General features: G+C 42.5%; 1 protein-coding gene across 2 annotated transcripts; it reads right to left on the minus strand.

Annotated features, from left to right (window-relative positions):
* Positions 1 to 224: 224 nt before the first annotated feature.
* Positions 225 to 31,114, minus strand: GOLM2 (golgi membrane protein 2). Of its 2 annotated transcripts, XM_050967354.1 has the most exons (10): positions 30,710 to 31,111; positions 25,268 to 25,322; positions 22,395 to 22,497; positions 20,005 to 20,095; positions 18,203 to 18,347; positions 17,716 to 17,796; positions 17,209 to 17,307; positions 15,403 to 15,579; positions 6,986 to 7,153; positions 225 to 1,704 (listed from the first exon to the last, which is right to left on the minus strand). In XM_050967354.1, the coding sequence occupies exons 1-10, from the start codon at positions 31,034 to 31,036 to the stop codon at positions 1,634 to 1,636; spliced, it is 1,317 nt and encodes a 438-aa protein (XP_050823311.1). In that variant the 5' UTR covers positions 31,037 to 31,111; the 3' UTR covers positions 225 to 1,633. The 2 variants fall into 2 exon arrangements, with proteins under 2 accessions (XP_050823311.1, XP_050823312.1); XM_050967355.1 differs by lacking the exon at positions 6,986 to 7,153 and having other exon boundaries at positions 30,710 to 31,114.
* Positions 31,115 to 72,089: the final 40,975 nt, after the last annotated feature.

The raw sequence follows: 72,089 nt of genomic DNA on the forward strand, positions 1-72,089 counted from the left end.
TGTACAGTATCTACAGAAGACTGCTAGTTTTAAAATTTTGAGATCTGTATAGTATTGGGGTATTGTTATGGCATCTCACTGAGCAGGTTCGGCTTTTTGCTTTCTATTTTCATGTTGAAAATATATTCTCACACCATGCATTTTTTTTTTTTAAGTATGTAATGAATAGTCCTGGCTTAAGTATACAAGCTCAAGTCTTTAAAAAAAAAAAAAAAGTCAGATGCTTAAGCAGAATTTTCTCAAAGATTTATTTTCATGAAATTATTGTATATTTAAGACTTGTTACTGAAGTCAAAAAAACTGATGATCTTTTAAAATTTATTCAAAATTTTCACTTAATCACCACAATGAATCTTAAATGTAATACGATGCTATTTTAAATTTGAACCTGAGTACAGAGATAGCGAAGTACAATCACCCCTGTCATAGGCCCCATAAATTCTATTCACAGTAGCCCTTTTTGAGAAGCAGGTAGCGTTAATAACCTTAAATTTGAACTTACTGTAAATAAACAAACCATTTCTGTAGAATTCAGAAAGTATTTAAGCCCAGAATACAAAAAGTATCTACCTTACAAACTCTTCTAAAATAGAAAAGCAACAGTGCAGATGTAAAATGTTTGAAGAGATCTGTATCAGAGTATTAAACTTTAAATTAAAATGACAGGCTTGAGCTGTTCATGAAATTAGAGGGTTCATATGATTATATCTAGTGATTGCAGACTGCACATACTTTCCTTCAGTTTTCTCTATGTGAACTATTTATACAGAACTGTTGTAGACTACTTCTAATTTAAGAAACAGTTGTAACCTTTAAAGGTGTTAGCAAGTACGTTTCCTACAGCTTTGTTAAGGGAAGTTTTAAAATACTGATTCAGTTTTTAGTTTGACTGGTGAAATCAGCTAGCCATACCTCTTCCAGCATGGATCAAGTTCCTATTACTTTAATATCACTGATTTCCAACTATAGATATAAACTTTGGTCATTGTGTGCTACGATTAAATGGCTCCGATTTCTGGAAAGCTGCTGTAGAATGTTTCAGTCACCTATCTCTGTCCTTAATTTATTAAGGAAGGTGCAACCCATAAATATTTTTACATATTTTCACTCAGTTGTCTCAATTGAAAGCTTACCTGCAAAACACAGCACCTATGGAAAACAAAGGGGTATTTTCATCCATACAGATAATATATTTCTGTATTAAAAGGAGTCCTTCGGCTGTCCAATTGTTTCCACAGTATATTTGTTCCATATGTAAGATACAAACTGTACAAGTTCTCCAGTTTACAGGGATTTCCTAATTTGCAGAAACAATTCAGCCTAAATTGGTAATATATTAGTTTGTTTTAAATGCAAAGATTACAGGTAAGGTACAATCTTTAAATTTAATTGGCTCACTATAACAGAACAGAAATGTCATTTTGATAATACAATTTGCAATAGTACAACTATGTACATATATATACACACAGCATTTTATGTCTCCTTCCATTACTTAACTAACATTAAGTAAATTGATTAAGTAACCTATTACTGTTTCTTTGTTATGATCTTAAGAATACTGAAACAAAAATGGTTCAGTTTTGCAGCACTTCAATTCTGTTGCAAATTCTTTTAGATATTAATTCTGGCTTTAAAGCACATCATTGAAGCGTGACTTTCCATAGTCTCCAAGGTCCATTTGAAGTTCTTTCTCGTCGTCATCTGCAATTGAAATATTCATATCAAAATTAATATACAACTAAATGATCACTACTGAAACTCATTTAAAAATAGCTTTCCAGTACACATCTGATTAGAGACATACGCGGGTACGGACATAGGTGCACACCACATTAAACCTGCCTGTTCACAAGAACAGAGTAGACAGGCCAGAGATTCCATGATGGCTGTACACCTCTACTCCGATATAACGCTGTCCTCGGGAGCCAAAAAATCTTACTGCGTTATAGGTGAAACCGCATTATATCAAACTTGCTTTGATCTGCTGGAGTGCGCAGCCTCTCCCCGGAGCACTGCTTTACTGCATTATATCCGAATTTGTGTTATATTGGGTCACGCTATATCAGGGTAGAGGTGTATCTAATTACAAACCCAGTGGTTTTCATTTTTTGGGTTGCCTCTGCTGAAGAAGTGGGATTTTGACGATGCTAGATACCCTTATTTTGGAGTGCTGAGTTTCAGGGATTTGGTAGATTTTAAGAGATTCTAGGACTGGTTATATTTACCAGTTGAGAGTGTCCTTTTTAAATGTGCCAGACAATCCTATTAGATCCAAATCCTCTCCAGAAGAACTTGAGACTTCGTGCCTTCTCCAGTTTTCCCCACATTCACAGACAGTGCATTAGAAGAAAAAACCCACACAACATAACTGTGTACCTCATGCAGAAAAGTTACATTCTTGTGTCTCGCTCTCACTGCCAAAAAAGTTGTATATGGTCTGATAACGAAACAAGCTATACGTTTCTTCTCTCTTCCTCATGAGCATAAAGGAGGAACACTCCAAAATCTTTGGCACAGTTAATTGTGAAGCAGTGGAAACCATGCCCAGTATTTCAAATTGTACTTTTAATCAGTGTTTTTGAAGTCTGCTATTTTAAAAGTTTTCAACTGAACCTCTAAGACACCATAGTACAGTGTCTCATGAAGTCTTTAAACAGCAAACTCTAGGCTTCAGTCTTGTATTTTATACATTAGCTGTGTTACTTTTTTTATAGTTTTCTTTCATCTTCAGATCAATTCAATCTTTGTTGTGCATTCATTTTCAATGTCATCATACTGTGTATGATAAAACTCTCAGGTAACCTTTCTGGATAACTGCATTCATCTTTTGAGCAGAAATGGATATCATCTGACTGATATCCACCATGTCATTTATGACATTTACCTGCTCAGGACTTGGGAAAAAAATATTTTAAGCCAGACATTAGCCATAAGTAGTGATAATAGATTTCTTTGGAGGGGGAGATCCAAGGGGAATGCCCAGCCCCACTGCTAATCCAAGATGCCGGAAAGTAGTCGAATTTCTAATCAGATACCATGTATGAACACTGCATGGCAAATTGCATCCTTCATATCAGCCTTTGGTTGGTAGGCTTTTGATAGATTTGTAACTTCATCCTCAACCTTCATCCTCAACCACTGGAAGGGAAGAGGAGTTCTCTCTTCTCTTCCAGAATCACAACATTCAACACTCCTGCTTTCCAGCTTTGACTCTTTATGTCTATTTCCCCTCTAAAAATTCCAGTGTCTCAGTTACTGTTTCTTTACCCAATTGTATAATTAACTACAGCTCACTATTTATCCCTAACATGGCTACTTTACTAGCATCCATAGCAATTTGTCTAGAAGGCACACTTGTCCCTTATTTCAGAAGGATTAATGTTTTTAAATGGCACAGTTCAAACTAGATTTTTGGGTTCACCAAACTTTGTAAAACTCCAACAATCTACCACAGCAATTGTCAAACTTTACTGTCCTGTTCTATTTCTTCTTTCCAACCTAACATGGGGCTCTGGCCTTTTCCTTCCTGCTTTCAAACCAAGAAAGCTGAAGTTCCAGATTCAGCAGTGGCAAATTCTGAAAGATATTTCAAAGCTTAGAGTTCCCCTTCTTCATATTTGTTGCATTTCTCCCATTCCCAGAAGTAACACAGGCAAGGTTCACTGCTGGAAGAGCTTTAATTACATCTTCTCTCAAATGTGTCTAATTCAGTAAGTTCCCACTGAAATCTTCCTTCCTAAAGCACTTTGCATTTGCAAGCTGGAAAGTGTCAGTTTTAAGGGTTAGTATTCTTCTAACAATCCTGTAACAAGTCTTACCCTCATATTACATACTGCAATAGTTCAAGTCTCAAATTTAACCTATGTGAAATGTGCTCTGGTTCCTTAAGAGATAGCTAATACAGAGTAAAAGCAGCAAAGAATCCTGTGGCACCTTATAGACTAACAGACGTTTTGGAGCATGAGCTTTCATGGGTGAATACCCACTTCCTCAGATGCATCTGAAGAAGTGGGTATTCACCCACGAAAGCTCATGCTCCAAAACGTCTGTTAGTCTATAAGGTACCACAGGATTCTTTGCTGCGTTTACAGATCCAGACTAACACGGCTACCCCTCTGATACTAATACAGAATGTACATTACTATGAAACCAGGCTGCCATGGTTTCAGGAGTATTTCATTTGAGCCAAAGACTCATAATACAGGTGTCAAGACTTATTAAAATATTAAAGCCACTCAAGAAGACTTCATCCCCTGGGTGATTTCTCTTATATGAATATGAAATTTGCAAATATTAATATTGCTATTAAATACAATCTGGAACACAAACATATTGTGATAAAAAACATGAGCTGCTTAACTTGATTTGTTTGCACCTACAATACTTGGTGCTTTGCCTTTAAAGCCACAGAATATTTTCCAAAAACATTCTGGTTTACTTTAGTCAAAGGCCACTGAGATTTTTTTCCTTCCACTCATTACAACAATGAAGACATGTCACCAAAAAGCCTGTTGACTAAATACTTTTTAATGCTTCCCCTGAACAAAGTATTGTTGGCTTTTCCCTGTCATTGATTTGTACACCAAAATCAGGCAAATAACCAGCACAGAAAAACAGAGCAAATACTCAGTGGTCATTCCTTTTCCCTTCAGTTCCAAGCCACTTCTTTCTTCTTGAACCTGTAGAGATCATATCTGCCACTCTTCTTCTCAGGCAGATGCTCACAAGTTAACACATTAACCTTTACCGATAAAAATTAAGCCCATTGCCACTTTTGATGTAGACAGTATGAGTTCCAAAAATCTAAGTTTCCTGTCTGCTAGTCCAAAATAAAGCCGCAGAACCCAGATTACTGAATTGTCAGGCATCATATCTGTAAACGTCCACGATTTTTACAAAGCTATTTCTCTTTGCCACCAGCTGATCCAAATCAATATTAAGTACAAACAAGTTAAAGCAATTTACAACCCAAGGCATATTCAATTAAATACAATTTAACCACAGCTCTCTGTACCTCGGACTTTTCAATTTCCCACCAATGTACCTTACAGAATCATGTTGTAAGAACTGGTGTACAAAACAGTATACTAAAATACACTGTTTATAATAGCATGCAACACAAGTGATGTTTACTCTTAATCTCATCACTTGCTCTGTAGAATACAAACCACTGTAACGATGGGTTACTACTGAAAGGTCAGTCAAAACTGAATCCAACCTAAGAACTCTCAAACTGAGCTACTCAGTGAGCGGCATACTGGAGGGGAACAATCCTGCACAGACAGATAGTGTTGGACTAGATGACCTCATCATTTTTTCCCCAACTCCAATTTATGATTCATAGAGCACAGCAGTAAAGGGGGCCGGGGGGGGAACTGTATTGCGTGGAATACAGAACAGTAGCACTCTGAGAAGATTTAGGAGTGGTCATATTATTGTAGGGGCTAAAATGAAAAGCTAGGCAATATGGCCACAGTTTTAAAAAACTGGAGTCATATTTAGTCACCTGCCTGAGTTGTCAAAAAAAAGAGATGAGCATCCAACAAGTACTTACTGAGGTAACTGTTGGATGCTCACCTCTTTTGAAGAACCAGACAGAAGCCTAACTTTAAGCTCCTATTTTTGAAAATCTTGATGCATGGTTTAGACAGTCACACATGTGAGTGTCTAGATACGACTCTTTCCTTAACTTTACAAGATGTAAGGTTCAGAGCAGAAACCCCATACTTCTGTTCAGGCTATGTTTTCTCCAAATCAAAGCTACAAAGTGGGTTTTACAGACCATTAAAACTGAAGACATGGCAGCCCTATTCAGATGAAACTGAAGACAGTAATCCAGAGCATTTAGAAATGCACCTGTCACATTTGGTCAAAACTGCAAGAACAGGAGCCTCATGTTGGAAGAGCAGCAGTAATTTTCATTTGTCAGTAAGTTAATTCATTGCTCAAAGTTCCGATCTGTACTTATGTACTTTCACCTGTTCATTAGCTTCCCCACATCAACACTGCCACAGTATGATGCATATTTAAGTGCACAACTACACTAGTCAGTTGGTTCTAGCCATATTTAGGGTGTCTATTAACTATGCTTAGAAGAAAGTCTTTCAAATTTATTTCCTGCTGTACAAACCCTGTTATCTGGGAACTTTTCAGGGAAAGAATATGTGGTTACAATAAGATGATCAAGAACAGGGCACCTATAGAACTTTAAAATATTTTGTCTTACGCACTTTTCCTTTAGTTGGAAATATATTTAGAACCCTAAACCATTTTTCCATAAAATTGTGCAAACTTTTCACAAACTACTACTACATTACCATACAACATTAATACTGTAACTGCAGACAGGCAACGAAGAGTCAATACACTGAAGTGCACACAGAACAAAAGATGGAGGCATGCACATATAAACGGATATTAGCTGACTGAATTAACTAGTTCTGAAGTTAATAGGGTGAATTGAATGTCTGTTGAATCTGTGTATTAAGCACAAAAATGTTTAGTATAGCTTTTAGCTGCTAAATGATGATAATTTTATGATCAGCAAACATATAGCATCCGAAGATAGTTGTGAATACTATAGATATAAGTAGTATTCTCAAAATACATGTTAATATGCCTTTGAAATTGTTTTAATGAATGCAGAAGCATGTGTGTTCAAAATAACTAGCTATGAGACTTCCTGATTATTGAAGGCAAATAAAACTGTTCCTGAAATTTCAGTCATCCTAACTTTACTAGCATAATAAAGCAGATTGTTTCAAAGATTTATACAACGTTAAAATATATTGTATTGAAAACCATCATAAGGTTGGTTTTGAAACAGTAAGTATAAACATAAGTGAAAGACTGCCTGAAGAACATTTCTTTCATGCTAAGGCAGTTTTGATTAGCTAGTAATATTGAAGCTGTACACAAATTCAACAAGTAAACTCGGTGTGGATTTTTTCTTTAGTGGGAAGGAGACAAGGCCCAAGCTCACCTTGGACGTCTTCTTCTCCACCATCACCATCCTCTTCTTCATTGTAGGCCAGTTCAGCCTGTTTGTCTGCCTCATACTCACCCACGTTACCATCATCCCCATTATAATCCGCCAATTTAGAGCCATGCTGCGGATCAACAGGGGATTCATTCTCATCAAAGAATCGGCCTGTGAAGTAGGCAAAGGATTAAGTCAGAAGCAAAGAGGAAAGAAAAGAAAAGAAAGGATTCTAACAAAGCAGACCATAGGTTAGAATCTTCAGTCCTTGTAGCCATGTCAGTTGTGAAAAACTAATACAGTTTTATAAAAACATCTTCATGCAAAAAAGATTTACTTGATCATTTAAAAAGGAGTTTTAAGAATTCTGCTTGTCAGTGGCACATGCCAGCTAGCTCTTACGGTATCCGGTTACTATGGGCTTCACTCTTTGGAGAAAAAAAAAAGTGTTTAAATAAAAGGCTCCATATATGAAGATCCAGAAATACCATTCACTTTTCTTCGAATGCCAGGATTTATCCACGAATATGAAGAATTTTGAACTTAGATTTGCCTGATTTTTACCGTCACATTGGCATAAATTCAAAAAAATCTTCTCCTTAGAAAGCAGATTGGTGGTTTTCTGCTCTCAGTAGTGAAGTATAAATACTTCAAAGGAATTCATCTAGTCTCTTGAGTTCACCATGCTGTCTGTGGGTCCAATCCAACAAAGATTGGTCTGGAGTCTTTGGAATATTTTTGTGGAACTATGTAGTTACGATATCTTTATACTAACTTTCCTGTTACGATTTAAAGTTTAAAAAAATATAGTAAATTTCTTATGCTTTTAAGCAGGTATGAGGAATGGTTCCACAGTGAAATAAGGTACTACAAAAAACGTGAACTAATTAGAACTACAAAATGGATACAAAAACTAAATATATGAGAAAAGATTAATGGTTTAATGTCAAATTGAGAACAGGTGTTCAGTGGAGTATCCGGGGGGTCTGAGTCCAGTACAATTCAATAAATTTGTCAACTACTTTGATGAGAGTGTGCAATATGCTAATCAAATTTGCAGATATGAACCTGGAAGGATTGCAATTGGAGACTAGATTAAAATGCAATACAATCTTTATATATTGGAGAGAAGCTAAAAATTGAGATTTGAGGAGATCACAATCATGACAGACGTAAAGTCACATATGTAAAAAGCAATTAAATGCAGAAAAACTGAATGAGAGAATGCCACTTCAACTTTAGTATCAGAGAAAAGTGTGCATGCAGTGGATGATTTCGCTACGAGAGTGGCATTGTTTTAAGCAAAGCTAAAGTTACCGAAGCATGTGATTAACAGAGATTGGCAAATACTGAGTAAGGTTTTCCACAAATATTTGCTTGAATTTTTAAGTGAGCTCTCTTCAGCTATGTTTGTACGTCTTTTGTATTGCACTAATATTCACAGAATGCAAATCTGAGTTTAACTGGCACAAGTGTCCACAGAAAGTTTCTAAGTCATATACAAGGAAATTGGAAGATTACATGCACAGATATGTACTACGTGCATTTATGCAGTCTCAAAAAACAAAAAACACAGGGGACAGAAACAAGACCATGTTTCTTATTTGAGCAGTCCCAAATAATGCACACGTCTATTGAACTGTACTGGCCTATTCTCAGAACTTTTTAAAATTAATCCATATACAAGACGACGCATAAAAAGAGTTTCATAACAGGTTAGAGGAAATTATGACCTGCTCATTAGCAGAAAGTCAAATTTAGATACATTACACATTTCCCACTCATATCTAAAAAATGTTAGTGCTAATTAAAGCAATTGTCTCTAACTTAATTATTGCGGGAATTTTTGGTACTGCATTTTAAACAAATAAAGGTCAGAACTCAGGAGAGAAGTACGTGTTAAGTTTTGTAAATAAAGATATATGAGGAAAAGAAGAACTGATCATGCTCACTCTACAGAAAAAGAAACGACACTAAGTCTTCAAATATGAAGAGAACCGATCAACTTTAGTCAGCCAAAGTTAGCATAACCTACAGTCAGATAATTCAGGTTAAAAACTGAGGAACACAGGTAGGAATAAAACATAGCTGCTAAAGAGTTGTGTCAGATATTGAAGGCTAGAATGGACAAATATTTATCAAGATTTATTTAAGAATAATTAAACCCACTGTGCCACAATGAAGAGCAATATATTTGAGGACAAACAGTAGTTCCTATTAACCCAAATGATTCTGTGGTACTGACTTGTAGCCGTCATGTGCCAGAAACATCAGAAAAGTGTGATTTTGAATAAAATTTCTCTCCAAAAAGAGAATCGATGGCCAACAGATGGTGCAGTGCCAACTGATATAACGAGACTATAGGTTCTGCATTTTTTCATTGTTCTCTAGCTTTGCAGAGTCATTGTTTAAGTGTGTATTTGGGACATAACTGTAAGATTCCTTGCTATCTGAGGCTTTATTCTGCAGCATATAGCATGTGGATAGCCTGGTATTCCATTAACCTACATGTTACAGGACCAGGAAGGGCCCCAAGTGGTTCTGATATTCAGTCCATCAATAGAATGGGCTTTATGAACAGCCAGAAGGCACCATAAGGTGGACAAGTGCCACTTGATAAAAAGTTAAAAGGTAGTTCCATACCCTTCTTTCAAAGAAATGCCAAGCCTTTCAGAATTTCTAAAAAAGATAAAAATATATGGAACACATGTAAGGACACAAAATGAGGTCTTAGTACACTCAACTCACCTCGAATGCCATTATTTTATTTACATATGTCCAGCTATGCACACCCGCAGTCTGAGACACACTCCTTGTTCCAAAGAGCCTGACAATCTAAACAAAAGAATCTAAACCAAGCAGCTTTGTACTACAAGAGAAATAAAGAAAATGTAGGCTTTGATACTATGGTAAAAAGGTGCTATAGAAAATCCCAAAAGATTACATTAAAAAAAATAAGGGACCATTGCATCCAACAAGATGACAAAAGCTTTCAGTAAATTGGTCATGTAGGTTAGGTGTTGAGTTCTTCTCATTTAAAGCTTGTAGTGAGAATTCTGTTAATTTACAAAACAGATTTCCTGGAGATTTCACTTTTACTTAAACTCTCACTCTTTACCATGTGCCCTGCAAAAGCTTGATATTTCGTTAGATTAATATTTGTAAAGTGCTATGGACTCTCAGAAGCACCCAGAGCTAAATTATTATATTTATACAATCCATCATGTCCCTTTTCTTGAATGAGCTGACTGCAGCCAGGTATGGAAACAAGCTAAGTAACTTCTCCTACAAAACCATTACTGTTTAGGAAACTGTCCACAAGTATTCCACTTCTGGTGTGCCTGCCTCCCCTCCCACCATGCATACAAAGTCAGATTCTCTTGAACAGCAGTGTCCCCTGGGGCCTCACCGGTGCCCTGTAACCAAGGGCATGAGGGTTGGACAGCCACAACCAGCCTTCACTTCCTTACTGCCAAAGACAAGCTGGAACCCATGCTGAGCACTGTGCAATTTCCTTCTCTAGCTAGTTTTTAAATCAGCATTGTAGTTATAATTCTTAGATCCGTATACTTTTTGAACTCATTGGCAAAAAAAAAAACCAACAGAATTTAGATGGGAGGTACTCCAGCATAATACAGCCTGGACGTGGTGAAGTCAAAATCCCTAGGACCCTGTTCCTCTTGCAAAGCCACTATTCATATTAATAATGGACACCTGAGGCGCTTCTTCCACATCACTGAAGCACACATGTTGCTCAAATGCTCAATGTTAGGCTTTTTCTGAGACACACACACACACACACACACACACACACACACAAAAAGGGAATCCCCCCTAAAAGTTTTCCTCATGGAAAGGTCCCTCAGGGTATCCTCCAAGCCAGAGTAGACAGTGTCAGTTAGTGCTCATGTAAGCCCTAAGTCCAGTCCTCATCAAGCTAGTCCCATACAACCATCACAGAATCAGAAAAACCTCCAAACTCTCCTCGGTGCAGATTTCAGAGGAGAGAGGGAGGAAAGAACATCATTCTCAAAGTGCTAAGAGAGAAAGATCTCCCTCACCAGCACCCAGTAGAGTAGGAGAAAGTTTGAGACCTGTTGGGCCACTGACACCTCAACACTAGCAGGTTTCCAGATGACCTCTGCACTGTTTCATGAGCTGGTGCATGCCTTGACTAGTACCAAAGCAATGGCACTGAAACATCTGGCACCAAAGCACCTACCATGTTACTTGCTAATGTGTGAGATGCACCTTCAGAGCAGATCGTTTTGGTACCAGGAGACTTAACAGTAACCAGCCTCCCAAAATTGCCATTAGTAGCCACTAAAACTCCTAGCTCCAGGAGCATCTGGGTCAGCCACCTCAGTTTGTACACAAGATCATTAGGAATGATCTACAATGCCTGAGAGAATGGTTCCACCTATGGAGAAGATACACTCTTCCCTCCTCCACCTCAGCCAAGTAAAGTAGAGAGATGTCACCCACATACTTACCATACTCTCCTCATTTTCAGCCAAGACATTCTGACATGGACAAAATTCCACAGCAGGTGATGGGAAGGGAGGGAACTCATCTCTGGGCCCTCTTGGGGAATCCTCTCTCACCTACACCACCACATCCCAAATCAGATACAATCATAGCCATTCTGGGGCCATTGGGAGATGCAACAGCAGGAAGACTTCATCGACTGTTTCTGCCTCCAAAGCCAGGTCCTCCCTCACAGCTTAGACCACATCAAAAAGGGCAACTGGTCCACCATACTTCTCAACATCTGGACCCAGGATTTAGACCAAAAATTTCTTCATGAGACAGATGTCCAGCCTATCCCTAATGAGGCTGTCACTCCAACTGTTCCAAGCTAGTAAGGTGATTACTGGATCTTCCAGGAGTGACTCCAATGAATGGCTGATATCTTGGAAATTCCAGTAGAAAGAGCACAAGAGAAGGTGCACATACTTCTTGACATCCTGTATTCAATTTCCAGAAGACTGGCAATGCCAAAATATCAAAGAAGGTTTCTTGGAACAAACAAGGGATTTATGGCAGACCCAAGCATCAGCGACACCCACGTCACAGACGACAGATAAGCACTACTAAGTCCCATTGGAGGGGTATTAGTATTCCTATAATCACTCCATACCTGGATCCTTGGTGGCTGCAGCTGTCCCAAAGAGGTCTAAACAGAGACCACCTAAAGTAATACCTCTCTGGCTGTAAAGCCCATTCCTCAGCCAATTTACAGACACACCTATCAATCAAATTGCCAAATGCTTCTGGCTAGATACAACTTCCTGAATTGGGCCAGAACATCATTTTATTGAGACACTCTCTCAGGAAAATAGGAAAGAACTTAAGACTCATCATTGAGCAACCGCTGGTAATTTGCACCTCCTTACAAGCATCTTTCGATGTCTCAAATGTCAATAAGCACCATAGCAACCCCAACTACTACATGCAAAGCATCTTGGTTGCAGTTGTCCAGTATTCTGAAGGAGGCCCAAGTGACCATTGAGGGTCCTTGAAGGGTGGATCATGACCTTCTCAGTACCCAGACCAATGAGGCCTTACATATGCTAAAAGATTCACGAGCCACCTTGTGCTCTTTGGGGGCATACAGCCCCACGTCCAGGAGGAACAGATATACAGTCCAACAGATATCCGAGCCTCCAAGGAAGAGACAGAGGTCAGAGAGGAGACGAACTTATGACTCTCTACTCCCATCAGCAGGTTTGACAGCGCAGACAACAGCCACATAGAACCACAGGATCTATTTTCCTGTCCTCACCTAATGTAATCCTCAACTTTCACCTAAATAAGTGATCCACCTGCTAGTTTTCTTCCCCAAGCCTCGTACCAGTCACGGGTGGAAGCTAGATTCCAAACTTTAAGATGTAGTCAGGACTTTCTCCTACTGTCTGGCTTCAACAAGAACAGTCAGGAATTCACCTAGAGCAGGAGTCGGAAACCTTTCAGAAGTGGTGCGCCAAGTCTTCATTTATTCACTCTAATTTAAGGTTTCGCATGCCAGTAATACATTTTAACGTTTTTAGAAGGTCTCTTTCTATAAGTCTAAAATATATAACTGAACTATTGTTGTATGTAAAGTAAATAAGGTTTTTTAAATGTTTAAGAAGCTTCCTTTAAAATTAAGTTAAAATGCAGAGGCCCCCCAGACTGGTGGCCAGGACCTGGGCAGTGAGAGTGCCACTGAAAATCAGCTCGCATGCTGCCTTTGGCACGTGTGCCATAGGTTGCCTACCCCTGATCTGGAGTGTTTCTGGCATTTGACAGAGTGAAAGGACAGCACATTTCTATTCAAAGACTATCTAAATGGGTTCTGGACTGCACTGGAACATGTTTAAGGTAGAATATTGGGACCCGCCTACACAGATCAGAACCTACTCTCCGAGAGCTCAAGCAGCATCTGCAGTTTCACTACGGTGTTCCAATCTCAGATGTGTATAACAGCTACCTGGAGTTCAGTTCACACCTTTACTCAGCACTAATCCTTGGTAAAGAGCTCCAAGTCTGGCACCTTCTTTGGCAGAGTTATCATATAGTCATTTTTCAGTGAGTCCACTGTTTGAGTCATGAAAACTGAAATACATTTTTTGACAAAAGTCAAAAAAGGAAGAACAGGCTGCTTTAGGAAAAGTGGTTGTTCTTTGTGGACTATAGCAACAGTGTCCCCTTCCAAAAGGCAAGGGACACCAGAGTGTCAACACAAGAATTCCATTAACTAAATATTTCAGTATCTTTAGCTATTTCTTCCTACTAGAACAAGAGACTACAAAGCACTGTTGGAGAAAGTTTGTTCAGTTCATATTTTGTTAGGTATGCAAAATAATGACCCTGAATCAAAGTCAGTTCATTTCATTTAATTGATTCTGCTTTGCTTAAAAATAAAAAAATATATCGTTATACTCTCCCTACCTAAAAGCAGCCCAAGTGCTTCAGACTTATTATAGACAAGTTAGTTTTCACTGTTCTAAAGCTTCACATTCAGAAGTAGATTTAAGAATGTTTAATCACCAAAACTTGTTTCTTGTTTCTTCCGTGAACAACATGCACACCATTTGGAGAACGTGCTTTTAAAAAGTCAACACTGAACAAAAGTTAAGTTTCCATAAGTCACTTATTTTTACAGATATGTTCATAAAACGCTTTTCAATTGGGAAAAAAAACAAACCAGAAGAGTTTTTTTTTGTTTGGTTGGTTGGTTTAAAAACAAGAGCACAAATCTGGGCTTTTAAGAGGAAGTACCAAGCCTATCCCGGTACATAGAACCACACTTCAAACTTTTCAGATGAAAAGTTCCCTGTGAACACCTTTGTTTTGGTGTAAGAAAAAAAACCTCTGGATGAAATATATAAATCAACCTAAGTACTCACGCCAGTGCAACTTTGAGCTTTTAAAGCTACTAAATATAAACAGATTTACAAGAGACTTCCTAGGAAAACAAGACAAAATTAAATACAGCGCTAAAGTTACTCTTCTAAATGGCCTTTTCTCACTCTAAAGGAACTGTCAACAAGTAATTCTTAAACAGTTGAAATTAGGTCTTGAAAAATTACTAGGTTAAGATGTACTGAAGAGCAAAGAATCCTCAATGCTAACATGAAAAACTTGATATTTCAAAGACTGAAAACAATTTAAAGATGAAAAATAACAAAAAACATACTATGTGTGTAACACACAACATGCAGTCCACATGATAAATTACAGAGCCATGTGAAATTGTATTGGTGATGCACCTTTGTTCCACCTACACTCTGCCCACTAATCCATCCTTGGCAGGACTACAACTCATTCTGCACATTAAGTGCAACTTGCTTCTGTCAGAAGGAAAATAATTCTCCAACACAGACAGAAGGCAACCTAAGGGTTCTGCTGGGACACATGTTTGGAACAGAACAAGCTTCTGAACAATATACAAAAAGCAACCAAACCAAGTCAATTTCCTCCCCCATTATAGTACCAAACTATTTCTTTTATAACAGCATTCAAGACATGGCCACTAAGAAAAAAGGGTCAAAACTGAGTTAAGTCATATTGGATAGATACAAGCAGCTGTCTACCTGCACCATACAAACTAATTTTAATATTTTGATTGAATGTCTTCATACTTGTTATTTAAAATGTAATTTTTTTTTCAATTGCTACATTTTAAATACCCATATAGTTTAATAATTAAAATTACTCTCTGAACAGTGACATGCTATTATCTTAAGAAAATTAAGGAATGTACCTTCTGTAGTATTATCTTTACATATTTAAATTTTCTGCATGTTCAGGTTCTATAAGGCCACCTACACAATTGGTCAATTCTGTTTGTAATGGGTGTTACTGCAATAGATACAACACGAAAAGACATACATGCATCCCAAGATACTGAAGTACAATGGTATTGATTAACTTACTTTGCTTCATCTTCTGGAAGTCACCAACTCTGTCCTTTGGAGCTTGTTTTCCAAGTTCAGTTTCAATGTTGTGTTCTTTTTTACTTTCCAAGTTTTGTTCAGGAATCAAGAGCTGGGGAGGATTTGGAGGTATCTGCTTCACAATATTAACATTTCCTTCATTGTCAGCATTTAAATCTAGAGCATAAAGAAATGTGTTATTTTGCCCTTTTAGTTTTCCTTCTGTACCATGTAAAAGGGAGTTTACAAAGCTTCCTCTAAAGATAATTTAGTGTAGTCTACACTTTTATTAATGAAAAGGGCAAGGCACCAATCGCTTCACTAAGATACTTTTCAATGTGTAGGGAAGTTTCTGACCCCATAAGCATAGGATTGTGCTAAGCTTCCTCCCCACATGCATTTTGTCCTGGATTTTTAATCAATACCTCCTGTACAGAATTTAGGATTTCAAAAGTAATTATTTAAATTAGGGCTGGCAATTAATTGCAGTTAACTCAAGCAATTAAAAAATAATTGTGATTAAACGCAGTTTTAATTGCACTGTTAAATAACAGAATACCAATTTAAAGTTGTTATAAATATTTTGGATGTTTTTCTATATTTTCAAATATATTGATTTCAGGTAGATCCCCTGCAAGGCTGGCTACAACAGTGCCATACCAATGCCTGTCCTCCCTTTCAGGTGACATTGTAAATAAGAAGCAGGCAACATTATCTCCTATAAATGTAAAGAAACTTGTTTGTCTTAGTGATTGGCTGAACAAGATATAGGACTGAGTAGACTTATATGAGGTGAATTGAAAAATATTAATATCTTTGTTTCTTTTTATATTGCAAATATTTGTGATCAAAAATAAAATAAAGTGAGCACTGTACACTTTGTATTGTGTTGTAACTGAAATCAATATTTGAAAATGTGATTATAAATATTTTTGGATGTTTTTTCTACATGTGAATTGGTATCCTATTATTGTTTAACAATGCAATTAAAACTGATTGAGACTTTTTAAAATCTTGCGATTGCTATTTTTTTTTTAAACTGTTTGACAGCCCTAATTTAAATGCAAAGCCACTGCAAATAGGGTGGCAGATACACATGAATAAGGAGCACAGAGAATCCTTTCAGAAAGTGAAATCCTTGCCCTATTGATTTCAGTGGCAAAGCTCTTACTGAATGCAGTGGGGCTAAGATTTCACAGTTTCTACTGCTTTTCTTAGAGACAAGGAAAACTAATTTATCCAGAACGAAATGGCTCTGACTTTGTTCCACAGAGGCTATGTACAATTATAGAAATAGATGTAGAAAGATATATTTCTTAAAGATATACTATTTGGAAATTTAAAACATTTTAAAGCTTATACCTTGCAAACTCTGAACACAAAAATCCACTAGTTTTTGTATCTTAAAGTTTAATTTCTTTAAGAATTTGCGACGGACCATTAAGGGATAAATATCCTAAAGCTGTTTGGTCAATTTACACAAACACAAACTATGTTTCACCTTCCAAATAAGGATAGCATTTGAACATGCATTTTGAACTATAGTGTAGACTGAATCCAACCTTTTCCCAGAACTTTAACAACAAAAATCAAACCCACATCATCTTTTGTACCCTTGCTCTTTGCCTGACATTAATAGAACTAAATCTAACTGGTTAGGCTTAGAATCATAATTTACTGTTTCTTGTGGTTTTAAAAGTCAATCAATGGATGCTTGCAGCTAACCTTAAATGATTTGGTAGCAGAAATTAGCTATTGAACAAGATCTTGTGAGATTTTGAAATGTCGCCTGTTAAAAGTTCATACCTGGAACCATATTTGGCAAATGGGGCTGTTTAGTTGGAAGATTCATATTGGGTTGATGACCTTCACTTTGAGAAGTTGAAATAAGAGGCTTCTTTAAAGCTAAAGAAAATAAATGGATTCACAGTAAGAGTTTTGTCCAACAGAACTACTACTATATTCTAGGCTTTACTTTATCAAAGTTCTATTTATACCAAATTTTATTTTAAAATCTCAGTGCTACAAGTGAGAAATTAAAACTTCTGGGTAAAGTTTTCAAAAGAGCTTGAATGACGAAGGAACTTAATTCCCATTGCCTTAAGCACTTGACATTTTTACCTTCTACAAAGAATCTGAATGTTTTCTGACAGAAAAAGTCTGTATTGACACACAACTCCTAACATACATGGGTTTTAAATCATCTGGATTTAAATGTTCACTGCCTAATTGGCTGTCCAACACTTCACAGATTTAAATCAGAATTATATCAAATATCAATATCCTATAAAATTAGAACATGATTTTTCCAACCAGCAGGAGTATCTTCAGCTTTAGCAGGATCATTCTCTTCTATTCCAGGCATGCCTGCATCACCTCCTGATTTGATTTTCTCTGTCAAAATAAAAACATTAAGTTCTCCTGTATTGTTCTTTTGACTTTAATAGTGAATTTAGCATTGGTGAAAAGCGCTGGACTGACAGCACTGGAATCGAGTCCCTTATCCACAGACCAAGCAGAATGCTAGCACAAGATTCCGCACACTGCCCTGCTAGTGGTCCTCAGCTCTGTTCTGGAGGGCCCGATGAACGGGCAGATCGAACTCGGAACTCAGTCTTTTCCCTCTGTGCTGAGAAGGGCAAGGGCAGCATAGCAGTAGTTTTTGTAATCAGACTATCTAGCCAATCACAACTGAACTGAGGCAGGCTGCTCACTGTCCTAGCTCAAAAACAATTATTCTGTTTGGTGGGGAGGGACAGAATACAATTAACATTTATCCTGTGATGCAAAAAGGAAATACCTTTGCCATTAGCGATGTGATTGCTTGAGGGTTCTTCGTTCTTTACTACATTTTTCTCATCTGTCTCTTGAACAGTCTTGGCTATTGCTTGATCATCATTCAAACCCCGTTCAATGTCTTGTCTTGGCTGGATTCTCTGTGCATCCTGTTTTTAAAACAGATTAAACATTAATGAAGACAACCCTTGGAGGGAAGGGAGAAATCACTCACTCACCTTGCAATTCTGCTTCTCTGAACATACCTTGCAGAATTCTCATTCCTAGGTTTGGCTCCTTAGGAGGAGAATGGTTAGCTCCAAGCTCTTAAATTTTTTGAACCTTGAGAGCAGTGGGTAATACAGCAGAGCATGAACCAGAGCCCCTATAGGCCAACATCTGCCATTGCCTGCCAGGTATACATGTTGCCTGTGCCCTCCAAACCAGACATGCCAAACCCGCAAATAAAAATGCAGAAATTGGGCTTGTTTATGCCTTAACTGGCTTGTGAGTTGCTTGTTGGCTAGTTTTTGGCTTTTTTTCCCCCCTTTGGATTGGCTCCTGGCAAGTAGAGGCAAGGGGCGAGCAGAGTGCGCAGTGGGCCCACCACAGTCCCAGACTGCACACCAGGGGGATCTAGTCACAGAGTTTTGGGGTTCTTAGGGACTGGCTTGTTTCAGCCTTGTTTTCAAATGGGATTAGCTTGATTTTTGGCTGTGAAAGTCAGGTTGCTTATTTACCACATGAAAGTTGGCAACTGTGCTCCAGGAACTGACTATCAGAAAGAAATGCCAATTCAAGAACATTGTAAAATCAAAAATTGTGTCTCAGGGCAAGAGGGAAAAGAGCCTTCAGAAAGGTAACAAAATTATACTTCAAACACAAAGGTCCTCGAGTGAATCTAGGCTTATGGCTTGTAAAGGGCCCACCTTGACCATGTTTCTCTTCCTCCAACAGGTGCATCACAAGGGTAAGGATTCCTGAACACCTTGTGCCATGGCAATGACTCCCATTTAGAACAGAACAGATCGTAACTGGTTCAGATGGAGCTCAATTCAGCAATTCCCTTTTGCAGGAACAATTTATATCCCCAGAATAGAATACGGGTACAATTACTGAGTGGGTATATCTCTATCTGAACAAAGGTGCATATTAAATAAGGTGCCATTACTCAGATTTGTACCTGAAGTTCATTTTACAGACGTAAACTTCACCCACAAATAGGGTTGCTAAGCTGCTGCCTGGCTGAGAGTATGCCATTACGTTTCTATCTAGAGAGAAAATGGAAGATTGTGGGGTTGTACAAAGCTTTCATTGGCATGAATTTGGAATGGCGGAACTACTTATACCATTTGTGAAGCAGATATCACAGCCATCCCAAAGGAATGCCAACAAAACCATTACTCCACCATAATGCATATATTTTACCAGTACTATATGGCTCAGTAAACTTCATAAAAAAAATAGAGTTATCATCAATAGGTTTTCTACCACTCTGCCTCTAGTAGGAAGGTACCATACATAGGCCTTGGACTAACAGGTAGTTACACTGCATCTCTCATTGGCAAAATCTAGCATCCAGCTCCACTATGGGATACAGCAAGTGTTTCTAGTGCTGCTGATTCACAAGGCAAACCTTAAATGTGTTACCTGTCTAGAACTCAACCAAAATAAAAAAAGAAAAAAAATTACAAGGTAACATTTTGGTGAACCCAAGCCAGTGTCCCAGACATCAAACTAGTTCTGATTTTATCGCTCAAGATGATGATATCCTTATATTGAAATAAAAGCTTCACTATTTCAACAGTATTTTTAGCCACTATTTACCTTTTGTTCTTGTACAACTTGGTCCACTAACTTCTTTATATTTTCTTCATGTTGCAGTCTCATGTCTTTGATTTGTTGTCCACACTGCAAACTTAATAGGAAGCACATTAATAGTTACACATTTGATTCGGATTATACCAAGTCTCCCATAATTGCCAGGGAGAAAAAGAAAATGGACTGGCACAAGAAGCTTGAGGATTAGAAACTGGGATAGCACACAAAATACCAAGGTTTCAGAGGTGGGGTGAGCAGAAGGGTCTGTGACCAGTAGAGCACACTCCCTTACAGGCTTGGAAAAGAACCCAAAATTCCTGAGTCTCACCATTCCTCTGCCATCAGCAAATATCTGTGAAACTCATGAGTAAAGTACATTATCCTCTTCAATGCCCATCCTCAGGAAGGATGGCAAACTACTACTACTACCACCACCAGATACTCTGTTGGCTCTAGTAACAGGGTCTGTTCAGTGAATCTAAAGATTCCAACAATGCTGATGAACTATGTGGATGTCAGTATGATGCAATAGGATGGTATGTTTTGTCAGATTGAAAAAAAGAACATCTAGGAAAAAGAAAAACACAAAACTATAGTAAAAATATTAAGGGTGCAGAGTAAAGCACTGAAGTTAGGAAATGCCAGACAAAGTACTATGCAAACAATGTGATCATAATTAAAGACAATTGTAATACACACGCACAAGGAGACCAAATTACAGTTGCACAGGCAACCGTAATTATGGCCTTTCTTAAGTTCTGAGTGTTTGAATTTGAACCTTAATGTTTTTAATACAGTTTGTGTACAGAGTATACATATAAAATATTACTAATTCTATACTGAGAAGAGAATCTGTGCAAGAGTTTCATATTAGCTTATAATAGAAAAGCCAGTGGTCAGTAAACTGATTTTGAATACAGCTTTAGGAACCCTTTCATTTAAACAAAGTAGCTTTCCACAATGTCACCCACATGAATTCTCTATTCTTCTTGAAATCACTAATTCTTATCTTCAGAGAAATAACATTATAACTGTTTATTTACTCAAAACAGATTTTGCATCTGAAATGTATAATTAAGGTATTTAAATATTTTTGGATAAGTTTCAGAACTGATCACGGAAACATAATTTTACAACTTGTAGGAATTTAACAGTATGTTTAAGAATGTCCTAGATGAAAAGCCCATTAATTTGGTTAAAATATCAGCAAATTACTGTTAAACTGCAGTTCACAAGGACATACAGTATTAGGATTTCTCTAATTATTAGAAATTTGTTCAAGTTAAAAGGAACCAGGATACAACGCAGTACATTCCTTCCTGTGCAGGTGTAATGGCTGAATAAACAGCTATACTAAGTTAGTTTTAATGTGGTCCATTCCATACAATGTTTATTTATGGGCACATAAGGAACAAGTAAAGGGCTATCATCTCAAAACAAGAGAGTTGCTTGGCTTACCCCATTAGGCTTTCAGGAGCTAAACCCAGGGTGGTTATGTCTGCCTCCATCTACTCTCTGTATTTTCTCTCTTGTAAAGGCTTGAGTTGACAGAGAGGAAGGTAGTATCTTATGTGCTAGCCACAGCCAATTAATACTGATGACAAAAGAGTATGATATCACAGCAGCTTCAAGAAGGAAAGGTGGAGCACATGAACAAATACGAAAGTAACAGATGCTCAAACCTATTTTTAAAAATAGTTTTTAGGCCTAGAAATGAACCAAGGATGGATCACAAATTAAGGAGTTTGGGGATAAAATGTGAAGAGGTAGTAGCCCTGCAAAGATTTAATTTTCTACTCTATGTATTTTGTCCTGAAAGCTTCCCAGTACACATAGTTTTAACCAAACACCTTATAAATTGTCCTTCCAGAAGTTTTAAGCTTTTTCTCAATGTTGCTGAGTCTCACCCTTCCCTACAGTATGTGGGGGAAAGAACTGCTTCCTAAAAATTGATTTTTCTTCCAAATTTATGGCAGACATTTCAAGTTCATTTCAGCCCAAGCACAGTATTTTTACCTCAATTCCAATCAAATAAATTTGTCATGAAGACCTTGATAAACATACCCTGAACACTTCAATAACCCACAGTTTGATTAAATATTAGATCTTCTATTGTCTCAATTCATACTTGAGACAATATACGATTTAAGTCAAACTGAATAAAAAGCACAGTTCTGGGAAGTCACATTTCTCTAGAGACGTTCCCACTCCCAACAAAAAAAACCAGAAAATAAACATTTACATTAGAAATCCTGACAGCTTTTCTGATTTGTCAGCTATCTATTGATTAAGGTCTATTTGAGGATTAAAGATCTATTTGACTAGTTTGTGGAGTTCACATTTATGGAAACTATACACAAATCTGTGGTTATTACAAACACTCAAAAGCATCATACCTCTCATACTCCAGCCTCTTCGCAAGGCGAGTATTGTTCTTCTTGTACTCATGAAGCTGGTCCTCTTGACGAATGAACTCCTGGCGTAATTCTGCTAGTTGTTCTAGGCCAAATTGCACAAATCAAAGCGAGTAGAAAAATACCTCCCCTTTAATCCCTTTCACCATTGATGTTCTTATATGAAAAATGCACATTTTCAAATCTTTCTGATCTCTACTGTATTTATGGATTCCCCACCCCCACGGAATCTTTAAAAAAAAATTGTATAGTCACACAATATGCCAAATAAGTAAACTAGAAATCAATTCATACACATTTATTTTGAAGCCAAGAATACTACTTGTGACCTTTCAGGATACTATATGGTAAAAATTTAACTCTTCATTCCAAAGGGCTATATGATGCATCTACTTGTCAGAAATAATTTCATATTCATCTCCTAATAAATCGCCTTGTTTTGAAAAATATAGCAATATAAATGGAAACTTCTCTCTCTCTATAGGGTCAGCAATTTACACTATATGCATACACGCATTATCCTTAGCATACAGCAGACATTCTGTGCCTCTGCTCCAAGAAATTTTTTAAAAGGATACATGTTATACTTTTACATCTATCTACATCAACATTTAAACATACACTTTAGTTTTCAAAAAACAGTTATTTTAGAAGTTTCTCCTCCCTGCTGCTTCGGGTGTAAATGTGAGATTTAAAATGCCTACTCATATTTATTGATATTAATTACTCTTAATTGCTTTAAACAGTAATCCAAGATACTAAGCAAGGTAGGAGTCAACATTACTAGCGCCCTAGCAAATTCACAGTCCATTTTCATCAATTTCACAGCCAGACAGTTTTAAAATTGATCCTTTTCACAATTTCTGCTGTTAACATCTGAAATTTCACTGTATTGTAACCATGAGGGTCCCAACCCAAAAGGTACCTGGATGTGAGTCTGATCTCCCCTCCCCTCCGCTCTCACCCTCCCCCGCAGCTGCCATGCAAGGGAAGGACAAGTCCTGTCTCTTCCCAGCCCAGCAGGGACTCTCAGCTAGCAGCTTTGGGTGCTTCCAAGAGCAGGGGGATATTGGACCCACCTCCACAAATCTTCTCCAGCTGCAGGAACCTCCGGGGCTGGAGCTTCCTGCAGCAAGGGGAGGCACTCCGAGGTTGGTCTGATCTCCCCCTGAGAGCAAGACTGACTGTGAAGGAGAAGGAGAAGTCCTAGTCCTCTCCCTCCCCAACCCAGCTGGGACTTGCAAATAGGAGCCCCATGAATGGGGAACTCCAGGCAGCAAAGGGGAGATCAGATTTCACAAGGAAAGGCTTATTTCATCGTCAGTGACACATTTTTCATGGCCATGAAATTGGTAGGGCCCTAAACATTACAACATGCAGGGCACATAGCTGCAATCTTCCCAATACACCCCAGGAGAAGGAAGAGAGACCCTAGATCAGTAGTCTCCAACCTTTTTATGCCCAAGATCACTTTTTAAGGGGTGCAAGCTCTGGGAGGGAGTTCAGGTACAGGAGAGGGCTCCGGGCTAGTGCAGAGTAGTGGGGTGCACAAGGGGGTACAAGGTGCTGGTTCTGGGAAGGCCATCAGGGCTGGGGGTTAGGGTGCAGGAGGGGGTATGGGATGTTGGCTCTGGGAGGGGGGTCAGGGCTGGGGCAGGGGTTTGGAGTGCAGGAGGGGATACATGTGCTGGCTCTGGGAGGGGGGTCTGTACTGGGGCTTTGGGTGCAGGAGGGGGTATGGGGTGATGGCTCCAGGAGGGGGGCTCAGGGCTGGGGTGCAGCTTCCCACCAGGCAGCACTTACGTCTGGCAGCTCCCAGTTGGTGGTGTTGCGTGGCTTCCAGCAAGACAGGCTCCCCGCCTACCCCAGCCCCAAGCTCCCCTGTGGCCCACGTTGCTCCCTGCGCTGCCCCTCTCTGCAAGCACCGCCCCCACAGCTCCCCATTCCCGGCCAATGGGAGCTGCGAGGGAGGTGCTTGCAGAGAGGGGCAGCGTGCAGAGGGAGACCCCTGCCCCCCCACCACTCACGCTGGCTGCTTCCAGAAGTGACATGGGGCTGGGGCAGTCAGGAAGCCTGCTATAGCAGCAGCACCGCTCTGCCACCCAAGATTGCGATTGAACGGGAAATACTCTAGGATTGAACAGTTGATCACGATCGACCGGTTGGTGACCATTGTCTTAGATGGATTTTACGGTCCTTTTCCATTTCTACAATTTTCTGTTATGCAGGAGTCATAATCTCTCTCCCCCACACTCCTTCAGTCGTAATTTTTACCTCAATAGACAAATTACTTAATACTAAATTTAAACAAGGAGGCCAGTGGCACCTTAAAGTCTTAACAGATTTATTTGGGCATAAGCTTTTGTGGGTAAAAAACCTCACTTCTTCAGATGCATGGAGTGAAAATTACAGATGCAGGCATTATTATACTGACACATGAAGAGAAGGAAGTTATCTTACAAATGGACAACCAGTGTTGATATTACTGGTACCTAGAATATTACGTTACATTTCACCTTGAAAATGATTTTGGGTATTTTGGAAAAGTTTGGAATAGGATTATTCATTCCCTTAAAATTTTTTTTGCTAGAATGTATCCTCTCCCTCCACTGCATAACATGAAAAGGCTGATATGGAAATCCATCCAGCCCTTATTAACTAAACCAGGTAATGAATTACAATGTTTTATAAAACTTCCGTAGTGAAGGACACAAGCTGTCGCTTGTTAATACGCCAGCATCAGACATACTCTACATTTTTCTTTCAGCATGCATTCCTCAATACCTAGGGAATTCTGAAAGATTTTAGTGTTAGTATGCTATTCTCACACGATGTGCAAGTAAGAAGTTCCTTACCTTTTAAACGATGTATGTCTGCCATCTGATATGATATGTTCTTCTGTAGTTTGATCTGCAAAGAAAGAAGTTTATTTATTCTAAAAGATGTAAATATATATTTACACCTGAATAAACTAAGAGTATTTGAACACATTTTGATTTCACAATTAAGTAAAAGTGTAATTTTATAAACTTGTGTGAACTGCTTTCAGAATCACAGATGGAAGTTGCTGCAAGTAAAATCAATCATATATTTCCTTTACAAGTTAAGTCCCTACGTTTTGCTTAGATAGATTTAGCTAAACCTACCTTTAATGGAAATATTTTCCAGAAACTAACAAAGCCAAAGTAAATATATTTACGTTTAAACCTATCATTTGTAATATTAAGGTTGCACTGTGGTACTACAGGAAAACAAACTGAACATACTAGTCACAATTTCACTGTCCAAGCCTAAGTACTACAAAGTAAACAGTATTAATACTGAAAAATCATTTTAAAATATGTTTCAGTTGTACTAAAGTGAGAAGCAATGGCAAGACAGCTAAGAATATTTGCTGTAAACAATACTTTTTAAATGAAAACATGTCTTTAAGAGATCTACCTCAGCTCTGATGGAGCCAGAGTTCTATGAAGGCTTTTTTTATTAGATATTTTTATTATGTAAAAACACTAGCAATTACAACCAATGAGAACAAATGCAAAGGTAAGTGTAAAGAATATAAAGCCATTATCATGCCAAAATACTTTATATTTCTTTATTTTTTCATAAAACAAAGCAACCAAAGCAAAGAGGAAAAATGCTAGAAGTGAGAGAACAATGTCTCGAACCAAAGAAACACCATGCAGAGCCAAGGAATTGTGTCAAAAACTGACCTCTGCACAGTTAGTTTTTGAAAGAAATTTGTCTCTGTTGGGATCATACGTATTCCCCAGTATGGCTTCTGGACTGTTAAGTCTAACTAAACATTAGAATTCAAGTATCTTCCCTTTTAAAAGTAGCCACAATTTATTTAGTTACTTTTAAAATTGTACAATATGGACACACCCCTTTGCTTTGGGGAAAAAAGGGACACTAGATATTTCAGTCCCCCACCCCCCCTACTTTTCTGAGGTTTTAATATCTTTGAATCAGACATATGGAATACCTGTTTTTAAAAAAAAAGCTACATCTGCTCTCAGGTCTTAAGATGCACTAAGATTTCCTTGACCTGCAATTTTAATAGGATTATTCATCCCCTAAAAAACAAAAAAACAACCAATCTTCATGGAAGTCCCTTATATGGGAAGCCTTACTGCTGCTGCTCTTTCCTTCTGCTGACCCACCTTGTTCTACCTTTCTGTAAAATACCTGAGTTATAGACAATTTGAGAGAAGACTCTTTCCTCATGTTGAAAAATAATTTGAGAGAGGTATAAATATTCCCATCATCCCTTTCCTTCTTAACTGAATTCCCCAAAACAATTTTTTTAAAAAATAATGAAATAGCCCATAGCCGAGAGCTTAACTAAAGGCAAACATCCATAGTGTGAGGGGAAACTGCTTCTCCCCCCTTCATGGACTCTGTTTCACCTACACTTATGAAGGAAGACATGGAGGGAGCACAGTTCTCTCATCTGCATGCCTTATGCCAGAAAAACAGTTGTGGAGGAGCACAAAATTCTGGATAGGTCTGTTGTCTTTGCTACTTAAAGTTCATAAATGAAAGCAACAAAGGCAAAGCCCTGGGGCTTTCTGGAATAATTTACATGTAGGGCTGCACTTCTGTTACTGTGTGAAGAACTACAATAGTTCTTCTTACATGGAAGAGAACAGGCTAAGAAAAAGAAAGTTGCAAAGCCCTGTCACATGTCTCAAGCAGTTTGGAAATATGTCCATTGATGATGTATATCCTTGCTATAGCCCTTAAATATGCTTTTTTTGGGGGTGGTGGAGGGAGGGTGTTCAGCAATTATCCTACTGCAATATTCCAAAACTCACTTGCTTTTCATAGTTGTGGACCTTAAAAATGTGGCTATAAATGGCGTCTGTTGTCTTCCCAGTGCAGATTTTGGCACTAGTATTGTATTAAACAACACTATTTCCAAATCAGTGACTACTGGAGAGTTTTAAGCTTTGCTGGAAAACACCTGTCAGATTCATCTGTCTCTCAGAAACATACAATGCAATTTTCATCTCCATTGAGCTTGCCACATCAGATGCTTTGGTAAATATTTAAACATTATACCTTGAGAACTGTCCATAGTGTGGGTTTATTGGCAGTGGGAGCTCTCATATAGTGCTGCATAGCTCTCATGCCACATTTACGTGAATTCCTCTGTACATTTAAAAATCATCTACAAACATTTGTTTTAAAAGGGTCAAACTTCATGCTGTTCCTCTGGATCTAGGCAGCATGGTTTTGCAGTATTTGATTTTTGAGTTCTGTTTCTGCCATACTACTGTTATTTGAGAGAGATTTTAATGACAGCTGTCAGTAAAACACCTCTAAAGTGAAGAAGAGGATTCTGTATTGGACCTCATTCTTTGCCATGAACTTTTTCTATCAAGGCTTTAAATAGAGGCAACAAACATTGATTTTAGGAAGTAACAAAATGTTTCTCATTACAATAAAACTATACTGGTATGTTAACATTGGAGGACTAAATCTTAATGTCCTTTTTATCTATAAATTTAAGTTAAAATGAGACCTTGGGAAGGTGCTTAAAAGCACTACTTTGTGTGCTTACTGATAATATCTAGGCCCTAACGCTTCTGGATTTGGGTGATGCACAGTAAAAATTCCAAACAACAATGCTTTAATGTGCTCCTTTCAACAAGAGCCAACTGACATTCTAATCACAAGCAAAATAATGAGACTCATAAGCTTGAATCTCTCGTTACATGCATTATGTCAAAGCTGGTAGGCTCAGCCGGTGGCATACTCCCCTCTCCCCATTTTGTATAAAGAAATGTACAGGATGCAGAATTAAAAGGATCCACTAAAACTTGGTGAGTTAGATTCTATGTTGTCTGGAATAAATGGAAGTGTTATGAAAAGTATTTTATAGAATACCTTCCTCTATAGAGCTGCTATCTTAAAAAAAATAATACAGCCAAAGATCCATAGGCTTTCAATTGTTAAAATTCATCTCTTTTTAATTAAGTACAGGTGGAAAAAAAATCACCTCAAACCACAATGAAATGTTCATAAGCCTTTTCAAGTGGGAAAATAGCTTTAGACCTCTCTGCAGAAGACACTTCCAAAAAAAGAGTTTAAAATCAGTTCTGTTACAAGCAAGTCATATCATAACCCAATCACTACCAGTTTGAGATGGAGTGCTCCCAGTAGTTTTATAGTTGCCTGTTATAACAATGTACTAATGAAGAGTTCTCTACTCTACCACAGATTCTGTGTAAATCAGTTGTAGTACTGTATCTCTATCTGAATATGTAAATTCAAGATGACTAGTTAGCTAAAATTCAAGCAGCAGACTTAGGGTTATGATCTGAACTAGTACAAAAGAAACTTAAATATGCCTAATACTGTACATGCTGTCATTGCATGGCTTTTCAAAGCCAAATGTTTAAGAGAAAAAAGGAATAAGCCAAGCATTTTAGAATATAAGACAGTCTCTTAGTTAGCATCATAGCAATATTTAGAGAGAGCTGTCCAAGAAGTAGGATGAATTTGATAAAGTTTACACACAAAAAAACTCACCACTTGATTTCACTGAAATTGTGAGAAAAACCTCAACAAAAAAATTGAAGTTTGGAAAATTTCAGCCAGCTGTAACTTACAAATCACTACCAAACACACACACATACCCCGCTACCTATCTATCCTGGTACTGTACAACTGTAGTTTTCTAACTGCCTTACGGGGCACAATTTTTAATTGATTTTAATATCCCCGTAGAACATACTTTTAGTAATTAACCAAACACAAACAGCAGCAAGTCAAATGCAGCAGTATGATTTTTTCATTATTTGTTTTTCAGAGAGATATATCAACTTCTAAAAATACATACTTAATCACACTGTGTCTGTTTTCTAAGCACTCAAAAGTTAATTCTCAGCAAACAGTGAATGATTGGTTTTCCCAATCTCCTCAATGGCAAGATCTGAATAGCTCATTCATTGCTGCAGTGAGAAATAATGCAAATAATGATTTCACTATATAGACAGACCAAAATACGCGGTGACGCCATTTAAGCAGCAAAATTTCCAGTACTCTCCCACCATATTTCCTGCTAATCGGAATAAGATACATTTTTCATTTAAACAGCAATTATCCCATGTCTAAGTAGGATAGTTTTTAAAACCAACAACCTTGACAGTTCGTACTTCAGCAGGTTAGTCAAATTCCACTTATAAAACTACACCACTGCACTTTATATCACGCTATTTGATCATGATATTTTGTTGCAAAATTCATTAAATGTGTGATGTGAATCACAAAGAAAGGCATCCAAAAAAGCAGTAAAAAATTCACTTACACAATATTTCCTTAAATTCTATTACAAAAAATAGTAATTAAAAGTACAAACTGTTCAACCACAAGAACATGATCCCCAACTACACTAAAAAAAAAAAAAAAACAAAACACTGCACTTACTACCATATGCAGGGTTTCTTACAAAATTAAATCACATCACTGATCTCAAACTATTACCACCGCATGTTTAGTTTCTTACCATTAAAAAGAGCTGCTTGTTTAACACAGCCTGGCAAAGTTCTCATGAAAATTTACCAGCACTAGCACAAAATCTATTCATGCACTATTTTCCATGACAAACCAAATAGAAAATATTATTTTGCAAAGTTAGTTTAAAATATTCCTCCACAGCTGACTAACACCCGCCATGAATGATTTTAGCCAGGAACTTATGAAAGAAAAAGAGTATTTTTGATCTTTCAAAAAATCAGAATCAACTTTCTATACAAAAAGAGTTTTGCAAAATAACGTGGTCAAGAAAAGTGCACAGGTTGGCAGATACTACCTTGGCTTTTCAATGTGCTGTGTAAAGAAGTCACATTACCCATTAAGCCAGAGTAGAACAGTCTATTCCCTAGCTTTTAAAGCTTCAGATGTCTTTTTCGTTAGTCAGAATAGATCAGATGGAAGAAAAATGTTCAAGAAAAAATGAGCTGACCTGCAGCATATTAACCTGCTTCCAAGGTTACAGTCAAATAGCCAATATCTCACACTGGGTAAAGCCTTGAGTTTGTTTCTTGAGCCCATTCAATCATCCTTCAGGAGCTGCAAAATGTCAGGATGACAAACCCACTAGTCCTAGAAGAGGCACCAACAGTAACTCCCAAACTCTGCCTCCGAGGTTTGTTACTTCACTAGCGAGGATCTGGTCTAAGAAAACAGGCCCAGAGAGCAGGCAGAAGTGCAGAGGAGCTCTCACTTTCAGGGCTGCGTTTCACTGCCACCCCCCAGCCCCGGCAGGGCTCTGCCCCGCACCCCTTTACCTTGCTGTCCTCGCACTTGGCGGCCTGGCTGTCCTTGGCTTGCAGCTGGCTGCTCAGGTGCCTGTAGTCCGCCTCCTTCTGCTCCAGCTGCTTCTGCTGGGAGTCCACCCGGCCCATGAGGTCCGAGTTCCTCTTCTCCAGCCGCCCGCGGGCCACCTCGCCGCGCTTGGCCTGGCCCTGCAGGCCGGCCAGCTCCTCCTGCAGCAGGGCCTGGCGGGACGCGGCGCCCCAGTAGTTGAAGGCGAGGATGGCGAGCAGCACCAGCAGCGCCACGAAGACGAAGGACGGGAGTCGGCCGCCCCTCCTGTTGGCCCCGAACCCCACCATGGGGGAGGCCGGGGGGCTTCGCCCGCGCGCCGCCTCCGCCCACGCCTGAGGGGAGAAGCCGCGGAGCGCCCCGCGGGGCGGGGCCGGGGGAGGCCCCTCAGGACCCGGCGGAGCGGGGCCGACTCGGGGCACAGGGGAAGCTGCGAGCGGGGCCGCCGCGGCGGGAAGCGAAGGGCACCAGGGGAGGGAGATCTCGGTACGGCAGAGGGGACCCCGAGCGCCGCGCCGCGCCGCGCGGGAGAACCGCTACCGGCCCCCCTCACCGCCCCGCCGGTCCCGGGCGCCGGCCCGCGGCTCCAGGGCAGGCCCCCCCCCACTTCCGCCTTACCGCGTCTCGCGAGAGCGCCCCTCCCCTGCTCTCGCGAGAGCCCAACTGCCTCGGGCGCCATTTTGGGCTGGCGGGGGGAGTTGGCTGGTTCCCCTCAGGCGCGGGCGGCCGCTCCTGCCCAGCCGGGGCGCGGGGGCTTGTCGCCTCTGGGGCCTCCCCGCTGGGCTGGACCTGGCGGGCGGTCCGCACCCCCGGATGTGCGGGGCTGGTGGGGGGACCAGACACCAAGTGTGAAGGTTCAGGAGGGGGTGGGGCTGATAGGAGCCTGTCTCCGGGGAAGACCCCAAATCGGGGCTGTCCCTATAACACGGGCGCTCTGGGCCCCCGGGGCTGGCACCGCTGAGACCCCCTGAGGGGACCGGGCTAGGCACCGCCGGGGCGCGGGGCGGAGGGAGGCGTCGGACACTGGGCGAACCTGGCGGACAAGTGCAGCGAGGTACCCCAAGGCCCCGTCTGCAGCGCACGGCTGCAGGGGACCGGCCCAGCCAGCAGATCCGCCTGCAGGGCAGCGCCTGGCTCGCGAGCAAGGGCCCTCGCCAGAGACTAATCGAGCCTCGGCTTGGGTCAGAAGCTGGCTAGGAGCCGAAGCACAGAGGAGCAGGAAATGGTCGATTTTCATCACGGCTGAAGGTTACCAGCAGGTGCCTCCAGGTTCCTGAACGCAGGGGGTCTCGCAGCATTTTTTGGTGGCCTCGAAGTATGGCCACCAACTCTTGCTGGGGGCTGTGCTGACAATTTTTCCTAAAATACTTAAATAACTTTAGGAAAACAAATATATAGGCACATACACATGTCCAAATCATTGCAAATTTATTAAATTGTTTTGCAGACTCAATAATAAAAATTATGTACAGTTGTCTTTCCTCTTTACAGGCTTATCAGAATAGAAACACAAATAAGGTGCTCTGCCGGTTCTTGTCTTTTTTTGTTGTTGCTTTTCCTTTTTTTGGTTGCTTTTTTAAAAAGGCTTGCTAGCTAGTAAGTCTGTTGTGAAAAGAGATATTAACAAACATACAAATACCACTTTTCAGAGCAGCAGACATACTCAGTCCTGACAATCGTGGAGACAAATTAAGCCTTCAATGGGGAGGTTGGTAGGGGGAAAGGGGGGGGGACGGGGGAATGCATGCCAGGCCGGCAGAGGCAGTGGAGGCCAGGGGCAATGGGGAGTGAGACCCGCAGCTGGGAGTTGGAGCCCCATGGCCAGAGCCTGCTACTCCACGGCTGGAGCCCAACCCTACATCCCCAGGAAGGTGGGGAAATTACTAGCTGCCTCCTCCTCCAGCATTTGTGTCTCCAGAAAGGGGCAGGGTCCAACCCCTGCTGGTGGCCCTCGGGGAGGGACCACTGCTCCCCTGCCCTCATCACTGCCCAAGGGGGCTGTGGCCACAAGAAAAGCCCCTGGTGGCTGCATTTGAGAAATGCTGCCTTAATGGGCCCAGTGGTGTTTAATAGTATTAATATCCTAAAGAGGGGTGAGTAGTGTGGTAGCAAAATCTGTAGATGGCACAAACTTATTTAGATTAATAAGGACCAGAGGAGATTTTGAGGAATTTCAGAGGGATCCAACTACATCATGTGAACAGGCGATGTAATGGCAAGTATAATTTACATTAAAGGGAAAATTTAAATCAGCCATGCACATAATGAATTTCTTATTTAATTGTATCAACTCAGGAAATGGGATTGTAGACAACTCACCAAAGACTTCAGCTCAGTGTGCAACTGGGGTCAAAAAAGCAAACGATGTTAGGAATGGGTGGGAGAATAGTACAGAAAATATTGTAATGCCATTATATAAAGCAACCATGCCGCTTCATGTGGAATACTTTGTGCAGTACTGGTCACCTTATCTCAAAAAAGATCTGGTAGAATTAGAGGGTTTTCAGAGAAGGGTGACGAGAATGATTAGGGGGCCCTGGAGAAACTCTCATGAATGGAGACTGAAAAGATTGGGATTATTTATCTTGGAAAGAAGAGGAATAAGAGTAGACAAAATACGCAATATTTCTTTGCGTTGGTCTTCACTGCAGAGGATGACAGTGATTCCCAGATCTGAGCCATTCTTTTTAGGTGGCACTGCACATGTGCACTGGAATGTTAAACAACAGGAACCAGAGAGAGGGAGAGAAGGAGTCCATCCTGCTTTGGGAGCCTCTCCTTGGGTTTACTGAAAGCTGCAGATTGGGGTTAAAATGGATTCAGCCTTCTGAGGATAAAGGAGAGTTCTTCAGTGGGTATCCGCAGAGGATCTGTCTCTTAGGTGGCTAGAGGAGAGAAGAAGCTGTTGTTTTTCCATTCCTACAGACCTACAGTGTTTGATTATTTACCATGGTCACTAGGGCCATTATTTAGGCAAGTCCCTGTGGTTGGGGTGTATTGGTGCTTCCACCATTGGGTCAGTGGCTGGTTAGCGAATCTCACTGGTCTTTTAAATTCTTATATCATTTTTTATGCCCTGGCTCCCACCCTAAGATATCTCAACTTTTAAGTAAATGTTCTGCCAGGGAAACCACGCCTGTTCTTTACCTGAGAGGGATATATGTCTCCTGTGTCACAAGCTGCCCAAGTAGCCCCGTCTCTGAGGGTAGAGTAACTTGTTTTTATAAAAAGACATTGACTCTTGGATTGTTCTCTCTCCCAGCTGCAGTGTAGACACACCCAATATGGGATCAGTAGAGTGACTGACAGGAACCAGAGTGGTCCCAGCAGAAGAAGAAGATAGTTTCTTAGATTCAATCATGGCAGTTTTCTCATTGTGAAAGTCCTGCAGAGACTGATACAAGACTTCTCTGAAAATCATCTTGCTCTTTAAGTGGAGTGGCAAAAGGCTTCTCTCCCCATCCCTAGTTACAGGCATTTATACCAGTGAATTTATTGGTGATCAGGAAGAAGTTCAGTGACTGCATACCAGGAGGCATCATATAAAAACTTTGATTCAGGCTCTCTTAATCTGCTTGAGACTGTTGGGGAATCAGAATCAAGACTTGGAGCAGCCAATATTTTGATGTTGGCAGAAATAGCAGAGATGGTCATAGTGACTGGCTTATGGCTCTTCTTGAAATTAGACTCCATCTTTCTGTCAGAAGGCTCCGTAAGAGAGGTTGCTGTCAGAACAGTCCTTAAGGGAGACTATTCCCTCCATTGGAAGAGCCCACCTTTTGGCTGATGAGGTGACTACCCAGGAAATATGAGGGAGAGATCCCCAAGTCTTGTATCAGCACTGGGGAGCCAATAAAAGGAGTATATCCCCTTGGAAATGACAGAGCTGGCTTAGGGTTTGTCTTTTGGCTTCTTCCCTAATTTCTCAAGATATTTTCATGGAATAGGAAGCAGATGAGGCAGGGAGTGTTTTTCTAAACCTTGAAAAATGTCTTCCTAGAGACTCTCAGGTAGAGGGCTTTGAGCATAGTGTTTATGAGGGCACTGAAGTCTTCAGGCACAAACATCTTGGGTTGTTCTTGTTATTACAAAATTATATTTCTCCAAGTAATGAGAATGCATTTTCTGGAAGGCAAATTTCAGAACTGAAAGGTAACTTAAAAATTCTACACAGTGCTTAAGTTCTTATTTACCAAGGAAATAATTTCAAGTGTCCTAATGTAGTAATCATAAATTGCTGCTTCGGTCCGTGTATTGTTGATGCATACAGTAATGCATAGCTCTCACGCGATCCACATTTTTGTCAACTCATAACTTGGGCTTTAACTTCAATAAAGAATATTAAAAAATGCTGCTTCTCGCCCAGGTTATTAATCATCATCCCACAGTTCAGGAAAAACACTTGAAAAAAATTGTTTAAAAAATAAAAGTAATCCTTAGTTTAGGATGTGTAGTGTTAGAGAATGACCGAGCACAAGAAAAATAGCCACACAAGGGCCGGTGAGAAATCAGTTGCTGCTAGCTACATGCGCTAGAGGCAGGAGGGGTCAAGGGACAAGTTCATCATTACCTAACACAGTACTAGGGCTTAATTTCCTCGGGGAATTCTGAGTCACAGTGCACACATAGAATTCATGTCCCTCACAATTTTTTTTTCCCTGCAGAAAAAAAAATGCTGCTGGAGAGGCACTGCAGTTACACCTTTCATCCCCCAGGGGCTACTATGGCACCAGAACCCAGGACAGCCGGCTCAGCCAGCCACTGCGAAGGAAGAGGAGAGGCTGCGTTCCTCACAGTGCCCTGCCGGTGGGGCAAGGTGAGGAGACGTGGGATATGGGCAGGACAGACAGAGCAGAGCACACAGGGCTGCTGGGGGGATCACATAGACTGGAGTTCAGAAGGGCTAGTAGAGGGGGAGCAGACTGGGGTGGGGGCTGAATGGGAGTGGGGATGCAGGGACAGATGGGGATGGGGGAGAAGGGGTGGATGAGAGGGGGTGCAGGGACAGATATGTCTGACTGAATGGGAGAGGGTAGGGGTCAGCCAGGGTCTGCATGGGGGAGGATCCCCAACTCCCTAGCAATCACTCCCCACCCCCTAAAAAACCTGTTCCGTACTTCTTCCACCCACACCCAACAACCCTCCAGGTTCATTCCCAAGCTCCTTCCCAGCTCTTTCATCCCTCTCCCTCAGCTCTTTCGTTACCCTGGCTCCTCTAAGCCTTTTCACTGCTTCTGAGGGGTGTGGGAAATATGTTTCTATATTGTACTTTAAATGAATTATTTCTCAGAGTTCTGTATTAATATGCCTAGTAAGGAATCTGTTTGTTAGAAAAACATTTCCTGAATCTTTTTTTGTTGTCTGTATTGTTACAGACATACTTGTTGACAGGTATTTTGAAATAAATTACCAGCATAATTGAAACTGACGTGATTATAAATAAAATATGCAGAATATGCAAATGAAATATGTAGAATTTTGAAAAATTTTAAAATATTATGTGCAGAATTTTTATTTTTTGGTGCAGAATTCCCCAAGGAGTAACTTATGCAGTGATGCATGGATGTGCAATGAAATTTTTAAAAGGTTTACTGACTTTTCAGAATATGCATACTGACTAAACACCTAAAGTTCCCAAGGCTACTGGCCAGCACAATCTCCTGTATTACAGGCAAAGTTTTCTAAAGTTTTCGAGGTATTGTGCTATTCATAACATTTACAGCAGTTCTCTTTGGTTGATATAGTTGAATGGAATGATTTTATTGATAAAATGCATAATATAAGGAAACAGTCAGCAGAACATTTAATTTCTTTTTCAGTTAAATTTTTTGTTTAGGAATTGAAGTTAATGTATAACAAAACAATATTTTAAAAATTAAAAAGGTTGGAAATGAAACAAAATGTTTTGAAATTTTTTGAAATGAAATGTTTTTATTGACCTGATCCATTTTTTTTTTCAGATTTTCAGTTCACAAACATTTTTAAGATTTTGACATTTGTTCCCAATTTGGTACAGGAAATATTTTTGAAATCTCAAAATTTTTCATAGGACAAGAAAATCATTTCCTGTCCAAAACTAGCTGAAATATTATTACTAGGGGTGGGACAAGGAGATATTGTTTGGATCAATATTAGTTTTAGGCTATATGGTGTGGAGCTGAACCAGACATAGGGTTTGGGTTCAGGTCTGACAGCACAAACTCCTACAAGTTGTTCTCATTAAATTTGTACAGTTTGGGGCACATCCAACCATATAATGAAAACTGTCCCCTTTCAGTTTGGATCCAACTCAGAACCAAACTTGCAAATGTTTGTTCAGATACATATATCTAGCACTGTACATTTACACTGCACTATGCAAACAGAGCAAGACACTTCCTCTGTTCCAAAGAGTTTACAATTTAAGAAAGACAAGATGTTATATATGTTAGTAATGTACCATGGAATGCTTGTAGACTCATACGGTACGTCTACACTGCGATGAAAAACCCAAGGCACTGAGTCTCAGAATCCAGGTCAGCTGACTTGGGCTCTCAGGGCTCAGGCTGCAGGACTAAAGACAGCTGTGTAGACATTCGGGTTCAGGCTGGAGCCCAGACTCTGAGACCCTCCACCCTCACTGGTCTCAGAGCCTGGTTCCAGCCTGACCCCAACCATCTACACTGCAATTTTATAGCCCTGCAGCCTGAGCCAGCTGACTTGGGCCAGGTGCAGCCGTGCTGCGGGTCTTTTATTGCAGTGTAGACATAGCCATAAACTTTAACGGAAGAAGGAACTATTACGATCATCTAGTCTGATCTCCTGCACATAACAGGCCTCACCCACTCCTGTAATAGACTCATAACCTCTGGCTGAGTTACTAAAGTCTTCAAATCATGATTTAAAGAGTTCAAGTTACAAAGAATTTACCATTTTCTCTAATTCTAACCAGCAAGTGACCTGTACCCCACGCTACAGAGGAAGGTGAAAACTCCCAAAGGTCTCTGCCAGTCTAATGTGGGGGAAGATTCCTTCCCAACCCCAAATATGGTGATTAGTTTGACTCAGAGCACATGGGTGAGACCCACTGGCCAGAAACCTGGGAAAGAATTTTCTGTAGTAATTCAAAGCCCTCCTCATCTAGTATCTCATTGCCAGCTCTTGGAGATATTTGCAAATAGCAGTTGCACATGGGCTGTATGCTCTTGTAGGCAGTCTCATTATGCCATTCCCTCCATAAACTTATCAAGCTCTGTTTTAAAACAGGTTAGGTTTTTGCCCACACTGCTCCCTTTGGAAGGCTGTTCCAGAACTTTACACTGCTGATGGTTAGAAACCTTTGTCTAATTCCAAGCCTAAACTTACTGACGTCCAGTTTATATCCATTTGTTCTTGTGCCAACATTGGTCTTTAACTTAAATAACTCCTTTCTCTCCCTGGTGTTTATCCCTATGATGTATTTATAGAGAGCAATCATATCTGCCCTCTGCCTTTGTTTGGTTAGGTTAAACAAGCCAAGCTTAAGTCTCCTCTTGTAAGGCAGATTCTCCATTCCTCTGATGGTCCTAGTACACCTTCCCCAGCACCTGCTCAGTTTGAATTCATCTTTCTTAACCATGGGAGACCAGAAATTGCACACTGTATTCCAGATGAAATCTCACCAGTGCCTTATATAATGGTAATAACACTTTCCTGTCTCTACTGGAAATACCTCACCAGATGCATTCTAGGATTGCATTAGCCTTTTTTCACAGCCACATCACATTGGTGGCTCATAGTAATCTGGTGATCAACCAATACACTCAGGTCTTTCTTCTCCTCTGTTGCTTCCAACTGATATGTTTCCAACTTGTAGCAAACGTTGTTGTTGGTCCATAAGTGCATGACCATGCACTTTGCACTATTAAATTTCATCCCATTTCTATTACTCCAGTTTTCAAGGTCATCCAAATCTTCTTGCATGATATTCTGGTCCTCCTCCTTACTGGCAATATCTCCCAGTTTTGTGTCAGCCACAAATTTTATTAGCAGACTCCCACTTTTGTGCCAAAGTCATTAATTAAAATATTAAATTACATTGGCCCCAAGACCGATCCTTGAGGAACAGGAACCTCCCTTCAGCCTGACAGTGCGCTTCCAGCATGACTGACTGTAATCTGCCCTTTAACCAGTTCCTTACCTTCCTTTTGATTCTTGTATTAATCCCCATCTTGTCCAATTTAACTAAAAATTTCCCAAGTGGAACTATATCAGATGCCTTACTGAAACCCAGGTAGATTAGATCTACTGCATTTCCTTTGTCTAGAAAATCGGTTTCCTTCTCAAAGAACGAGATCAGGTTGGTCTGGCATGATTTACCTTATGTAAAACATGTTGTATTTATCCCAATTACCATTTGCTTCTATGTTCTTAACTTTTCTCTCTTTCATAATTTGTTCTAAGAATTTGCATATAATTGAGATCAAACTCCCTGGCCTCTAGTTTCCCGGATCACTTCCCTCCTCTGCCCCCCGTTTCTTATATATAGGTACTATACTTGAAATTCTCCAATCATACAGCAGAATCCCCGAGTTTACAGATTAATTAAAAATCTTTGCTGTTAGGCTTGCAATTTCTTGTGCTGGTTCCTTTAATAGTCTTGAGTTGCAGATTAGCTCCCCCACCTCAATTTGGTCCCATTAAGCTGTTTGAGTTTGGTTTCCATTTTAGATACAGTAATTTCTGCTTCTATATCCTTGTTCCCATTGGTCACCCTGCCTCTGCACCCAAAATCTTCATTACCCTCATTAAAAACTGAGGCAAAGTATTTGTTTATGGGTTGGGCCATGCCTAGATTATCTTCAATTTCCACCCCATCCTCAATATTTAGCAGTCCCACTTCTTCTTTCTTTGTTTTCTTTTTATTTATATGGCTAAAAGCCCTTTTACTATTGGTTTTGAGTTCCTTTGCAAGGTCCAACTCTTCTTCTTTTTTGGCAGTTCTCACTTTTCACCTGTACTTTCTGACCTCCAAGAGGTAGCTTCCATTCCTTGTAGGTTTTGTTTTAATCATAGAATCATAGACGATAAGGGTTGGAAGAGAGCTCAGGAGGTCATCTAGTCCAACCTCCTGCTCAAAGCAGGACTAACCCCAACTAAATTGTCCCAGCCAGAGCTTTGGCCTTAAAACCCCCTAAGGATGGAGATTCCACCACCTCCCTAGGTAACCCATTCCAGTGCTTCTCCACCCTCCGAGTGAAATAGGTTTTCCTAATATCCAAACTAGACCTCCCCCACTGCAACTTGAGACCATTGCTCCTTGTTCTGTCATCTGCCACCACTGAGAACTGCCGATCTCCACCCTTTTTGGAACCCCCCCTTCAGATAGTTGAAAGCAGCTATCAAATCCCTCCTGACTCTTCTCTTCTGCAGACTAAATAAACCCAGTTCTCTCAACCTCTCCTCGTAAGTCATGTGCCCCAGCCTCCTAATCATTTTTGTTGCCCTCCGCTGGACTCTCTTCAATTTGTCCGCATCCTTTCTGTAGAGGGGGGACCAAAACTGGACACAATACTCCAGATGTGGCCTTACCAGTGCCGAATAGAGAGGAATTAATAACTTGTTTGAAATGTTTGCACTTCCAGTTTGGTCTGCAATCCTTCCCTATGATTTTTTTCCTGTTGTTTGAGATGCAGTCAATAAGATGGAGGCTTCAGATAGCTTGTGCAACTTTGACATACTAATTCCAAGCCTCTTCCACATTCAGATCCTTGAGTTCTTCAATTCTTACAGATATACCAGGCTGCTTGCACTCCTTAGCATTCAACACCATAACAGAGTAATTGTAAACTTGTCTGACAATTCTTTCTGCATTTGGAAAGTTTATCGAAGCTCATTATCAACAACATATTACTTGAATTACACAACATGCCCAGGGTTTACTAGTAACATGTGTCTTGGAAAAGATTTCATGTCTTTTAGGGGTAATAGCAATCTGTCTTGTCAAAAGCCGCGTGGCTCCCAGTCCTCTGCAACTTTCCAAAAGCTCATTACTGTTTGTCCCAATCCGGGGAAGGGGGTGCCTGACTACTCCTGGGGTGGGGGAGCATAGAGGAAAGGACAGCATCTGTGTGTTTTTAAAGAAAGTTGCAGGACCTCAAATCTTCTCCCTACACATACATACTCTTGAAATGTACTGTTACATCTGCAGGTACCACAGCAGCTGGGTCTTTGAAAGCCCGTTCTGCCTTCCCTCCCTGCCCCCATTACTGCCCCTAAAGTAACCAGCTGAGGGAGCCATTCACATGGACAGAGAGAGCTCTGGCAAGCTACCCTCCTCAAGCCCAAGCTTGGGTGGCAGTAACAGATGCATTCCACACCCATCAACCTGCCACTTTCCAGCGAGGCAGGGGAATGTGGGAGCAGGAATTAAAGCTATAGGAGTAAGGACCACTGAGAAGAGGAACATACACACAAACTCTTGTAAAAGAGCAAAGTGAAGAAGAGAGAAAATAGATGGTAAAAGGAGAGATGGAGGCCAGTGTTGGAATGAGTTGGAAAGGGACACTGGAGGGGTGGGAGCTGACCCAAGAAAAATTAAAAGTTGTGAATCACCAACTTGAGTTCTGACTTTGGTTCATAAACAGCTAAGCAACAATCTCTCAGTCACTGAGATAGGATGAAGCTTTGGCTGCAAAAGGCAAATATTAAAGCATGTTTTCTACCATGGGAAAATATGTGCTTTTACCTCTAGGGATAAAAATATACATGAACAGCTTGGGAAAAAATGGCAGTGAGATCAATACATTTCTTTATGTAAATGAAGTCCCTTTGAGTAATATTTATGGAAGGCTTTTTGAGGATAATTAGCCTGGAGGGTTGATATGGGGTATTGTTACTGATATATGTTGCATTATGAAAACGAGCTAAGAAGCATCTGAGGCTATAATGAGGTTGAATCAGGTGCAATGGCAGAATGTTGTGAGAAAAACAGTCTAAAGAATACACTTGTGTACAGGGAACAGTAATTGATTTGAAACTTCAAGGCAATTGGGAAGAGGAGAGACATCTGATTGTGAGGAGTGGTTGGGGAGTTCCAGGGTGGCAGTAGTGTGCACCAGGGACAGAGCAGGCTCCCTGCATGCCTGCCCTGGCCCCATGTCGCGCCACTCCAGGAGTGCTGCGGCCCCTCGGGGAGGGGGGCGGAGGGCTCCACGTGCGCTGTCCTTGCCGCGCCTCCAGGTACCTCCCCCGAAGCTCCCATTGGCCATGGTTCCCCGTTCCCGGCCAATGGGAGTTGTGAGGGCGGTGCCTGGAGGCAAGTGCAATGCATGGAGCCCTCTGCCCCCCCACCGTGGCCACGGGGGGCAATTCCATGGGCCAGATCCAAAGCCCTGAGGGGCCGGATCTGGCCTATGGGCCATAGTTTGCCCACCCCTGCTATGAGCTCTTTCTGTGTCTTATGTGTGGAAATTACCTTGCACATTGCAAGTGCTACTGGAATAGAAATATCATCTCAGATTCACAATGTAAAACTACTGTTGGTAGAATAAGTTCACCCTACAAGTAATGTGTTAATAACAAATATAAAAAAGCTGCAAAAAGGGCACTGAAGTTCTAAAGTTAAGTTCTCACGTGATAAAATAGCAAGAGTTGGCATCTCTCTGAGACTTTCAAGTAGACAAGTTTAGCACACTTCTGCTAACTTGGCTATATGTGAGTTTGCATCAGTCACCTGCTAAAATACCTGACTTTGGAATATGAAGTCAGTTCTTGCCATGGCTGTAAAATGTGTGGGCCACACATTATTTATCCAACCACTGACCTTCTGCTGGCTTGTCAAGTCCTTTGTAGTGTTGACCAACCAGCAGATGCAACTGCACCCAAGTTAGATTTCCTGTTGTTGAATAACTATAATTGTTTTAACAATGAAAGCACATCAGTAACTAAAATCTAATCTTACACTTTAAAGGGCCAAATTCTGCTCTGATGCACAGAGGGTTCTCAGTTAAAGTCTCATTAACCTATAATTGCAGACCCTGGAAGGCTGCTTCATAGTACCAATAGCTCTGAACTAATAAATATATTTAACCTCTTGTTTGTGACATAAAATAAAGGCCTTTCTGTCTGTTAAAGGTATAAGCAGGAAGTAAATCTTCCTGAAGCCCTCCAGTACCTACCTAGTCATGTGAGCATAAATAAGTGGGTGCATCAATCCAGCTGTAAGTTTGGGAAGCTCACACGGTTTGATTTCATAGAGTGGCTCTTCTGTTTTTTCCTTTTCATTGTCTTTGGGACCAATCCTGGGAGAGCCTTAGCACTCAGTTGGCTCCCATGGAAGCCAACAGGAGTTGAGGACACTCAGCACCTCACAGGATTAGGCTATTTGAGTGTCATGATTATGCCAAATTTGTCTAATCCCCCCCCGAATCCCTCTGGGAGTAGAGGGGCTCCGTATGCACCCCCAATGCAATTTGACTGTGTTTTTATATGACAAAATTCTTTCACTCAAGGAAAACTAGAGCTACTGTAGTAATTCACTAAAATCCGTTTAATCTAAAATAAACAGTATGACTGAGACTCTTAAACAGGGGTTTCCCTAGTAATCTTGGTGTTTTAGTTAACTGTATCACAGTTCAGCATCTGAGCACTAGGTGGTGCTGGTTTCCATATTGCCTTGCCCTTATGAACACAAGACTCAATTGCACCAGCACTGAAGGAAGACTTTTCATCCTTATTGAAGTGCTATAAAACTCTCTTGCAAACAATGTCCATCAATTACGGCATAAGTACTAGGTTAAGATTAAGTTAATCAGCAATTATGAACTGATTAATCCTTTTTAAGGATTACAAGATTCAGTGATAATGCACTGGGCTATAAGCTATTATACTGAAATCGTGCTAATTGTTTGTTTTCCCAACCTGTATGTTAATGGTCACTGCTGCTTACCGCTTTTGAGTTGGAATGCAAGAAAATAGTAGACTTGGAACTGGGATGCCGTGGTTATAGTGATAATGGGTCCGTACCTTTCACTTCTGACTGGATAGTATGTTTGTGGACCAGGTCTGTAGTGAGTGAAGTCATGATCTCTCAAGCAATCATGGTTGCTGATCTCAGCAGAAGGACCAAGAAATAAATGGAAGAAGAATTCTTCACATCTCCCCTATCTAGGCTTCTCCATCTCAAGACTGAGACACATTTGAAGCTAGAAGGATAGTGCAGTGCCTGTGCTGTAGATAAGGCATCTGTCAACAGTACTGTCAGTCCACAAGCTTTCACAAGCATTAACTTTAAGCAAAAAGTAATGACAAAAGAATCAACTGTGCTTTAGCATAGCCAATGTCATTATGCCATGTGCACAAAGCAGATGTCTTCCTACCCACAGGAGGCCGTGTGCTCCCTACCATGACAATCAGTTTAGGAATGTTGTTCTGCCCCTTAGCAAGTAGAATGAAAGACATCAAAATGCTATGGTTGTCCTGCTTATTATTTGGTGAAACCTTTTATTTTGAGGCTTGGTACTTGAATTTTCACGGCGATGTGAGTTATCTGCAACACCTTAATATAGTAATTCAATTGTGTAACCCAGTTGGCTTCTTTGCTGAAAGCTTACTCGTGTGTACAGCTCAGAGCTCTAAGTGTGACATCTGTGATGGCATGGCAGCTTCATTTTCTGTAATGGAGGCAGAATGTGCTGTGGCAAAAAGTAATTAGAAAGGAGCCCCACTCCTGCCTTCTTTATAATGACTCAAATGGTTTAGAGCACTCTGTGCCAAACAGGAGGTTAGAATCCTCGGGTTTGAGTGCATGAATACAGCTACCTGAATATTCAGCTTCCTTCTGCTCTGTGTTCTTAGCTAGTGGTGTTGATTCCTGATTGGTTTTTCTTGTAGTCTAAGAAAGCAACAAATTATAACATCCCAGACTATTGCTGTACTAGGTTACCTCTGGTGTCACTGACTAAATCTATAAAGAGCCTTTGTAGTCTCAGACACTCCAGAAACATGCTAGATGTTCCATCTCTCTTTGGCCCAACTCATCCACAGGAGAAATAATTAATGCACATGGATCTGAAAATATTTGTCATAATTAAGAATCTGAGATGGTTTCTAAAGGCAGGGACAGATGGAGCTTCCATGTTCTATGCATGCTGGGGTGTAGGAGGTCAGATAGGGCCCGGGCCGGGTCACTGTCCTGCCTGTGGGAATGTGGGGAGCTCTGCCTTACGTGTGGCCAGGGTGACTTGGTCCCACGTCTCCCTGAGCTCCAGCCCCGCTGCTGGTGGGAGTGACATCTCCAACCCTGCTCCGAGTTCTGGGGTCTTGACTTGGCAGGTCACCTTGGGCCCACCAGGAATGATGGTGACAATGCCAGTGGGATCAGGGCCCAGCCAGGGTGGGCAAGCTGCTCCCCACGCCATCCATGGTGGGCACTAAACCCGAGTTTTGTGTGACTCTGCACTCCAGGTCCACTCTCACAAATTGGGCTGTCTCAATGCTGCTCGCTCAAACTTGGCCCAGCTTCTCTGTCAGTCTGGGTGGCATTGTGACCCAGTGCACTGGGTTGCAGGTCACCACTCCGACCTAGCCTGATTTCTGTGGGTGCAGTTGCACCCAGGGACCCCAGCTAAAGCCACCTTTTTGTAAAGGACACTCCATAGCAGAAATTTGGCAGTTTTTTTGTACGATAAATAAGATTCTGCAAGTTAATATTGGAAAAGCAGCAGTTTGGTTGACCCAAGGCCTAGAAGAACTGTCCACATAGATTATGCATTAACCTATTAATCACATGAGTCTTATACAGCTCTGATCTCATTTATGTATCACTAAAATAGTAACTGTCATGGGTCATTGTGTCCACAGAGCCATAGTTGTGCTGATAAAGAGAGCAGGGCCAAGGATCCATTATTGTGCTACTCACACCCTGCAAGGGAGGGGAAAGCAGGCTGCTCTTCCTTGCTGGGGATCTCAGGAGCCAGCTCCTACACCACCCGGCCTGCAGCTCCCCCTTGTGAAGGATGAGAGAGGTGAGGTAAGGAGGGGGCGTGTCTGCAGCAAGCTGTGCTCCAACAATCCACACCTCTGGGATGGCGAGTGGGCATAGTTTAAAGCATCCTTGAAGTGTGAAGAAAATGGAGTCCTTCAACAAAAGGGCATCAAAATGGGTTGATGCTTTTTTTCTTTTCCAGCTTAAAGGGACATACCAGGAAGGGATGGGATACATCCCACAGATTTCCCGAGAGACATGCTGGATCTGAGATAGCAATCTAACGGATGGTAGAGAGGGAGAATTGGACACAAGAAATCATCATCTAACTTACAGCTGAGCTGGCCCGGCTGTTTGCTTTTTGAAGTCAATAAGTTACTCACATTCCATGGAGGGAGAATCAAGCCCCAGGCACAGTAAATAAAAGCCAAGTTTATTTGGCATATGATATGAGAAAAATCACAAACAAAATTGATGTTAGCAGGATATAAGCACAGACCAACTGCTGCACTAAGAGTAGCTAGCTCGGTTCTAGGCTTTGTTACACAGCGCACTGGTTATGTCAGCTGGGGTCTTCACATATTGCTCTCCCCTTGCCAAACAGGCTGTTAACCAAGGCTCCAGTACCTTTCTTTGGAAGTCTGTGTGGCCTACATCCCATTAAGGTGTCCTATCTCCCCCTCTTCTGCCCCCTCATCTCTTGTTGATGCATCCCATATCTCTCTGAGCTGGAAATCACTAGGAGTTACTTATAACCTCAATAGCGGAGCCCTGGAATTGGATGTGATGATGATAAACTGGGGCAATTGGTCCAGCATGGGGAAATAAATTGGACATGTGTCCTGTCAGGAAGGCGAAATGAAGAACCTGAGTTACTGCTTGGTCAGAGGAGCTAAACAAGCCCTAAGCAGTGCTGAGAAGAAGCTGAGTTAGTGTTGTGTGAGCAGCGCGGCATGAATCCAGCCAGGTGCTGAAGGGTGTCATGGTCCTGCTGGAATCAAAGCGACGCTGCACATGCTTGAAAGTTAAGGGTGGACTTGAGAGCTTTGCTGGTTCAAGGCATCAAGATGAACAATCTCAGAGGTGTTGGGCCAGGTTACAAAATTATGAAACAAGATTCCCAGGACTACAACTGTAAAACGAACACATGCAGGTGAAGTTTATACAAGCAGATACTTTATACTAGGGAAGCAGCTTGGTATGGGAATGACCTGGTTTTGACCCCTGAGAACAGGAACACAGCTTCCAAAGGCAGAAAGTTAACAATACACAGTGATTGTGATTACGTTCCCCTATGCCAATACTGTGAGTGCAAAAGAAAAGCGATGTAAAGACCAGATGTCCTGATCTCCAAGGAAAGCTTTCTCTAAAAAAAAATGCCCAGTTATGAAAACTAATAAAAAGACAAACTTTTCGGATACAAGAGAACACTTTAACACTAAGAATTAAAAAGGAGGAAAAAACCTACTGGCAAGTGAAGTGCCAGGAAAGCACTGCAGAAAGAACTAAATTCAAACAGCAATGTGGCTTTTTCCAAATGTAGGGCCAAGTTGTGCAATGCTTTTTGGGCTGTGAATCGTCCTATCACCTGCAGTGGGGTTGCTTGTGAAAGCTGAGTCACATGGGTAGGGCCCTACCAAATTCATGGCCATGAAAATCGCATCATGGACCATGAAATCTGGCCTCCCCCCTGTGAAATCTGGTCTTTTGTGTGCTTTTAGGAAATACTCTACAGATTTCATGGGGCAGACAGTGTTTCTCAAATTGGGGGTCCTGACCCAAAAGGGAGTTGCGGGGAGGGGTGTCACAAGGTTATTTTAGGGGGGGTCATGGTATTTCCATCCTTGCTGCTGCTGGTGGCAGCTCTGCCTTCAGAGCTAGGCTCCCAGTCAGCAGCCACCACTTTCCAGCTGCCCAGCTCTGAAGGCAGCACTGCGACCAGCAGCAGCCCAGAAGTAAGGGTAGCAGCACCGCATCCCCCCTACAATAACTTTGTGACTCCCCTCAACTCCTTTTTGGGTCAGGATCCCTACAATTACCACACCATGAAATTTCAGATTTAAGTAGCTGAAATCATGAAATTTACAATTTTTAAAATCCTATGACGCTGAAATTGACCACAATGGACTGTGAATTTGGTAGGACCCTACCCATGAGTAAAACCGGCACAATCTTACCCTAGGCAAACTTCTTTTTTGTGAAATGTCCTGAAGAGCAAGGCCCCATGCACTGGGTGTGTACAACAAGGGTGACAGCAATACTGGCTTCCCCCAGCACTCTGCATTTCCCTGCCAAGGGGTCTGACCACTAACTTGGAGGAACAGGGCTGAAAGTGAGAGGGTCTTCACTGACCCTCTTGCCTCTTGAGACTGCTAATTAACACCAGTGGCTTTCGTAATGAGGGCCTTTGTCCATGAGGAACTGCAAGAAGACCACTGACTCCCTCACATAGTATAGCTCACCAAACAGCTATCAAATGTAACGATTTTCAACCCCTATCACTCTATCAAGTAAGCTAGTGGCTTATAGTCAAATGTTTCCCATTAACAATCCCTGTAGCCATTCAGTTTCCTAGACTTCTTATGTATACGTGCTAGCTTGCTCTTTATCTTTGAGATTCTATAATAGGCACCTCTTGACCACTGGGAAGGACTGATAAGTATTTTCTGGCTTGCTTCCATTCCATTCCTCTTTTATTTTTTTTTCAGAGGAGGGGTTTTCAGAGTGTGGAGCACACTTCAATACAGTGTCTGGTGGATACCTCCCGCTCGCATTCATTCATGTGCAGACCATCTCCCTTCCTATTTGTGACTGTATGTCACTGTAGGAAACGCACTTGTGCCTTACATGCAGAAAACAGCATTAAGGAAATATTTAATGTTTGTTTAGCTGTTGTCTAGTGCAACATAGCCTCTGCAAGCAAGGAGGAGACCCAGAACCATTTATTTTTATTATTATTAGCAGCAGCAGCATGCCAAGGAGCCATATTTATGGACCAGGAGCCCATTGTGCTAGGTGCTGTACAAACACAGCACAGAAAGATTGTAAACCCCACGGGGCAGATACTAATATAAGACAAACGATACAGACAGGTGAGGAAACAACATAATATAGGTCAGTGTGGGGGCAGTGGAGTCTGGCGTTGTGGACTGGCTGGAGGTGGGAGTCAAGTTTTGGATGCTGACTGAGAGCTGACCAGTCAGGTTGTGAAGGGCCTTGCAGTGTGTAGTGAAGTGACCACTCACTGATGCGGTGCCTCCTGCTGGTCATCCTGGGAATTAGCTCTTTTCCAGCTCCGGAGTGCCCTCTGCTGACTGATGTCTCATCCGCCTCAGGCCCCTGTGTCCCTCCCGGATCCCGGTGCCCTTTTCCCCAGGGGTTCTGCCCCAGCAGTACCTTCCCGCTCTGGGTCTCCCCTCCCAGGGGAACCCCCAACCCTCTAACCCCACCTTGCCTCAGTGGCTACTGCCAGTCATCATCTAGCCCCTGCTCACTGGGGCAGACTGCAGTCTGTCATGGCCACTTATCATTGGCAAGGGGTTAGGACCAGTTGCCTTTGCCTATCCTCGGGCTGCTCCTCTGCAGCCCTAGTACATTTTGACCTTGAACAAGGCCTGCAGCCTGGGGGGTTTACCAGGATGGAGCTCTCCAGCTTCCTTGCCCTATTCTCCAGCCCTGCTCTACTTCAGATACCTCACTCTCAGGCAGCCCTGCTCCCTCCAGGGCTAGGGTGAGAATCCTCCAGCTCATGGCACACAGCCCTCTGATAAGGCCAGCTGTGGCCTGATTGGGGCATGGCCCCAGCTGTGGCTGCTTCCCCAAACAGCCTAACCTGGCTGTGTTTAACCCTTTCTCCAAGAGTGGGGCTGGCGCCCCACTACAGAATGAAAACAAGTAGCCTATGTCAGGAGGGAGAGAGAAAAGTGAGCCAAAGAAGGGATGCAAAGGGAGGGGTGACATGGTCGAAGTCATGGGATTGGGAAATGATCTTTGCAGCAGCATTCTGAATGGGTCTGACCACTCAACTCTCCAGGGACCACCACGCCTTCTGTTCTATGAAATACGTTTGGGTCGCATGAACCAATCTTGTTCAGTTTTTCAGGAAGGGGCTAAGTAAAATGTACCCTACCAGCAGTGCACTGAGAAAATAAATTCTCTTCTCATTGCTCAGCTCCTCTCTCCCACCATAGAATCATAGAATATCAGGGTTGGAAGGAACCTCAGAAGGTACCTAATCCAACTCCCTGCTTAAAGCAGGACCAACCCCCAACTAAACCATCCCAGCCAGGGCTTTGTCAAGCCTGACCTTAAAAACCTCTAAGGATGGAGTTTCCACCACCTCCCTAGGTAACCCATTCCAGTGCTTCACCCCGCTCCTAATGAAAAAGTCTTCCCTAATATCCAGCCTAGACCTCCCTCGCTGCAACTTGAGACCATTACTCCTTGTTCTGTCATCTGGTACCACTGAGAACAGTTTAGATCCATCCTCTTTGGAACCCCCTTTCAGGTAGTTGAAAGCAGCTATCAGATCCCCCCTCATTCTTCTCTTCCGCAGACTAAGCAATCCTAGTTCCCTCAGCCTCTCCTCATAAGTCATGTGCTGTAGCCTCCTAATCATTTTTGTTGCCCTCCGCTGGACTCTTTTCAATTTTTCCACATCCTTCTTGTAGTGTGGGGCCCAAAACTAGACACAGTACTTCAGATGAGGCCTCCCCAATGCCAAATAGAAGGGAATGATCACATCCCTCGATCTGCTGGCAATACCCCTACTTACACAGCCCAAAATGCCATTGGCCTTCTTGGCAACAAGGGCACTGCTGACTCATATCCAGCTTCTCGTCCACTGTAACCCCTAGGTCCTTTTCTGCAGTCCTTCTCAGCCAGTTGGTCCCCAGCCGGTAGCAGTGCATGGGATTCTTCCATCCTAAGTGCAGGACTCTGCACTTATCCTTGTTGAACCTCATCAGATTTCTTTTGGCCCAATCCTCTAATTTGTCCCGGTCCCTCTGTATCCTATCCCTACCCTCCAGCGTATCTACCACTCCGCCCAGTTTAGTGTCATCTGCAAACTTGCTGAGGGTGCAACCTATGCCATCCTCCAGATCATTTGTATTGTTCTTTCATTGTTACCTTTGCATATTCTTCTGTGCCAGGCCTGGGCTTGGAATTCCTTCTAATTCCATGTGTGCCAATTGGCCTCCCCCTCAAATCTTCCTAAAAACTCAGATGCACAGAAGCCGCCTACCGATGATCCACCAAGTAAACTAGGGCTGGAGGAATTCTGCTCACACTTACATGGCCTTCAATGGAGTAGCCCTGAATTTACCATGAGTAGAATTTGGGCCACTATGCATATTAAAATAAACACAACACCAACATACTGGATGCTTATCCTCTTTTTCTTGTGTCTGAACTGTATTAAGTGGCTAGATAGTTCTTGTCCCAATGATCTTGTAGTCTCCTACATTTATGTAATCCCACTGTGCTTAGAAAAGGATAGTAATGAATCCTCACTGCACCACTTAGAGAATGATCAGATTCAGTAGAGAGTCGGGGGTTAAAACAACCCTCTTCGCTTTCATGTTTGGTTTCTAGATGAATAGGGCTAGCAACTAATTTTGCCACAACATTCAATGTTGTACTTGCAGAAATCAAAAAGGATGTAAAAAGTAATTTCCTCATTTGTATTGTGAAAAAGTAGCTCTCAACAATTACACAACAAAATCAATAGTCTACAGCCTTCAATACATAAAGCAAGTATCAGTCTAGTGAAAAAACTGAAATCAAATGTTATCTCCTCACCATCAAGAGCTACCTCAGCAGGGAAATAAAAAAGTTGGTTCTTTTTAATCGCATCTCTGACAGCAGCACAGTGGGTAGTTTGTATATTGAGGGTTGCTAATTCAAACTACACAAGAGTATCAAAAGAGTTTCTGAGAAAATCCATTAGCCTAAGGGACTCTGCTTCATGGAGCCATTGTGTAGTCTGGGAATGGGGTGAGGCAAATCTGTAATCAGAGAAGAAGTGTATTATGGCCGATGTCCTTGTAAAGCCCATGTCTAGGGTGACCCCGCTTGGTGTGACCTCCAGTGGAAGGCTGGGGCAGAACCAGCGCTTAGCCCCTCTACTGGTGTCTGGCCTTCAGCCCTCTGGCCCTGACTCTATTGTTTGGGAAATCTAGCTGGCAAACCCCTCTTGCTGCTCTTCTGCCTGCAGCCTCCCCCCAGGAAACTTCTCCGTTTTCTCCAGAGACCTCTTGGCAGTTCTCACTTGGTGTTCTTTTGCTGTAAGGCAGCTGTGAGCAACCAGCGCTTTCCTCCCTCTGTGACTCAGGTGCCCTCTCTTAAGCCAAACTGGGGTCAGCTGATGAGTCCTGGGTGCACTGACCTCTTCCGTCAGGGGGCCACTGTCACCCTGTGACACCCGTACAAGTAAGATATACAGGAGGCACCATCAGGGTCTGCCCTGGGCGGGGGAGAACCTGATGACTGGCTTCCCTCACTCCTCCACTGACCACTCTCCTACAGGCATTGGTATTTAGGGAAGGGTGCTGGCGGCCCTCCTCCCCATTTTGGTGTCCATCACATGTACTCCCCTGTGCAGGATGCCTCCCATGTACTTCCCTTTCCTTTCTGCCTCTCCTCCCCCCCGAAGCTCGCTCCACATTCAGGAAGCTCCCAGCCCCGTGAAGACCCTTTCACTAGAGGAGAGAAACATGAGAGGCTCTCATGGTCTAGTTTCCTCCTTTCCTTCCTAAAAGGGAAGTATACGGAGGGGCTTCCTCTCCTGGGCCACTCACTTCTCCCTGTGAAGCAAATGCAGGAGTGGTCTTTTCTGCCTTCACTCTCCTCCCTTGATGGAGGACCTATACTAGGAGTTTGGTTTTTCTTGACGTTGCTCCACCCCCTGCCTCCCAGGAGAGGAGAAGCAAGGCAGCAGCTTTCAACAGCTTGATTGTTTTCCTTTCCTGCCTCTTCACCCCCCTGCGTGTGGAGGCCACCTCCCTGAAAGGCCTGGGGCTGGAGCCAAGTCACTCAGCCTGATCACCTGCACTAATGGACAGTTCAAGAGGGCAAGGCCTTCTGGGCCCAGCTTTTGCTTTCCTGAGTGGCCTGGGAGCTTCACCTTAAATTGGAGACCAAGTGTGGTGTGAGGCCGGTTGATGGGAATGGGGAGAAGGGGCGAGGACAGGCAATACATGCTTTGGGTCTGATTTATTTCTTTTGAGCAGGCGGAAGAATGCCACCACAGGAGAGAGCACTCTGTGTCAAGGTCACAACTACCCCCGCTCATAGCGCCACGATAGGTCAGCCACAGCAGAGGCAATCCTGTGACTCCGGTGACCTCAGAACGCCATTTGCCCCTGCCGCCAGGTGGGGCCAAAGAGTATCAGCCTCCCTCGTGTGACCCCCACCCAACTGCTAGTGGGTCCCTGGTAGTGGGAGAGGTAGGCTCATGGATGGCAGTGAGGTCAAACCTGGGGATCCATCATGAGGAGACGCTCCTGGGGTTTGCGAGTGGAATCTGCTGAGGGGAACTAGAGAGAGAAACCCGGTGCCAGCTCCAGCACGACGAGGCCTCAGTGCTGAGGTAGCTATGTGTGTATCTCCTCCCTTGAGGCAGTGAGGTGAGTCTCTGTGCCCTGCGGCAACTGGCAGCACCACAAACATTGGGCCCCAAACGGAAGCATCTCTGTAACAGAGTTCAAAGCCCACGAAGGCTTCGCCTGCATTTTGTTGAGTTACAACATCCTTCCCCTACCGATCGTTGGGTCTGCAGAGGGTGTCGGTGGCTCTGGCTTGTGGGAGGGAAAGGTAAAAATGCCCTGAGCTTGCTGTCACTTACAACAAGGTATTTTTTGGTTCCATTTCACTTGCTGCACATACTGTTTACCCTTGTATCCCAGTCCCTTATTTCCCCCCATGCTGATCTAATAAACATGTTGCCTTGTGGGATGGCCCTTGGTAGGTGCTGAAACTGAAATGGATCATCTAGAGCAGTGTTTCTCAACCTTTTCGATACCAGGAACTGGTTTGCTGCCTTCCTAAACTGTGTCAGGGAGATCTCAGGGACCGGTCATTGAGAAACACTGAACTAGAGAATGTTAGAAGTTCTCCAAGTGGCCCGGCATGAAGCAGGCTTGGATTAATCCCTAGAGATCTCCGGCCGGAGTGGGTTACAGGATAAGAGCCAGTAAGCAAATGAACGTGGGGGGTGTAATGGTAGGCCAGCATGAAGGTTTGATGAGGGGGAAGCTGGAACGACTAGAGAGACACAGGGGCCAGGAAACATGTAGCCCCACCGCTGCCTGGCTGGTGTGCACCTGGAGCCCAAGCAATATGTTCTGAGGGGCTCACACAGGAAGTGACCCATTGCTACCCTTATTTTGCCAGACTCATTGTGCATCGCAGAGCAGCCAATGAGGGATCTGTGGTCTCTCAGATACTAGGGTGAGTTACGAGAGCCTGGAGAGAATAATCACATTTTTATTGGTCTCTTAGACTCCATTTTAGTAAAATCAAACACTCTGTGTTTCGTTTGCTGCAACATTTTGGATTGTAAATTTTAATAATAAATGTGTCTTGTTTATTCTGTTTCCCTTTCTTTTGGTTCCACCTGCTTTCTTTTTTTGTGTTCATTTTAGAATATCTCTGCTCTCTGTTTAAAATATCACAGCGGCCTGGTCAGCACTAGGCCTGAACAGTGGCCTGAAATCCATCCCAGCTTTCCAAGTAGAGGCAGTGGGAGCTAACTTAGATTGAATCCAGAAGTGATTTACACCAGGCCAAACTTTAACCCACATCTCCTAACAGCTGGGCTGTATGGGTCGTTACAGTAGCTTTTGCTTTGTCTATTACTTGCTTCATGCCTAAACTAAAAGAAAAAAAAGTGTAATGCCCAATTCATTCATTCATACTAAATCAATTGAAGTCTGTCTCCAAATAAATTTGTGTAATTAGTTATTGCCATAGCAGTGAGCTTGTTCTGACCGACACTACACTCCAGGGGACTCTACTCAGCAGAACGGTCCACTCTTGCAGATCCCTTTGCAGCATCAAGTTACGTGCTGGGCAATCTGAAATTTCATTTAAAAACATCTCTCTATAAAATAATAAAACTGCTCAGTGCTGACTTTTTTTTGCTGCATTCAAAAGGTACAGTAAAGGAGTGAAGGCTTTAGAGCAGGAGTCGGCAACCTTTCAGCAGTGGTGTGCCAAGTCTTCATTTATTCACTCTGATTTAAGGTTTCGCGTGCCAGTAATACATTTTAACATTTTTAGAGGGTCTCTTTCTATGAGTCTATAATATATAACTAAACTATTGTTGTATGTAAAGTAAATAAGGTTTTTTAAATGTTTAAGAAGCTTCATTTAAAATTAAATTAAAATGCAGAGCCCCCCTAGACCAGTGGCCAGGACCCAGGCAGTGTGAGTGCCACTGAAAATCAGCTCGCGTGCCACCTTTGGCACGTGTGCCATAGGTTGCCTACCCCTCCTCTACAGCTTCAAAGAGAACATTAAGGTTCCACAAGAAAAGTATGCAGAAGTTAGGAAATGCCAGAGTTAAGGTTGCATGTGTATCTGCAACCTTAATTCTGCCCCTTATAGAATCACAGAAATGGGAAGGGCCTTGAGAAGTCATTAAGCCCACCCCCAGGCAGTGTGGCACGACCTAGTAAACCGAGACCATCCTTCACAGGGGTTTGTCGAACCTGTTTTTAAAAACATCCAATGATGCGGATTCCACAACCTCCTTTGAAGGCTGTTCCAGAGCTTGACTACCCCTACAGTTAGAAAGCAGTTCCTAATATCTAACCTAAATCTCTCTTGCTGCAGATTAAACCCATCGCTTCTTGTCTTACCTTCAGTGGACATGGAGAACAATTGATCACCATCCTCTTTATAACAGCCCTTAGCGTATGTGAAGACTCTTATCAGATCCCCCACTCAGTCTCTTTTTCTCAAGATTAAACATGCCCAGTTTTCAAACTTTTCCTTGTATGTCGGGTTTTCTAAATCTGTTATCATTTGTGTTGCTCTCCTCTGGATTCTCTCCACATTATCTGTATCTTTCTTAAAGTTTGGCACACAGAATTGGACACATCTAGCTGATGCCTCAGTGCTGAGTAGAGCAGGACAACTACCTCCCATGTCTTACATACATCACTGTTAATACATCCCAGAACAATATTAGCCTTTTTTGTTGCTGCATCACATTGTTGACTCATATTCAATCTGTGATCCACTATAACTCTTAGATCCTTTCCAACAGTCCGACTACCTAGCTAGTTATTCCCCATTTTGTAGTTGTGCATTGGATTTTTTCCTTCCCAAGTGAACTACTTTGCACTTGGCTTTATTGAATTTCATCTTCTTGAATTCAGACTAATTCTCCAATTTTTCAAGGTCATTTTGAATTCTAATCCTGTCCTCCAAAGTGTTTGCAACCTCTCCCAGCTTGATGCAATCTGAAAACTTTTTAAGCATACTCCACTCTATTATCCAAGTCATTAAAGAAAATATTGAACAGTACCACACCCAGGACTGACTTGTGTTGGACCCCACTAGATACAACATGACAATCTACCATTGATAACTATTCTTTGAGTATAGGTCTTTCAACAAGTTGTGTGCCCACTCGATAGTGATTTAATCTAGATGATATTTCCCTAGTTTGCTTTTGACAATGCCACGTGGGAATGTCGAAAGCCTGACCAAAATCAAGCTGTTATCACATCTACTGCTTCCTCCCATCCACTAGGCCAGTAATCCCAGCAAAGAAGGAAATTTGATTGTTTGACCTGATTTGTTCTTGACAAATGCATGTTAGCTATTCTTTATAACCCTATTATTCTCCAAGTGGTTACAAACTGATTGTTTAATAGTTTGTTCCAGTCTCTTTCCAAATATCTAAGTTAGGCTTGCTGGTCTATAACTCCTGGATCCTCTTTGTTCCCCTTTTTAAAGATAGCTGCTATGTTCGTCCTTCTCCAGCCTTCTGGGCCCTGGCCTGTCCTCCAGGAGTTCTCAAAGATAATTGCTAACGATTCCGAGATTGCTTCAGCTAGTTCCTTAAGTACCCGAGGATGAATTTTGTTAGGCCCTGCTGACTTGAATACATCTAACTTACCTAAATATTGTTTAATATGTTCTATCTCTATTTTGGCTTGCATTCCTTTCCCCTCGCTGATATTGTATCGAATATCTGGTCATAATTAACATTTTAGTGAAGACTGAATCAAAATAGGCATTAAACAACTCAGCTTTCTTAATGTCATCAGATATTAGCTTTCCTTCCTCACTAAGTAGAGGACTTACACTTTCCTTTGTCTTTTTTCTTGCTCCTAGTATGTTAAAATAACCTCTTCTTATAGCCTTTACACCCTTGCTAGGTGTAACTCAATTTGTGCCTGAGCCTTTCTGATTTTGTTCATACATGCTTGTGCTATTCTTTTGTACTTCCTCTTAGCAATTTGACAATGTTTCTACTTTTTGTGGGATCCCTTTTTTGATATCCTTGAGGGTATGCATTACTTACAGTCCCTACCCATATGATTACTTAATGTATTATTTGAGAAATAATATGATATAATTTTTTTCTACTACCTTACATACACACTAATAACATATCTTTACCTAGCCATTAATTTCTGATGTAGAAGTTTAGCAAATGCTTTCTGAAAATTTACATTTAATGATTCCCCTGTCTTGCCACAATATTTTTAAAGAATTCCAAGAGATTAGTGAAGGAAGACCCACCCTCCAGAAGTCCAGGCATACTCTCCTGAATGAGATTGTGTTTTTCCAAGTGTTCCTTAAGATTTTCTTCCCAGAGTACTAGAGTATGTCAGCAGTGGGCAGCCCTTGTCAATGACACTGCTTCAACAGATTCTCAGTCTCAAAAAGTTAATTAAATTAAACTTTTAAAAAATCAGCCAGACATGAGCAGAATACAAGATGTTTCTCTTCCCTCAGGAAAGCTGCCATCATGTATTATATCAATTAACTGGGTTCAACTAACACTTGGAAAATTCAGTTACTCCTGAGCAACTTGGATTAAAATACTGGAAACCCTGCTATTTAACAGTATATTATGTCTCAAAACACACATTTCTCTTGTGCATAAAAGCACTCAGTGCATAACGATGGATAGCAAACTGAAGACTGGCAATGGCTATATGTACAGTGTGACCTTGATTATTCAAATGTCATGGGAGGCACTTAATACATTCATGTAGTTGAGAGCATCTTCAGTGAAAGCAACAGAAGTCAGGGACGTGACCCTATTTTGGATAAAGTGAGGATCAGATCATAGAAATTGTACCGTATTCCCAGGGCAGAACTGAGGGAATAATCTGATTGGCTAGCTGGAAATCTGGTCCTGAGGGGTCTGAATGGAATGGCTTTAATACAGCATCTGAACCCTGTTCTTCAGAACCCAGATCTACATTTTTTTCCAGAGAAGGCATTATAAGACCTAGCTGCTCATTTGGAAGTGTTTCTTGCATGCACACGGTACTGTGCCTTTAATTCACTCTGTGTTCATTCCCTTCCGCTTGCAAGCCTGAACCCTTCCTCACATCTCCAGAATTCGCTTCAGAGGGAGTTGCAGGTGTTCGGCACCTCCAGGATGAGGATGAAAGATGCCAATATGTGTGATTACGGGGGACAACGCCACTTTCTTGGGTGTGACGGGACAGCGGGGGGCCCAGGGCTGAACAGTACACTGGAGGTGTGCTGGTATGTCACAGACATGCCCTGTTGTGGGAGATCCCTTACACAAGCTGGTTTCAGTGAAACTTCACTCGGTAAGATGAATAGCAGCATTTCCCCCAAGCCACCTGCTCTTCTCAAACAGATTCCATTTAAAGCTTTTTAAGACTTCTCAAATTCAGGAGCATCCATCTTGCAATATACACCTAGCCTGAGCTTCAGCATCATTTCATCCTATGTTTGCAGAGCAGTTTGTTTACCTGCCAGTGGAAATGTTGGTGAGGGACCTTTCTCTTGGTTTTAAATTACTCACCTCCAAATCAACTTTTAGTCTGACCATTCCATAGGCGTAACATTCTATATAATTATTTGTATTGATTTATGTTGGTCTCAGTGGCAATAATACACTGTGGTTTTACTGCTGATGACAGGCCATGTGGTCCCCTACTTTATGCACTTCAGTGTGGAGAAAAATGGGCCCAATCTGTGGGAAAAGGAAGCCATTCCTCTGCAGCACGTTCCTTCCAAACTTAGATGATAGAGAAGGTCCTTCATGCAAGATCCCCAGGGATGGACTCTGTGTTGAGGGCAGCAGTCTGAGCTCGGGGAGGAAAAGGTACTATGCAGCAGTCATTGGAGGGTTCTGCAGAATGTAGATTTGTTAAGAGGGATGTTGACAAGGATTACTGATGGGAGCTCTGGCTACTGACCTGACCAATATTTCTAAAGCACCATTCATCATGAAATGCTAATAATTGCATGGGATGGCAAACGTCTACAGAAAGGGTGAGTGGGGGGAAACTCAACCTGCTCCTCTTTGGTCTTCTGTTGCTGAGGCTATAAAACCAACTAAACACCATGTCAACTCTTAGTGGTGTGAAACTCTGCTTTTGTGTTGAATAGATTAGTTAGAAAAAGTTCTGATCTATGAGGGCATGACTGGGGTCTCTGGCATATGGCTTCTGATGGCACAAACCATGAATTTGATGTTGGGTAAGTGACTATAACGGCAGCATCATCCAGAGAAGTCAAATGCATCCATCCGCCATCAGCATCTTTCGTTCCAGCACATATGGTTGCAGAGCTTGGTCCCCATGAGTTATCAGAGTGAATATAAGGCACAGTTAAACTTATATGCAAGTGACAGTTTCAGGTGAGCTTATTGTCTTAGTCCTTTCCAGTATTGTGCCCATGTTGTACCTTAAGGCCTGGTCTACGCTACAGAGTTAGTCAGTGTCTACACTACAGTGGTGCCCCCGGCCATGTCAATTGCCCATTACATTGAGTTAATAACTCCACCTCCACAAGACAAGTAATGCTTAGGTTGATGTAGTTAGGGTGATGCAGTGTCTCTGTAGCACTGCGTTACTTACATCGGCTGTTAGCTGTCAGCTCCATGCAGGGCTGACAGCTGGAGCCCTCCCCACTGCCCCTGGAACTGGCAGCCTGGGGACTCAATTTCAAAAGCAGGGAGCCTACCAGCAGTGAAATTTGACATTCTTGTCAGTTTCACAGCTGCTATTTTTTCACATTTTGTCTCTGGCTTCAGTGGTGAGACCCTGGACTGGGGGAGACGGGGGGACGTGGGCTCCGTCTGAGAGCCCCATGTGGCTGTCAGTGCTCTGCCTTTGGCCGTCAGTTCCCCACTTCAGTCGGTGCAAGCACCCCTGGTGAGGATGCCCACCACCGGCAGGAGGAGGGTAGTATGGACACCAACAGCCGATTTAATTGCTGCGGTGGCTATAGGTTGACCTAACTTAAGTCAGCCTAATTCTGTAGTGTAGACAAGCCCTCCATGGCTAGTAGAATGTGATCTGAAAGCAATTTTAGACTTAGCGGTTAGTGAATCTGCTCCCTGCACCATAGGTTGTTGGTTTTTTCCCCCTTGGCATTTTGCTGGCAATGTATTTGTTGTAGATGGAACTGGAACTGGGCCCTATTCAAGTATATGTTTGGTAAATTTTAGAAAGAAAATGAATGCAAAGACTATAAAGAGAGGTGCAGAGAGGCACGTTTTGCTGCAAATGAAACATAAAATGAGGCTGAAGTTTCTCTACTGTGGATGATATTGTTTACTCTTAAAATCAGATAAAGATGTAACAGTGCAAACCCTTAATATCTGTGTTCCTATTAGGGCAGTTCAAAAATCTTACATCAAACAGTTTTTGATGAAAACTGGTCTTTGATTATATTAAATTATTCACCAGAAGTGTCTGTTTTCCACAGAAAACTTTGAGTTTTCATTGAAAAAACAAAAAAACCCTAAACTAAGAAGTGTTTGGTTTTTTGGTCAAAACCACTTTGACTGAAAACCAGAAACTTTCAGTTTGCAGATGAAAGTTTGTTTGTTTGTCCCAACAAAGTCAAAACTTCTGTGAGGGAAAAAATATTCCCAACCAGTTCTAGTTCCTGTACCAACTCTTACTGCACCGGGAAGGACATGGGATAGGATGCACTGCAGCCATTTATTTCAATGACACTTCTTTTAATATGTCCTAGGTCGTTCGCCACTGAAAATTGTCACCATCTTCCTGATCATTGGTGTATGTGAAATGAGTTGATCTTAATCCCATTCCAAGTGGACAACAACCCAGAACTCTCCCCCCACTAATACACGTTATCTCAACTGACACAATTGTTTGCTGTCCTAGCAGAGAGACCCAGGGCCAAGCAGGCATGGAGACTGCTATGCTCTCATCCCTAGAAGAGGTTCCTCTGGTCAGAGCTGCAGAACATTGGCAGCATTATGAAGATGCTTGCACTGTCACTGACCAAGACTTGCAATCTCCAATTCTAGAAGAATGGCACTTTTTATGAGTGCTAAATGGCATGTCCTCAGACCAAGGGTTAAGTGCAAAAAGGAACATATCTATTAGGATATACACTCCATACAGAACACTGGTTCTCCGCTTGTGAGGTACTCCCTTGTCTTGTCATTATAAAATGCCTGCATCTGTAACTTTCTCTCCAAGCATCTGAAGAAGTGTGGCTTTTTACCCATGAAAGCTTATGCCCAAATAAATCTGTTGGTCTTTAAGGTGTCACCGGACTCCTTGTTGTTTTCATAGAAGGAGAAACTCCCTGTCTAGGTCATAGATGTCTGTATGCTCCCAGAGCCAGAGAGAAGCATGCAGAAAGACACAGGGGTCAGGCTCTAGAGACACAAATAGACTTTCACTACAAACGTATGTGTACTTTACATATCTAACTTTATTTATATATGCAAAGTGTGTAAAAGTGGACCACTGTGTTGAGTATTGCATATTTGATACATTTGAAACAGACACAAATAGCACACAACAGGCTATTAAAAACAGTTAGAAGACCAAATACAGCTGACCTTGGGAAGATATTTAGCTCTATTGTCACACTGTAATATCATCAAAACATGCTGTATTTTGTGCACTTGAGCTAGAGCAACCTGTTTTCATCCGGATGGGATGGTGTTCATGTTACACCCCATGTACAGAATGATAGAATCATTCCAGGGCAAGAAGACAAGTGCAAAGTTAAACATACTTATTTTATAATTTACACTTTGTTCCTGAGTAAAACTGATTAGAAGCTCTGATAGTTGGTATGCAATTCATTGATGAATTGTTCCATAAAAGTATTATATGTGCAGTTCTTGAGGCTGCCAAACATTTGTTATACTTTGGGTCTGATTTTTATGATCCAGCTTTCCTTTTTGAAGGTGCAAATCTAAATATCTGATTACACTTGTCAACCAGGCAGTGAGATCTGCACATGTCCTCATCTGTAAGTGCAAAAAGGAAGACCGGGCTGAGGGTCTATATAAAAACAGGCCTTTGCATTTAGATAGTGATTAGTACTGTGTCTAGAGCAATCACGCCAGAGGCATCGCAGATGAATAGTTGTGTTGTTATTGATGTATAGACTGTAAACATTCAATGCAAAATAAATGATACAAAATGCAACATTATGCTTGAAGTTTTAGAAGCAAAAGGTCGGGGAGTTCCGAAGTAGGATGGATACATACCGTGTTTGGTGTTATGGAATATGGCAATAGCTTATCTGTGTTCATATTGACGTTTAATGTGTCCCAGTTCTAGTTCTGTTGGAACCGTAATTTTCAGCTTCCTGACTTATACTGGTGTAAAATCTGTCAGTGTTGTGTTATCAGAGTCTGTTGCATTTGTATTCCTGAGTGAGCACAGACTGAAATACAGTAAATGCTACATATCCCTGGTAGTCCACCTCCAGTAATTGGGTTCCATAGGATGCTATGAGTTGAGCAGGGTGGGAAGAGTATGGACCTTTCATATTCAGTCGTGCTTGGCATGCATTTGGCAGTAGTTCTGCCTGACACCATTAATCTCTCTGTGGAGCCATGCACACACAGTGACTCAAGAATTCCTCAGCAAAATTGTACATTAATTAGTATCTTTTCCTCATCAAAAGTAACTTCCAGCAACATTACAGTTAATGCATATCAAAAGCACAGCAGACCATAAAATTACTCCTAGAGCATTAACATTTTTGTAAATGGTTATTCTTTTGATTAGATTCTTCTGGATGTGTGTGCGCTCACTTACCTGTGGACGGCAGATATATTTCTATTGACCATGCCAATTTTCAGCCTCAAATCAGGGCCTCCGGGGGGGGGTGGCAAGTGGGGCGATTTGCCCCGGGCCCCACATGGGCCCCCACAAGAGTTTTTCGGGGTCCCTGGAGCAGGTTCCTTCACTTGCTCCGGGGGCCCCAGCAAACTCTTGTGGAGTCTGAACCCCCATAGCTTCTTCTGCTCCAGGTCTTCGGCGGCTGGGGGTCCTGGGCTGGGGCAGAGGATTGGGGTGCAGGAGGGGTGCAGGGTGCAGGATCTGGGAGAGTTAGGGGGAAGGAGAGGGTGTGTGAGAAGAGAGTGAGGGTGCAGGCTCTGGGAAGGTGTTTGGGGGCAGGCGGGACTGTGAGGGAAGTGGGGGTGCAGGCTCTGGGAGGGAGTTTGGGGTGGGAGGGGCTGTGGGGGGGTGCAGGCTCTGGGAGGAAGTTTGGGTGCAGAAGGCGTGAGAGGTTGGGCTCTGGAAGGGAGTTTGGGGGCAGGAGGGGGTGTGGGGATGAGGCGGGGGTGCAGGCTCTGGGAGGGAGTTTGGGGTGGGAGGGGCTGTGTGGGGGGGTGCAGGCTCTGGGAGGGAGTTTGGGGTGGGAGGGGCTGTGTGTGGGGGGGTGCAGGCTCTGGGAGAAAGTTTGGGGTGGGAGGGGCTGTAGGGGGGGTGCAGGCTCTGGGAGGAAGTTTGGGTGCAGAAGGAGTGAGAGGTTGGGCTCTGGGAGGGAGTTTGGGGGAAGGAAGGGGTGTGGGGATGAGGTGGGGGTGCAGGCTCTGAGAGGCAGTTTGGGTGCAGAAGGAGTGAGAGGTTGGGCTCTGGGAGGGAGTTTGGGGGCAGGAGGGGGTGTGGGGATGAGGTGGGGGTGCAGGCTCTGGGAGGCAGTTTGGGTGCTGGGTGCAGACTCCAGGCTGGGGCAGGGGCTGGGATGAAGTTTGAGTGCAGGCTTTGGGCTGGGAGTGGGGGTGTAAGCTCTGGGAGGGAGTTTGGGGATGGCAGGGCATGCAGAGGGACAGGGTGCAGGCTTTGGGAGCAGGAGGGGGTGCAGGCTCTGGGAGGAAGTTTAGGAGCAAGAAAGGCTGGGTGGGAAATGGGTGGAGGTGCAGGCTCTGTGAGGGCATGGGGGGAGTGCAATGCTTACCTGGGGCTCCTAGGCAGGGAGGGGCTGGGGGGGTCTCCATGCATTGCTACCCCCAGTCACTGGCCCTGCAGCTTCCTATTGGCCATAGGGGCATTGGGTGGGAGCAGCGTGTGTAGACACAGACCCCCACACATACATCCAGGGGCCACAGGGAGGGGCCAGCAGCCACATGGAGTGAGCAGGCAGGAAGCAGCCCAGCTCCCCTGCGCTGCTGGTGGTGGGTGGGGGCTCTGGGTCATTTTAAATTCCCTGGGGCACGCGCTGGGGCAGGGGGCAGTGCCCAAGGGCAGAAGGTGGGGCCGAGGTAGAGCCCCAGCCTCAAACATTGCTGGAACCGGGCCCTGGGCCAGGTCTATTCCTGGTGCCCAGGCAACACGGGCCCCTAGAACTTGCCGTCCATGCTGGTGTGTGTGTCCTCACACTCTCCGGCTGAGCTAATGCGAGTGCGAAGAGCAGCGTAGCTGCACTGGTGCTGGTAACGCCAGCTGAGAACAAACGCCTGAAACCAGTGGGTATGTTCTCAGCACAGCTCAGCCGAGCTGCCACTGCCCGTGCTGCTACGGCTGCGCTGCTCGTTGTACTCACAGGTGTGCGGACACACGCAGTGTAAGGTAGCCTGTGAGAGAGGCTGGGCTTCAGCTAGCAAGGGCTGGGGGTGGCGCCTGGGGGAAGAGCAGGCTGAGGGAGGACAAGCACTCCAGGACTGGCTGAAGATGCTGGAGCTGAATAGGAACTCCAAGGTTGTGGTGATGGACAGGGCAAAGCTGGGAGGCAAGATCAAACCAGTATCTTAGATGCCTATATACAAATGCAAGAAGTATGGGTAATAAGCAGGAAGAACTGGAAGTGCTAATAAATAAATACAACTATGACATTGTTGGCATTACTGAAACTTGGTGGGATAATACACATGACTGGAATGTTGGTGTGGATGGGTATAGTTTGCTCAGGAAGGATAGACGGGAAAAAGGGAGGAGGTGTTGCCTTATATGTTAAAAATGTACACACTTGGACTGAGGTAGAGATGGACATAGGAGACGGAAGTGTTGAGAGTCTCTAGGTTAGGCTAAAAGGGGTAAAAAACACGGGTGATGTCGTGCTGGGAGTCTACTACAGGCCACCTAATCAGGTGGAAGAGGTGGATGAGGCTTTTTTCAAACAACTAACAAAATCATCCAAAGCCCAAGATTTGGTGGTGATGGGGGACTTCAACTATCCAGATATATGTTGGGAAAATAACACCGCGGGGCACAGACTATCCAATAAGTTCCTGGACTGCATTGCAGACAACTTTTTATTCCAGAAAGTTGAAAAAGCTACTAGGAGGGAAGCTGTTCTAGACTTGATTTTAACAAATCGGGAGGAACTTGTTGAGAATTTGAAAGTAGAAGGAAGCTTGGGTGAAAGTGATCATGAAATCATAGAGTTTGCAATTCTAAGGAAGGGTAGAAGGGAGTACAGCAAAATAGAGACAATGGATTTCAGGAAGGCGGATTTTGGTAAGCTCAGAGAGCTGATAGGTAAGGTCCCATGGGAATCAAGACTGAGGGGGAAAACAACTGAGGAGAGTTGGCAGTTTTTCAAAGGGATGCTATTAAGGGCCCAAAAGCAAGCTATTCCAATGGTTAGGAAAGATAGAAAATGTGGCAAAAGACCACCTTGGCTTACCCTTGAGATCTTGCGTGACCTACAAAATAAAAAGGCATCATATAAAAAATGGAAACTAGGTCAGATTACAAAGGATGAATATAGGCAAATAACACAGGAATGCAGAGGCAAGATTAGAAAGGCAAAGGCACAAAATGAACTCAAACTAGCTATGGGAATAAAGGGAAACAAGACTTTTTATCAATACATTAGAAGCAAGAGGAAGACCAAGGACAGGGTAGGCCCACTGTTCAGTAAGGAGGGGGAAACAGTAAGGGGAGACTTGGAAATGGCAGAGATGCTTAATGACTTCTTTGTTTCGGTCTTCACTGAGAAGTCTGAAGGAATGTCTAGTATAGTGAATGCTTACGGGAAGAGGGTAGGTTTAGAAGATAAAATAAAAAAAGAGCAAGTAAAAAATCACTTAGAAAAGTTAGATGCCTGCAAGTCACCAGGGCCTGATGAAATGCATCCTAGAATACTCAAGGAGTTAATAGAAGAGGTATCTGAGCCTCTAGCTATTACCTTTGGGAAATCATGGGATACGGGGGAGATTCCAGAAGACTGGAACGGGGCAAATATAGTGCCCATCTATAAAAAGGGAAATAAAAACAACCCAGGAAACTACAGACCAGTTAGTTTAACTTCTGTGCCAGGGAAGATAATGGAGCAGGTAATTAAAGAAATCATCTGCAAACACTTGGAAGGTGGTAAGGTGATAGGGAATAGCCAGCATGGATTTGTAAAGAACAAGTTGTGTCAAACTAATCTGATAGCGTTCTTTGATAGGATAACGAGCCTTGTGGATAAGGGAGAAGCGGTGGATGTGATATACCTAGACTTTAGTAAGGCATTTGATACAGTCTCGCATGATATTCTTATAGATAAACTAGGAAAGTACAATTTAGATGGGGCTACTATAAGGTGGGTGCATAACTGGCTGGATAACCATACTCAGAGAGTAGTTGTTAATGGCTCCCAATCCTGCTGGAAAGGTATAACAAGTGGGGTTCCGCAGGGGTCTGTTTTGGGACCGGTTCTGTTCAATATCTTCATCAACGATTTAGATGTTGGCATAGAAAGTACGCTTATTAAGTTTGCGGACGATACCAAACTGGGAGGGATTGCAACTGCTTTGGAGGACAGGGTCAAAATTCAAAATGATCTGGACAAATTGGAGAAATGGTCTGAGGTAAACAGGATGAAGTTCAATAAAGACAAATGCAAAGTGCTCCACTTAGGAAGGAACAATCAGTTTCACACATACAGAATGGGAAGAGACTGTCTAGGAAGGAGTATGGCAGAAAGAGATCTAGGGGTCATAGTAGACCACAAGTTTAATATGAGTCCACAGTGTGATACTGTTGCAAAAAAAAGCAAATGTGATTCTGGGATGCATTAACAGGTGTGTTGTAAACAAGACACGAGAAGTCATTCTTCCGCTTTACTCTGCGCTGGTCAGGCCTCAGCTGGAGTATTGTATCCAGTTCTGGGCACCGCATTTCAAGAAAGATGTGGAGAAATTGGAGAGGGTCCAGAGAAGAGCAACAAGAATGATTAAAGGTCTTGAGAACATGACCTATGAAGGAAGGCTGAAAGAATTGAGTTTGTTTAGTTTGGAAAAGAGAAGACTGAGAGGGGACATGATAGCAGTTTTCAGGTATCTAAAAGGGTGTCATCAGGAGGAGGGAGAAAACTTGTTCACCTTAGCCTCCAATGATAGAACAAGAAGCAATGGGCTTAAACTACAACAAGGGAGATTTAGGTTGGACATTAGGAAAAAGTTCCTAACTGTCAGGGTAGTTAAACACTGGAATAGATTGCCTAGGGAAGTTGTGAAATCTCCATCTCTGGAGATATTTAAGAGTAGGTTAGATAAATGGCTATTAGGGATGGTCTAGACAATATTTGGTCCTGCCATTAGGGCAGGGGACTGGACTCGATGACCTCTCGAGGTCCCTTCCAGTCCTGGAGTCTATGAGTCTATGAGACTTTATTTTGGGACTTTGGGGATTGTTTTAAACAGTCTGTTGTTAAACCAGCCCCTGGCAGGGAGGTTGTTTGCCTGTGGGGAGTCTATAAAGAGCTCTGAGAGAAACTGAAAAAGGCTTCTGCAGAGCCACACCAGGTCTTGAAGGATGCGCGGGAAGTGCTGTGCCCTGTTACGCTCCTACAGCTGTTTTCTGGCCCTTTCTCCTTCCTTTCCAGCCTTTATTTCCTCTGTTTTCCTTCCTTCACCCCAATGTCCTCCTCCCCTCTGCCTCACTTCATGTTCCCTTCGTGTACACCCCGTGCCCCATGTTTTCCTGCAACTGCCATTTTCCCAGAGCTCCTGCTATGGAATCTTTTGGGAACGTCTACACAGCAGAGCCAAAACCCGAGGCAGCGAGTCTCAGAGCCTGGGTCGACTGACTCAGGACAACGTGACGGGGCTACAAATAGCAGCATAGATGCTCCAGTCCAAGGGGGAACATCTACACATCTACACATATTTTTAGCCCTGTAGTGTGAGCCCCAGCCAGCTGGCCCGGCGTCTGAGACTTGGTGCTGTGGATTGCTGTGTAGACGTATTATTCCTCCCTAGCCCGGACACCAGCGTTCCTTTCCCCATTAAAGGGGTCACGCAAAACATTCTGCTGGCTCTCTGGAGGACAGCAGAGGACAGAAATATCATTCCGGACCTACTTCATTACAGAAGTACCTGCAGTGCCAGAGTGGGGGGGGCCAAAGCCTCTAGGGACAGGAGAAAAGAGGAGCCTCTGAGTATGGCACTTAGTGGAAAAAGGCCACAAAGTGAGTACAAAGTACTTTTACACCTACTTAAAGGCTGTTTTAGGCTGTCAAACTGGTGTAAAGGGGCATTGGTATAAATGAGAATGAGGCCCTGCGAGTGCTTTGAGTTTCTCAGATGACAGGCTGTGTTGTTCATTATCTATTTACATTAGATTGTTATTGTGTACGTGTTTTTTGTTAAGGACACAGTCCTGTCCTCGGTTATGCAGGTGCAATTGCTGCCTACCTTGTAATGTCCGCTATCTTGCTTATGCTCAGGACATGTGGAGATGTGAGTTCTCCCTTCTCCAGACAAGGTCAAGTCCATGAGATGAGAGAGGAAGGATTTCTTCTCAGTTGTTTCCACTTGATTGTAAACATTTAAACATTTTAAAATATGCAAGAAATATTTTAAACCCTTCAGCCCCAAAGTATTTTCTCCTTATAAAAAAGTCACACTGGAGAGTGAAAGCTGCTTCAGTCTGAGCCTTTAATCCTGACAATGTGTGACACCAGCAATCAAAATGTGTGACACATGATCAAAATGTGGAACACCAGTGTTTGGTGGTGTCTTGTGCCATAATTGACAGTTTATAATGGCTTTTAAACTATAAAGCCTGATTTAATAGAAGTGTTCTCACTGTGGGAATTAAATAAACCAGCTTTAAAAAGAAAATCTTGAAAAACAATTTTCGCTGCATACAGTCATGTGCATTTCCCAAACTAGCAGAGGGAAGGACTGGAGGAGCTAATGGGTCTTTTCTACATCTAATGGATGTAATCTAATGGATGGCTCTAATCCAGGCCTAGGGAGACCAGATGTCCTGATTTTATAGGGACAGTCCCGATATTTGGGGCTTTTTTTAATATGAGTTCCTATTACCCCCCATAGCCTGCCTCGATTTTTCACACTTGCCATCTGGTTGCAGAAAGAATAAAGCCAGACGCCTGGGGGCACTAATGGAGGTGGGTGTTTCAGATCAGGACGGTTTTTGAAGCTGACCATGGTGGCTTGCATCCCCACACCTAAACATGCTATTTCTGCACCAGCATTTATTGCACAATAAACAATACATTTTCTATAAATAATAGATCTCTATTGTCTAACACCTCTGTAGCCATTTGTGATTCTTGCATGAAAAATATATAATTACAAATTAATGGTCTGTTATTTCTGTTTCTATTGCAGCAGCTCTTAGGGGCCCCATACAGGGATCAGGACTGCACTGTACAGACAGTTGCTGTGTTCCTGGCATACAAACAGAAAAATTAGATAAAAAAACAAAGAATGATCTTTCTGGAAGGTTGCAGTGTGACACCACTTTTATTCTTAGACTCCAGAATGAGAACACAGTAACCAACAACAGGGAGAGACAAAGCAGGCTGCTTCCTAGTACAGAAAGGCACAACTCACCCCACTTCAGTCTTGGTGGTCTGTCTGCATCCTGATTCTGATGGCACGCTTCCCTACAGAGTCCCCCTGCCTGCAAGCAGGACCAGGAGAACCCCTACGAATTTAAAGTGCTAAGTCACAGTTTTCAGTGCATCACCTTAGTAAAAAGACAGGTCCTGCCACAAAGAGTTTGCAGTCCTGGTTAATAAGACGTAACAGGTGGATGAGACAAACAAGTGCCTGGATTCCAGGGAGGGAGAGCAATCATATGAGCATGTTTTCATAGAGAGTATGTCTTTTAGAATGAAAGAGGTTTAGGAAACCAGTCCTGGTCATTCACCCCTCACAGCTGCATGGCCTGTCATAAATCAGTATTTAACACATTTTATAAATGTATATTTTGTTATGACAATCCAACCGAGTGGAATTCAAGTAGAAGCTTTCACTTAAAAGTGTAAATCCTAGGAAGAATGTCAAATGCTCATACAGGCTCAGTTGTCACTTTTCCTCCCCTCTTTATCCTGTCAGGAGTGGGCATGGCAAGGCACACTACAGTTGTGACTTATCCCAGCAGCTCCTGTCTATGTTCAGTCAGGAACAAAGATCTTCTGTTGCAAGGGAGTAGTCGGAAGTTTAATTTTGTTTTTAAACCCACCAATACATTCTTTCTGGAATTCAGACATTAGCAGGAAAAATACCAGTCCACTTGTCGAAGTACAGTGACACAGAGATGGGGAAAAACCAGTTACCCTATGCGGTTCTGCCTCTTCTCAGGGATAAGCAGCATTAATTGGCATTTTGAGACCAGCAAGCCTTTGCTGATGTGGCACATTGGCAGGCTCTGACAAACCACTTCTCATTGTCCACTAACAAATTATTTCTGTCTAGAGAATTTCAGGTGCCAAAGGGAGGTTCCCCTTACAGGCAGGCTGGAACACAGGCCCTGCATCCTCAGAGAAAGAAGTGATGCCAGATGGATGGGAAGAATAGCTGAGTCTTTATTTCAGCTGGGCTCTGGGTCGACTTTCTGGAGTCAGACTATCAGATGATTTCATATGCTTACAATTAGTTCTAGCGGTGAGTGCCTGACCTAGACAGCAGGTCTGGCAAGAGATGGACTATATCTGTCGTGTGGATGATTTAAAATCCTGTTTCTACAAACAAAGACTCTAGTCATGGCCTGATTTGACAGGTTAGCACATTAGAGATGAGGACAGTCCATGAAGTTTGAATCCAGAATCAAACTTCCCCAAAGGTTAGGGGAGTTCAGATCCAAGAGTTTGGGTCAGGTCACACCCAGATGTGACTTTCATTTCTCCAGTGAGCTACGATACACGGCATTTGTACAATGGTTTTCTGGTACCTTTGAGTAATATATAGAATCAAACATAAGAGATGGAAAAGATCTCTTCCAAGGCAGCTTTGTTCCCTGTATTATACTGTCCAGTGCTTTTCTAATCAAGTTGAAAATATTCCAAGCAAAGAGACTTCCTCCACTTTCCTTGGAAGTCTATCCCACAATTGAATTTCCTGTCAGGAAGTTTGTTCTGATATTTACCCTAACTTGTCATGTTCTCATTGCATCAGTAAGCACCTACTGCAGGAACCTGTCATCTTGGCATAGAGAGCGAATCTCATTTTCACCTCATTCAGCATTACTGGGGGATTGCATTATGGTGAGGGATGGGAATCGTGTTGCCTGTCCAAAGGTTTGCACTGTCCTTTTGTGGATGATGCAGATACTGGTGTAGCCTCGGGAAGATGAATGATCACTATCCTTTCTCCCCTGGGGTAAGTGACGAGCTGAAAGGGAGGGACATCCTGTTGCTATTTCTGAGAGCAGTTTGGAGTCAAGGGAATCCAAAGTCAAGACTGAGTTCTGATCTTCGTTACACCGGGGTCGCTCCTGGGACTTCAGTAACTGAGGTCAGAATTTGGCTTCCAGACACTTATGGCAAAAGAAATACTTCCTTGCGCCATTGTTACCACACAGTTTCTTCAAGCAACAGCAATCAAAGAACAAGCAGTTGCAGAGCAAGCACCTGCAAACTCTAGGCATGTGGTCTTCATGCAGGCGTGAGGCAGCCCTGCTTGAGAGTGGTTCATGCTAAGAATGGCTTACGTCTCAACCTCTCTGTTTCCTGCAGAACGTGCTGCTTCATTTTCTTTG

This window comes from Gopherus flavomarginatus, chromosome 9 (genome assembly GCF_025201925.1).
Source record: "Gopherus flavomarginatus isolate rGopFla2 chromosome 9, rGopFla2.mat.asm, whole genome shotgun sequence".
NCBI classification, from domain to species: domain Eukaryota; kingdom Metazoa; phylum Chordata; order Testudines; family Testudinidae; genus Gopherus; species Gopherus flavomarginatus.

Excerpts from the sequence above, each read along its gene's own strand:
- GOLM2 (XM_050967354.1), bottom strand. The coding sequence starts at position 31,036 with ATGGTGGGGTTCGGGGCCAACAGGAGGGGCGGCCGACTCCCGTCCTTC. Across the intron at positions 20,096-22,394 it reads AAGAGGCTGGAGTATGAGAG|TTTGCAGTGTGGACAACAAA; the intron begins GTATGATGCTTT and ends CTTCCTATTAAG. Across the intron at positions 17,308-17,715 it reads AGCTGAAGATACTCCTGCTG|CTTTAAAGAAGCCTCTTATT; the intron begins GTTGGAAAAATC and ends TATTTTCTTTAG.